The 71,907-nt window shown below is 48.0% G+C and overlaps 2 protein-coding genes across 3 annotated transcripts; one reads left to right on the forward strand and one right to left on the reverse strand.

Moving 5' to 3' along the window:
* Window positions 1-4,319: 4,319 nt before the first annotated feature.
* On the forward strand, window positions 4,320-28,333 carry LOC123119786 (2-alkenal reductase (NADP(+)-dependent)). The gene is made up of 5 exons (XM_044539713.1): window positions 4,320-4,806; window positions 14,506-14,683; window positions 26,728-26,894; window positions 27,544-27,626; window positions 27,748-28,333. The coding sequence occupies exons 1-5, from the start codon at window positions 4,570-4,572 to the stop codon at window positions 28,124-28,126; spliced, it is 1,044 nt and encodes a 347-aa protein (XP_044395648.1). The 5' UTR covers window positions 4,320-4,569; the 3' UTR covers window positions 28,127-28,333.
* Window positions 28,334-31,719: 3,386 nt separating this feature from the next.
* On the reverse strand, window positions 31,720-37,158 carry LOC123119787 (F-box/LRR-repeat protein 3). 2 transcript variants are annotated; one of them, XM_044539715.1, is made up of 7 exons: window positions 36,092-37,158; window positions 34,029-34,154; window positions 33,633-33,737; window positions 33,076-33,475; window positions 32,854-32,983; window positions 32,470-32,758; window positions 31,720-32,387 (listed from the first exon to the last, which is right to left on the reverse strand). In XM_044539715.1, exons 1-7 carry the CDS (start codon window positions 36,743-36,745, stop codon window positions 32,112-32,114), a joined length of 1,980 nt encoding a protein of 659 aa, XP_044395650.1. In that variant the 5' UTR covers window positions 36,746-37,158; the 3' UTR covers window positions 31,720-32,111. The 2 variants fall into 2 exon arrangements, with proteins under 2 accessions (XP_044395650.1, XP_044395649.1); XM_044539714.1 differs by having other exon boundaries at window positions 32,470-32,764; window positions 36,092-37,150.
* Window positions 37,159-71,907: the final 34,749 nt, after the last annotated feature.

Raw genomic sequence — 71,907 nt, forward strand, 5'->3', positions numbered from 1 at the left:
GGTTGTGGCAATTTGTATTTTTTCACCTTGATTTGCGAACTTGTATCCGTACTTGATGGATAGTTTGGTTAATAATACGGTTGCATGCATCATTTTATGCAGAGACCAGGTATAATCCTCCTTTTCAAAAAAAAACCATTGGGCGTTGGAGACAAGAACGTCCATATGGGGAGCAAGCCGCATGGAGATGACTTTAGCAATGATTTTGGCGATGGTATGGATTAGGCTAATGGGCCTATAATCGGAGATGTCCTCCGCGTTGTACTTCTTGGGCAAGAGCACAACATTAACGGAGTTTAGTTATTGGAGATTGGACGTGTGAAGAGACTCAAACCAATGAATGACTGTCATGATATCGTGTTTGACGACCTCCCAACACTTCTTGAAAAAGATGTCTGTGAGATCATCTGGGCCAGGAGCCTTGCCAATCGACATCTCCTTAAGGCGAGGGCGATGGAAGCAGTGGTGTCATCGTCTGTGTGTAGCGTGGCTAGGGTAGTTTTGGAGAAGTTGATGGCGTGGCCCGTGGCGTGTGCGAAATTGTTTAGGAGAATTTTAAGGGTTGAGGCGGCTGAGGGAGAGGCGGCTGCGACGATGAGTGTGTCATCAGTGTATTGGAGGACAGTGGGGGGCAGGTGGGAGAAGATGGGGTGGTGGAGGGACGGGTCAGAGTTCTGGACGATGAGCTGCTGGAGAAGGTCGGCTACGATGAGGAAGAGGTAGGGTGAGACAGGGTCTCCCTTCCTCAACCCATTTTTGCATTGAATCAAATTGCCTGGGATCCCATTCAAAAGTACTGCCGTTTTGCCTGTGTGGAGAAGATTCTGTATCCAACTGCGGAAGAGAAGTGAGAGCCCACGAACTTCCAGGATTTTGTCGAGGACAGGCCATGCTACTGAATCGAAGGCTTTTTTGAAGTCTAACTTAAAGACCATCGTTGGTTTTTTTGTGTGTGGCAAGAGCTAATAAGATCAGCTGCAAACACAAAGTTTTCGGCGATGTTTCTACCAGAGATGAAGCCAGTCTGGTTGCCATGAACCAGTAGAGGGATGAGCGCCTTTAGACGAGAAGTGATCACTTTGGCGACGGCTTTGATCGGGCAGTTTTGTAGTGAGATGGGCCTAAAGGCGTCCGGCATGGTTGGCGCCTCTTTTTTGGGGAGGAGGACGATGTGGGCACGATTTAGGCGTTCAGTGTCTGCTAAGCCTTGATGGAATAAGGAGAAGAAGGACAGGATTGGATTTTTGACTAAAGGCCAGAAGGATCTGTAGAAAGAGGGTCCGAACCCGTCCGGTCCAGGGCTGGCTTGGGGATTCATTGTGAAGAACGCGAGCTTGATTTCCTCTTCGGAGAAGGGCTCATCTAAGGTGTGTAACCCGGCCACCGGTTGTGGGTAAATAGAATTTAGATCAAAGGCCCAGGATGTTGGAACGGCGGCGCCAATTAGTGACACGAAGAAGTCATGTAGGATTTCAGCTTTTTGCTGGTGAGCAGAGTATTCAGAGCCATCTCGAGAGAGAGTGAAGATTTTGTTTTTGCGTAGGCATTGAGAGGCAGACATGTGAAAGAACTTAGTGTTCTCACCACCGTTTATGGCACGTGAAACCTTTGCACGCCAGCGTCAATATGACATTTTTTTTCCTGGATGGTGCATTTGAGTATGGAGACGATGATTTTGCGCGTGAGAGACTCTGAGGGAGATAGAGGTATGTTTTCCTCCATGAGATCTAGGGCAGAGATGGCAGCGTGGCAGCGGGCTTCGCGGAGGGGGTGGGAATGCGCGAGCGCGCCCATTTTTGAGGCGGGTACGTGATTTTTTAAGCGCGGCAACGAGGGAAGCGGCAGCGTTGGAAGGTGGTGAGGGCAGAGAGGCCCAAATTTGGTTGATGATGTCGCCGCAGGGCCGTGAAGTGGCCCAGCCCGGTTCAAATTTGAAAAAATTGGAACGTGGGATGGTGGTGGTGACATGGATGAGGAGTGGGACGTGATCGGACGTGAAGCGTGTGCGAGAGGACAGGGAGGTGTTAGGGAAGGCATCTGCCCATGCTAGGTTAAAGAAAACCCGATCTATTCGTTCTAATGTGGGAGTAGCTCGATTGTTCGACCAGGTAAACCTGCGATCGAGTAGGGGCAGTTCGATGAGGGCTAGATCATCCAAGGTTTGGTTAAAGGCAGTGGCTTCAGCGTGGTGGAACGCAGGGTTGTTTTTCTCAGACAGGAAGCGGATGAGGTTAAAGTCCCCAGCAATAATCCAGGGGGTGTCGTCGGGTTGCGAGATGGACGAGAGCTCGCTTAAGAAAGCTTGCTTGAGTGATCGTGATGATGGAGCGTATATGTTTGTGATAGCAATGGGTTGGGTGCAGACAACTGTGCGTAGGAGTAGGGTAGAAGAGAAGGTTAGGTGTGAGTAAGAGACGACTTGGAAGAAGGTGGAGTTGAGGGCAGAGATAGTGCCACCAGCGGATCCGACGGCTGGCAGCGAGAAAGCTTGATCCAACGTGCGTGGCAGAAAAGATTTTAGTTTAGGTGCAGGGAGGTTTTCGAGTTTTGATTCTTGCAAGAGGGTTACGTGTGGTTTAGTCGTCATTAGTTCGGTGAGAACGTCAGCGCATTTATCATCATCGCCAAGGCCACGTACATTCCAGAAGCAAATTAAAAAAGGTGTCATTACTCATAAGGTTTGTTAATGCACCAGATAACAAAGGCGGGGTACAACAGGCGTACAGTTACAAAAGTTACGCGCGGGGTCCGGAGTGGCAGTGGTACATGCAACAGCGTTTTTAGCAACCAAAAGTACAAGTAAACGGCAGCAACGAACGGGGAGGTAATGGTGGCGGAGACGGGCAAGAACGCGCCACCGGGCCAAGGTCGCAGAAGGTGCAGATCATGGAGCCTCATCGTCACCAGAGGCAGAGGCCTCGGATCCAAGGATGGCGTCCACCTGGCCGTCGTCGGCGCCGCAGAGCAGCGCAATGGCAGCGAGGTCTTCGGTGGATGCAGGAGGGGCGTCGGACTGATGTAGACGGGCTTCCTGGATAGCGCGGTCGATGGTCGTGCCAACATCCGAGGCGGAGAGGCGTGCCGCCTTGGCCTTGACGGCCCTGGCGAGCATGGGGGAGTACTTGGCCTCCTTGCCAGCCAGCCGCGCGCTCCGCCGCAACTTGTCCTTGGAGACGGACTGGTCGCGTGCTGTTTTGCGGTGCTCCCTGCGAATGATACACTAGTGAGTATCCAGATCCTGCAGGGGGAGAGCTGCATCCATGGCGGTCTCAGTCAGTGGCAGAGAAGCAGGGGCAAAAGATTGTGTTGATTGAGCGGGGGAGGGGTAGGGGGATTACCAGCATCACGTGAAGACTCGCCAGCCGAGAACGTAAAGGTGGTGGGGCCAGCGGAAGCACCTGCAGGTGGGATAACCGCGGCGAACGCGGACGAGCTGGATGGCATCAGCGGGCCCACAAGCAGAGGGGCAGCAGCCGACCCAGCGCATGGGCTGGGTGGTGCGACAGAGCCCACCTGAGGCGTCGGGCGGGTGACAGGTGGGGTAGGCTCGGCAAGGGGGGGTGCATGCACCGCGTCCAGCGAATCGGAGGAAACGCCATGCAGGAGCGGGGCGTGCATGTCCTCCGAGGCAGCAGAACTGTCGTCAGAAATGATGAGAGGCTGTCGCATGGTACCAGGGGGAGGGAAAGGTGAGGCCAGAGCTGATCCCCCTGATGCAGAGCCAGGAGATGCGACGGGTGCACGGGGGGCGACCGGCCTAGAGCCGCCGTAGGTAGGATCGGCCCGCCACCCCGCACGTACCGCAGAGACGACGGGGACGAGGTGAGCAGGGGAGAGAGGACGTGGTGAGGCGCGCTGAGATAGTGGTGCAGAATCTCCGTCAGAAGAGCCACTGCCAAAGGGGGTGACATCTCCTTAATGACCTCCCAAACCTCCTGTCGGTGGTAGTAGCGTCAAGGGTATGCAAGTCAGCAAGCTGCAAGTTGAGCTCATTCCAATTAAAGTCAAAGTTGCTCTTGTCCCTTCCCCATGACCTGTGAACAGTAACTCAACCGTGTGCAAGCTTCATATGGTGGATGTGGTTCCGTAAGAGAAATAATAAAGTAGCCACGATGGGAGGTTCAAAAAATGCAAAGTGTGCTGTACATCTTCTCTCGCTTTCACAATCGCCATCACCAACTGAAAAGATACTCTGATCGTCGCCTAACACGACTCTCATCGTTCACACGAGGTCAACCGACGGGGATGGCGGTCGTTCCCCACTAGGCCACTACCAGCATCGCGGGATGCGAGGCCATGGCCGTGGCCTCCCTGTCCGATGCTGCTGCCAACTGGTTCCGGATCGATCGAGATCCGGCTGACAGCTGACTGGTCACCATCTCTAAACGCCCATGGTCGCACCACCTGCTCCATCCTCCACATATACAAAACCTACGTACGCGCCTCGCAGCGCACGACGGTTAGAAAGGCCACTGTCAACACCCCCGTCCGCGCCGTCTCACGCGTCGATCAAACCACTCGAGGCCTCATCGGCGGCCGTACACGCCATCGAAGCAGCAAGGAGGAGCAATGGCGGCGGCGGAGGCAGAGGTGAGCAACAAGGGGGTGATCCTGAAGCGGTTCGTGACGGGGTTCCCCACCGAGGCCGACCTGGAGCTTGTCACCGCCGTCGTTCGGCTGGCCGTGCCGCCTGGGTCGGCGTCCGTGATGGTCAAGAACCTCTACGTCTCCTGCGACCCCTACATGCGCAACCGGATGAGCGAGCACAACGAGGCCAGCTACATCGAGCAGTTCGTGCCAGGGGAGGTACGTTGTTACCAGACGCGCCCATTAATCCCGACTTGTTATTTACTGTTTAGGTTATCTCCTGATTTCTGCAGGAAATGAACTGTTTTATGTGTCTCTAGGCTATTCCAACTAGTAGTAGTAATGAAACTGGCACGCACGGCCGAATGTTTCTTTTCCGTTTTGAGCAGAATTCTATTTCTGTCGCCACCATCTTTTAGCAACTTCCCTTTTACGGTGAATTTTAAAAACAAGGTTTGGAATCACACGGCACTTGATTTGGTCGAATCTGGCAAGCTGGCCTCTGAGCTTGAGTGTTCAGATCAAGTTTTTTAGTCTATCTATGAGATCGTGGCATATTTTTAACATATCTATGAGATCGTAGCATATGAGATGGTAGTACGGTAGATTCCCCTACTTATATATATCTCAATATATTACTTCCTCCGTACGAAAATATAAGATTTTTGTAGTACGAACTGCAAAAACGTCTTATATTTTAATAGGGGGAGTATTGTGTTAAAAAGTTGTACAGGAAAACATAATAAGAACAGAAAGAAAACCAATACAAGGCCTCAAGCCATCTACAACAAGTCAGATGAAAGTATCAACAAAAGGTTGCAGCCTTGTATGTTTTCCTTTAGCTCTAAACGAGCAATTTCATTTCCTCCTTAAATCTCTTCTTGTGTCTGTATAGATTTGGCTGTAGACCTTGGAAAACGAAACCATTTCTAGTGTTTTGGATGGCTCATGTCACCGAAATGGTGATCTTAATCTATACTTACTAATAGAGTCATTAGTGCTTGTGCCCTTCCGCCGTTGGTATTTTTGCACAAAAATCCCTGTATTTTTTGGTATTCAACCCGCACTTCATAAATATACATACTGTAGGTACACCTCCGCCAGCTCGTGCGCCGTCTAGGCCATGTTGGGCCGATGCGAATAAAAAACATAATTTCTTGATGTGCGTGTAGGGTCTTGAGGAAAAAATATACTGTAGTTGCTCAATGTGGGGGTCGAACTCGGCACCTACCTTCCGATGAAGGAGTCTAACCAAGCGCACTGGCAATGCTTTTGTTCGGATAGCTGGTTTGCTAACTATTTAAAAGTCGCACCTCGCCTTTTTACAAAAAAAATCCATTAACTTATATACCTTTAGGAGTTGTCTACGGCACCAACAGGCGGCTTTAATAGAGGATGATGTGCGGATTTCGGAATAAAGGAATTAACTCCCTCAATAAAAGAGGAAAGAAGTGATAGTGAAACGGCTCTAATGGGATGGAATTGTTGGTTGACTTGTGGGACGGTGGAGTGGTGCATGGTTGGCTGCTTGTGGGTCAGACATGCACAGAAATAAGGAACGATAGGATATTGAGTCTCTGTTGGAAAAACAAGGACGGATATAAGAGGGGGGATTTCAACCGACGTGTATAGAGAAATAATGAAGAAAAAATTAATCATTGTGACAGGAATATAAGGAAGCTAGAAGGCGTGGAGCGCTCCTCTGTCCACGGCTTCTATATAAACCTCGACGTGATAGCCAAAAATAAGGAAAGAAATTTTAGTCCTTGCAGCAAAAAAATGAGGAGGGAAAGCAAAAGCTTCTAATTAAAAGGGATTTCTAAAAAAATAGGAAGGAAAGAAATTTAGGAAGATAGGGATTTGATGTTCAGAAAGTTCAGGTTATGTCCTACTTCGACTTCAAGTCGTATCTTCCCTATGGATTATCGAATAGAGTAGCAAAGATCTAACACATGTCCCCAACCTTCTCTCCTCTCTTCCATGGCACCATGGTTGGCCAATCTTCGCTCCTCGGAGTTGTACCCCTGATTGTGTCACGTTCATCAGTCTTACGACCGTTACCAATAATATCCTAGTGTGTGACAAATTTGTATCACACTTACCAATCCTTGCGGAAATTACCAAGCTCCTGGATGAAAAGATTTTTGGGCATAAGAAGGAACTTGTGCATGAACTGTAGTGCACCATCCTCAAGAAATTTGCGGCAAACATTGAAGAACTCACGGAGGAAGCATCAACCGACCGGGTTGCCATTACACATCTAGAGAAGGGCATCCCCATTAAGACCTTCACCAAGGAGGAGCACACGTAGGACACGCGCAACCTCCATTGAAGTCCGTCCTCTTATCTAGAGGACCACACCTAGGTGAGAGGGAAAACATGCGCCTACGAGAAGTGGCAGGAGTACAACCTACAACCACGTCAGTGAAAACTCCAGTAGCAATGGGGTGCCCTCAAGAGTTAGCCATGCGACAAATCGCAAGAGTAGCTATGCTTGCAACTGTGGTGGTGATGGAGTCCTCTCTGGCTGGTGTGGTGGACTCACAAGCAACAACACCATTTGTGCTCTTCCTAGTAGCAACGGCTCCTCTTCCCGAGTCATTGACAATCCCTCTATTTCATGCATCGCTCCTCCATAGGCTACCAACTGCATTAGAGTTTCTTGTGGCGGGAACAAAAGATGAGCATGCCCTTGAAACCCTCCATCACAAACCCTAAGGCTCATGAGCCCTGCCAACCTTCGTTCTTCCTTGGAGTTGTACCCCAAGTGTGTCACATTCATCGATCTTGTGGTCGGTACTAATCCTAGCACGTGACAACCATCAAGAAGGATGTTGTGTAAAGGATTCACAAATTTCAATCCATGAACTCTTAGGGATGAGCTATCTTAATTTAGTGGTAATGGTGCTTCTGGTAAAGTCTGAAACTCGCTCGATGTCAAGTGATTTGCGAACGATGAGCCTGGTACACTTGTTCAGGGAAGCTTGTTGCTGAAGCTCTAGCGCCCAAGCATAACCATTCATGTTAATCTCTAATGGAGCTAGTGGGGGCAAGGATGAGCCACGGCCCCCTCCAAGATTGATAAAATTGTGTATGACCCTTCAAAATTTTCATTCCACCCAACTATTTGTGTCCCCCCCCCAAATGCTTGGCAATTTGTGCCCCCCCCCCATCGATTTCTAGCTCTATCCCTGATGCCAACGCTAGTTGAGCAGAGCCAAGGTGCGCATTCGTCATTCATCAAAGGTCAAACCATTCATGTAATTTTCACTGTGCAAAGATTGGACAAAATTTTACATGAGAAGCATATCCCAAGCATAATGTTGAAGCTGGATATTTCTAAAGCCTTTGACTCGCTATCCTGGGAGCTCCTAATGCAGTTACTCATCTTCGGAGGTTTTGGCCAGAGGTGGAGTTGGATTGCATCCTTGCTTTCGTCTGTCGGCATGTGCAATTCGGTGAACAAATCCCTTTTTGGCTACATCTTCCAAAAGAAAAGTCCTCGATAGAGTAACCCATGTCCCCATTATTATTTGTGCTTGTCATGGACTATATAGCTGCCTATTCAACTTGGCGCATGTTGAAGGTGTTCTTTCACCCCTCAACCCTCAACTGTTTAGACACATGACTTCTTTATATGCTAACAGTGCAGCGGTCTTCATTCAACAAAAGATAGATGATGTTGTCGCTACCAACACCATACTCACTTTCTTTGGCAATGTCGATAGCCTTGTTACCAATGTCACCAAGAGTAACCTCTACCTATCTTATGTGACAATATCGACAATGAGACCGTTGGGCAGCCATTGTCATGGCTGATTGGTACCATCCCCTTCACCTATTTAGGTATGCATCTATCCTTTACCAAGCTAAGAGCATTGATTTCCAACCGTTTTTTGGACAAGCTAACAAAGAATATTGTTGGATGGATTGCCCAATTCATATTATCTGATACGAGAGCCACGCTGGTCAAGCATGTACCCTCAGCCATCCCCACATTACAGGTAGATGGCTAATGCTATGATTTTCACTGAACCTGCTCGAACAAAGATAACAGTGGCAATTGTCTCGTTAGTTGGAGGTAAGTTTTCTCGCCCAAGCCACTCAGAGGCCTCGGCACCCCCGATTTTGAGATTCACAATAGAGTGCTTCCCGTCCGCTGGTTATTATTCAATTGGGAGAACTATAACAAACCGCCATTCGCCTACATCTGTCAACCGATCCTCTCACCAAGAGCATGTTCCGACCTTCCACCTGCATCAGTAATGGCTTTCTTTTGGTACAACCATTGGCTTAATGGTTGTGTGTCGACGGATGATTTCAAGTGTCTCTTTTTACATAGCTATTATCGACAATGCTCGTTTCTCAAGCTCTAACCAACAAAAAGCAGGTTACCACAATCAAGCCTTTCCTTGATGTTGATGTCCTCTCCAACTATATGCGACTCTAAAATGTCTGAACAGTGTGCACCTAAACGATTCTAAAGATCGAATCACCTAGAAATAGATTGAATGCGGCTTTTATTCAATGAAGTTTGTCTATTTGATCCAATTTGAGGGTCCATATGCTCTGAGCTTAATGGCCTCGTCTTTCTTCAAAAAGGAGGATAAACCCTAGCCTTTGCATCAATTGATGCACACGTCTCCGCCCATGTGCCACCGAAGCTTAAGCACGTGCTTGGATTCTGATCGAGAGCAAATGCCTGACCGCCGACAGGCTAGCACAGAGGGGATGGCCACACAACCCAGTGTGCTCCATCTGCCACTGTCATCTTGAGATTACGATTCACCAGTTAGCCACTAGGATAATACTTCTAAGCACTTGACCATTGGCCACAACATGTATTGCACTGCTTGAGGCTACCTTGCCGAAAGTAGCCATTGTATCTATGTGTCTCTACATGCTCTTCAACAAGTAAAAGCTTCACAGGCATTGGAACACTAGTTGCATCCTGCTCTAGTGGTTCTTCTAGACTGAAAGGAATGCAAGGATCTTCAATAACGTTGCCAAACCACTAGCTACGACATTCAAGCTAGCTTACGATGAGGTGCTCACCTGGAGGGGGAGCTATGATCTGCCTCATTCATCACATTTTGCTACTCCAACTGAGCCTCCCAAACAGATCGCCTAGACCTGTACTTCCTTGGATAGACTAGCAACCACCATAGTCTAGGGTTGTTCTTTCTTCTCCGCTAGCTATGCCCAGCTAAACCCTTGTACATTCCAACTCTCTTAATAATTCACCCTAGTCTAGGTTTGTTTCTTACTTCTCCATGGGCTATGCCCAGCTAAACCCTTGTACATTCCAACTCTCTTAATTCAATGAAACATTGTATGTTATATTTCGTCAAAAAAATACTTCAAGGAGTTTCTTTTTACCGAAGATATTCAAAACACGGTTTATTGTGAATAGGAAGGAGTACATATCTTCTATTTTTATATTTTCATAAAAATACATGTGTAAATCACAGAAGAAATATTCTTGACCATCTATTTTTCAGTCAGGTCGAGTTATAATAGAGATATGATCTCAAAATTTTGTGGCCTTTAGTTGTGTATGCGCAAGTTGTGCAAATGTTCCTTTTATCTAATATATAGACAAATGCAAATGATAGTAATCAATTAAAGTTTATTGTTCATCCTACTCACAGTTGACACTCAACACCATGTTATTTACGACTGTAACTTGTAGTTTACTCTATTGTCATGTCAAGTATGAACTGTTGGAAATATGAGCAATTTACTGAATGATTTTATTAATAGAAATATTAGATAAAGCATGACTAATATAGCAGAGATAAAACATTTCATGTAATTTGACAGAGAGAAGGTAAATAGCATCTGCATATATGAACTAGAAACAAACACATCTAGAACAGACACTAGAGCAAGAAATTGTGACAGAACCTCTAACAGGAAGAGTATGAGAACATACGGAACCGGAGCAGAAGCACCGGTCTTGGGGTCGGTGTCCTCGCCAGCCATGTCGTCGAGGAGGTTGTCGATGTCGGGGAAGAAGTCGTCGTCGGGGAAGTAGTCGTCGGAGTCCGGGGCGTCCGTGACGAAGAAGTCAGTAGTCGCGCTGAGCGCTCCCCAAAAACCTTATCACCCTTCTCCCGTACAGGACTCAAAAGGTGCGGTTTCAGAGGCCTACTGTCCCGACCTGCGGTGCACGCCGCAAGCCGGGATGGGGAAGATCGTAGTAGCAGCGCAGTGCTCAGGAACTTTGTGGCGAGAGGAAGAGGATCTTCTGGTGCGTCTCTCTGAGAGGAGCGACCTCCCTTTTATAGGTGCAAGAGGAGGAGGTGAGAGGCTGCACCGGGAGCTGAAGGGAACGCGGGAGACAAAACGAACAGGCAGCATATGAAGAGTGCAACGTTCGTATTCAATATCCACTACAGCAAAAACTTTCCAGCTCCCGAGTGACCTTTCGTATACCCGTTGTGCGTGGCAAAAATTTAGGCATCGGCTCGGCTCATTCCCGCAACCCGCGGCGCGTCATGACGAGGCGTGGCATGGAGAGGTGTGCGGCGGAGGAGCGCGCGTGGATGTCCCTCTTGTTCTCATGCTCATACAAGTGGGAAAAAATCCTCCCTTATAAGAAGGTCCAACTCCCACTAAACTAGCAATGTGGGACTAAACTTTAATAGTATCCCTTGCCTTGCACGAATGGGCTAAGTGGGCCTCTAGGATTTATTTAGGAATTTCTGAAATAGTTATTGGGCTGTCCCAAAATAGACTAAATTCCAGCATGAACTACAGTTGTAGCGACCCGACCCGAATGGATCAAGTCTCTGTGCTTAAGTGTCATCCCTGTATCCGTATGCTGACACACACAGTACTCGAGGATTTATAACAGAGGTAAATCACATGTATAAAGTAACGTAAATACTATTACCTCAATCCATATAGCGGAAGTAACAACAAGGTTGTGGATTCCCATCAACACCAACGGCAAAGTTGAGTGTAGAAATCGTAACCCTAACGTATCACTTACTCGTCATAAGATTCCTGCAACATGAGACGTTGCAGCCATGTAGGTCAGTACATTGAATGTACTGGCAAATTCACACCATAGGGCAATGATGAATAATGGCTATCACTACATGCATATTTGGCTGGTGGAGGCTCTAGGTTTAATTTTGCATAAAGCTAATTTTTCCCTACAACAAAGGAATATATTTTATTTAACTACAAAGTTTGTTGAAAAAATATTGAGAAGGTAACCCCTTGCTCAATCCCAAATCATTAATAACCCAACAATTTCATTAAATAGAGTGATGAGATCAAATCAATAATTTAAGAACCAGATACTCAAGATGTCCATAACCGGGGACATGGCTAATCATGATTAGTTTGTACACTCTGCAGAGGTTTATGCACTTTTCCCCACAAGACTCGGTCTCCTCCGTTGAATTTCTCGCACTACATGATGTTTGAGAAACGGATGACCGAGACACAGTCTTTCAGAAGCGTTAGCTCGTTACGACGGGTAGACAGTACCACCTACATCCCCTACATCTGCTAGTCTACCACTGTAAGAGGTCACACAACATACTCAACTATGCCAGAGCCCATAATGGCTTGTGGCTGCACACGAAAGTTTCTAGCATAAATAATCTTATGATCCCTTTGAGCCTGGGTGGCAAACCATAGGATGATCACACGGGTGCCCCGGGATCTCCTTTGACAATGTTGGATTCCCCAGGTGTCCGGGCAATCCACTGGTATCCCCAGGGTGCCCCAAACCAATCCACCCAGATATGTATTAAAGTAGCCACCTTAAGTTTCCCTTAGATATAAATAACTCTCACATCTTTCATGAATCTCATAAACCAATCCACGTCTACGAGCATAGCAAAGTAGTGCAAGCATAACGCAATAATACCCTGGGTTTGAATGCAAGACAATAGGTTCCTACCTCATCAACTACTTCCCAATACCCACATGTTATCAAATCCTACTCATGCAATGTTTGAGGGTTGAAACTAATGCATAAAAACTGGGTAATAAAGGGATATGATCAAAGTGTGAACTTGTCTTATACTGTTGATGAAGATGATTCGCACTCATAACTCCTAATAGTTCTACTCGTCACACTCCCGTCAATCTATCGTAAGCAAGCAACAGTAAGAATCGAGAAAAGATCTCGGAAAACTTTGAAAACAAGCAATTAACTCTTGCAACAGAAAACAATTTCTAATAGTACCTAAATTGGGTGGATTTGGTCTTATTAGAAAGTTTAGGTCAAGAGCTTCAATTAGCAAAAAGAATCAAGTAAATCGGAGTTATAAAACTCAAGTTATGGTCAAAAGAAGTTTGAATATGAATCTGAACAAATTTCGAAATTTAAAAATTTCAAAAAGTTGATGTGACAGGTTCACTGCATAGGTGAAAACAAGACGAAACTATAGGTTAGATGAACGAGTAAAAAGTTATGGCTATTTGAAAAGTCAGGGCTAAACTGTTTTACGGAAGAAAAATAGCTACGCCTAAAAGAATTCTAGGTTTAATATATAAATACTGAGACTAATTGATAATTTATTTATTCTACCGTACTAGTCTAGAAATAATAAACTATGAAACTATAAAAAATACGAAGAAATATATCTTTATAAGGTAGAGAAAAGACGACTTCAGAGAAAGGAGACAACTTCCAGAATTCCCACCGGAGAGGGAAAAAATATTTTTCTTTAATGAATCTAGTTAAATCAAAATATTGATTTAACCCGAATCGGATGATTTTTGAAGGTTGTATGAGTCTATATTATAGGTGGAAAAGAGGTTTAGGGTCAAAGGCTAGGCAATATGGGACTAAACGTAGACGTAGAAAAATAGAATGGAGAAAAACGCACGGCTAAAGTGTTCGGCCGGCCGGCGCACGCGCGCTGCATTTTTTATTTTGAACTTTTCTTTTAAGAAAAAGAAATATTTCTGAAAATGATATTTTTTTCTCCAAGCATAACCGAAAAATAAATAAAAACAGTTACCGGCCTGTCTGCTAACTATGTTGTGCACGTGGGCGACGGATAGTTATAGGACGCTCACGCAGTTTGTTTTTTTAATAGAAACAGAAAAGGAAAAACTGAATAACGAAAATAAAGATAAAATTTTATATAGGCATATTATATATCAGAATTTTCAGTAAACGATTTTCTACAACCCGCACATTTTTCTAGCATCAAATAAAGTCCACATAAATTCAAATAAATCAAACAGTGCTACTGGCTCGTTTAAAAACCAAATAAAATATTTTAAAATATCAAAATGATTTCAAACTCATTTTCTCCACTTCTCTACTGTAGGGAATCATTTTACCCTATTTTCCATATATTTTATTTTTGGGGAAAAATAATTTGAATAAAACCCAAATAACTCCAAATTCAGAATAATTTCAAAAGGATTTTCAGTTTGATTCTTTTAAACTTCCAACTCATATTTCATATGTTTTGAAGAAGTCATTTTATCTTCTCTCATGAAAATCATTGAGTTGCTTAAAGTTTCTGAATTTGAAATATTTTAAAATAGAATTCAAACCTTTTTCAAAAACCCTTTTTCATTCAATTAAATGCAAGAAGTCATATTATATTCTCTCTAGGGTTTTGTGATGAATTAAAATTTGAATTCATGGAGATCATAAATGCAAGGTGAAAGTTTGGGAAAGTCATTTCATTTCCTCTCATTCAACTTTCAAAAGTTTGAAATTTCACTCAATTTCACACAAGCAACCACACCACAATCAAACAAACAATAAAAACAATTTATTTAATATAACATTCCAAAATTTAGAATTTTGGGATGTTACAACAGTGCTTTTCTTTTACTCGAAAACAAAGCCATGAAGACTATTGCGTTATGTTCACTACTACAGTCGAATTCTCTGAAATTCCAATGCCTCACTGAGTATGATTATTCCAGGTTTTGGCTACTTTTTCAGTAGGCAGGGTGGTAGCATCTGGGCACCCGAATTTCAAGTCGGGTGATCTTGTTTGGGGCATGAGCGGATGTGAAGAATACACTTTGATCACTGATCCAGAGTCTCTTTTCAAGATCAACCATCCTGAACTACCTCTGTCGTACTACACAGGTGTTCTTGGTGAGTACATTTTTATTTTGTCAGAAACAAAGTGCCATATTTAATCTTATATTTCTGTTTTTCATCAAATGAAGCACGTACTTGCATTTTTCGTTGACTATATCTGGTTGACAAACTAGAATTTTGGCACAAGCTAGCATGTCCAATAAATTAATTAACATGCCACACCCAAAACACTGAATGAAACAATAGCGGGAGCTTACATGTTCTACATACCACTGACATGTTGTTCAAAAAGTGACCTGAATCAATTGAAACAAAGATTGCATCCATTAAGCACTGAAACATATGATGAAAAGGGACAGACTTTTGTAAAGCAAACATATCATGCAACAAGGATCGAACCACATACGTGAAAGAATATGCTCACTTGATCATGGCAGCTTTGTTGTGGAAATCTTCCACCGAGTTCCATCGAAATACGAATTCAATCTCCTTAACCTGAGACCAGTTAGGCCCAGACTCAGGACTGAGGGTCAGTTTGGTTCGTAGCCTGGGCATCATGCCTGGACGAAGCTGGTGCATGGCATGCGCCTCGTTTTTCTATTTTTCTGGCCTGGCCAAGCAGCCTAGGGAGACACCTGTTTTGATTGCGACCTGGGCCTGGAATGATTAAACAAGTATATGTCTGACAAAGTAGCCCACAACCCACCTGTAAACTACTAGTTTAGCGCCAGGCTGGTGTTAGCTTGCCTCCAGGCGAGCGGAAGAGGACGCCTGGGAGGCTAATCATATGCCTGAGCGACCCAGGCCAGGCTAGCTCTAGAATTTTGTGGACTCCAACCAAACAAACGCCAGGCAAAGTTCAGGGACGTCCCAGGCCAGGCAACGAGTAGCATGGACGCGAACCAAACTGACCCTGATTTTGGTGAGCTTCACCGGCAACTGCCAGGCATGGACCAGGCGAGAGGAGCATGTTTTGTGCGGCGACCACGAAATGTTGAACTCTTTGCAGTCCACACAACCTTGCTCTTCGTCAGGTCGATGGCGAAGATGTGCCCGTCCAAGAAGAAGTAGACCTCGTTGGCGTTCATGCATGGGGTGGACCAGCACCACAACGGGGATGACCCTCTCACGCAGCCTTGCATCCCTATAGGTATGGTCGTCCCAAACCTTGTCCAAGGGGAGCTTGAGCCTGCTTGTCCATGTCGCGTCAGACGGGTCGTTGGAGGATAGCGTCCACATGCTGACCTCCGGCTTGTCATAGGAGCCATGGATCTGAACGTACCGCAGCCGGCCGCCGCTCACCTTCAAGCAGCGGTGCACGTCACCGTTGACGGGGTCCAGGCGAATGGCAGCTCATCAGGGACATGCGGAAACATGGGGCTGTTTGGTTCTAGCCTTGCATTGCCACATTGTGCCACACATTTTTGCCAAGCTTATAGTTTAACAAAATGAGAGCCACAAGTTGGCAAGCCTAAGGGAATCTTGCCATATTTTTTGTGTGTATGTCATGTGGGGCCTAGTGTGACTTGCATAAGTTGTAGCTTGAACCAAACACTCATTTAAGTTGGTCAAACTTGCCTAACCTTAGGTGTGGCAACCTTTGACAAACTTAGTCACAAAACAAACAGCCCCACGATTTGGTAAAACTTGGGCTTGTCGGTGTCGGATTCCGGGTTCCGGCAAAACCCTTGAGGTTCGAACACTGGGGTGCGCACGAAGATTTTCCCACTACCAAATCACGCCCTCAGCCTCACCGCGATCTCGAAAGGCTAGCTAGAAGAACTCGCAACACAAGGTTTATACTGGTTCGGGCCATCGTTGTGGTGTAATACCCTACTCCAGTGTGCTGGTGGTGGATTGCCTCTTGGGCTGGTGATGAACAGTACAAGGGGAAGAACAGCCTCCTGAGGAGAGGTGTTCTTGTGCTCGGTGAATGTGTTTTTGGGTGAGGATGGCTCAAGATGATCCCTCCTCCTACTATGGTGGCTAGTCCTATTTATAAAGGCCCTGGTCCTCTTTCCAAATATTGAGCGGGAAGGGAGCCAACAACGGCTAATTTGAAAGGGGACAACTAGCAAGCTATCCTGACAAAAGTAGTCTTCACCTGCCAAAGGCTCTGGTGGTGACGCCGTCTTGGGCCCCACGGTGACCTCCGTCCTGCCGTCCTGCTAGTCTTGGTCTCGTTGCACCGATATGAAAACCTTTGCCTGATGCCTCGGTACTCCTCGCCTGCGCTTGCCTCCTTAGCACCAAAGAGGAAACGAGGACACTATGCGCGTTGGCGCCCACCTGGCCTTGATCGTCATGGCTGACGTCGTAGGAACCTCGCGAGGTTCGCCTTGCCTTGATCTCTCCGCCCCTCGCGAGCCAGCCTGGTGAGGCCGCTCCTGAGGAGGTCTTGTGTCGCCCGCCTCGCGAGGCTTGGCCCCTCACGAGTGTCTTGAATGCTTGTTGGTGAAGACGGGTCGTACTGGGCCTCGAGTGGAGCCACGCCGTGGCCGCAGGCAGGCAAGTCTGGGGACCCCCGTTCCCAGAACGCCGACAGTAGCCCCCGGGCCCAAGGCGCGCTCGGGCTTGGCTTCGAGGCGTAGCCAAAGGGCAAGTGCGGAGCGCCGCGGGCCCCAACAGCCTGCGGCCTTGGTCGACGCGTGGCGATCGATTGGACGTGGGCGTCTCCGCTTCCCCACGCTGCCTCGGCAACTGCCCGACTTGACAAGTCCCTGCTGCATGCAAAAAGGGTTATCATTACCTGTGATCATGGGGATCGCCGGTTGCCCTTCCTTGGGCTATATATGAGGAGGGAGGTGAAGCCCCTGTCGCCCATCTCTTCCTGCTCTGCTCGCTCCTTCTCCATTGCTCCTTTGCCAGTTGCGACTCCCATGGCGCCCGTGAAGAGGTTTTCGGCCGCGGAGAAAGGGAAGGCCCGCCAGGAGGGGCCCGGCTCTCTGCCGCCCAAGCGTGGACGCGGTCGTCCTCGCAAGCACTCCACGACCCCCGCCACGGCCCCCCGCGGCCGCGGCGGTGCCCCTTCGCGCGGTGGAAACCGCCTACGTCGAAGTAGCCCCGTCGATGAAGGGAGGCGCGCCATGGTCGCACGGCCTCCCCGGTCGTGCTTCCACTCGGCGGAGGTGCTGCCGGAGTTCGTGGTTTGGTCGGAGAACCCGGCCAACACCTGGCTTCAACTCCCGCGCTTCTTCGTCGGTGAACTGCCGGCCGCAGGTCCAGGCGGGCTCTGGCTGCAGGCAGACGGCTGCTGCAGCAAAGCTTCGTGGGTCGCGGTCGAGGTCTCCGTTGCTGGCAACGTGGCCCTGGCCCGCGGGTAGCAGACGTTTGCCCGCGCGCGCGGCCTGGGCAGGCGGTGCACCCTCCACTTCAAGTACGATGGCAAGGCGACCCTCTACATGAGGGTGTTCGGAGAAGACGGCCGCCGCGTCGGGTGCTGCCCCGAGGACAACGACGGCGACGAGGTGCTTGGCCTTGGCGACGGTCGAGATGAGGGCGAGGACGACCTCGTGCCAAGCTATGGCAGTTCTCCTTCTGGCGGTAGCTCCAACAGCGGTGGCTACGACCAGCCGCCGCGCTCGCTTTGAAGGTGGCAGCGGGTCGTCTCGCTGTCGCGCCTCAGTGAAGCACGAGGAAGGGTCCGGCTGAGTTCAGGAGAGCGCCGCGGGTCCGACCTCGCGAGCCGCCGCGGAGGCACGCGCCGCTGTTGTTTGGTTCTTCCTTTTCTTCCTGCATTAAGAGACAGACGAGTATGGGGCCCCGCAGGGGCGTGCAACAAACTATGATTTCCAAGTTGTTATGCTATGTTTATCGTTCCTGTGTTGTGTCGCAATATCAATGTCTTATGTAGGCACGTAGGAATAACTTAGCTTGATGTGCTTGGAGTAGTTTCCGCCTCACAAGGCGCGCATTCCTCCGTGCCTGATGAGGCGTTTAGGAACTGCAAAAATTTGTTAGTAGGGGATTCCGAGCCCTGGTCGCAGGCGGCGCCGGCCATGACCCAGTGCCCCGCATCGCAGTACCCGAGGGGCACGGATTGAGAGAGGGACGCCAGCTTGCGGCTCGAACGATGGTGTCTCACAAAAAAATGGACAAGAGACGCCGAGACGCTCGCGAGGGCACCTGCTCAGCCCCCTCGCGAGGGACGTGAGAGAGAGTACAGGTCAAACAGAGAACCGAAGGCAAAAACAGAGGCAGAAGGTGATGGAACAAGACCGGCAATCAAACACCAGAAAGCAAATTTCGATTAAAGATGGGCAAGCCAACTACGGAAAGCAAATGAAAAGCCGCGTCCAGCACCTAGTCTAGTCTTCTTGTCTTCTCACCAGCGCGGAGCTAAGTGCTACCACTAGGACGTGGGAGGGAGCCCCAGAGGCCCGAGGGCGGCACTCCTGAGACTCCGGGGCGTGTACAACCCCACTCATTATTACGTGAGAGTGTCACGAGCGGAGACCTTCACAGGCACTGGGCCTTCTTCGCAGGCGTTGGGCCTTTCTTCATGGGTAGAACCTCCGGAGGTGCTGGATGTTCCAGGCGTTCCTCCCCCAGCACGAGGTCCATCCCCCACATGGCGTCCTGCTGCGCCTCATCAAACGCCAGGACCCGCGCGGAGCGATGCTTGACCTCGTGAGGGAGAACCGCTTCTGCTCCGTAGACGAGGAAGAATGGGGTCTCGCCTGTTGGCTTGGTAGCGGTGGTGCGGATGGACCACAGCATGGGCTGGAGCTCGTCGTGCCAGCCCCTGCCGTAGGCCTCGAGCTTCTTCTTGAAGGTCCTGGTCTTGAGGCCTCTCAGGACCTCCGCGTTGGCGCGTTCGGCCTGATCATTGCTACGGGGGTGCGCCACTGAAGCATAGCAGATCTGCATTCCAAGGTTAGCACAATATGTCTTGAAGAGATTGCTAGTGAACTGCGAGCCGCTATCGGTGATGATGCGGTTGGGGACCCCAAACCGGCTCACGAGACCCTTGATGAACTTGACCGCGAAGCCGGCCGGGATGGTGCGGACGGCTTCTACTTCTGCCCACTTGATGGACTTGTCGATGGCGACGTAGAGGTAGCGGTAGCCCCCCAGGTGCTAGAGGGAACGGGCCCAAGATATCCAGCCCCTAGACCGCGAATGGCCACGAGAGCGGGATGGTCTGGAGGCCCTGAGCCGGCTGATGAATCTGCTTGGCGTGGAATTGACAGGCCTCACAGGACATCACCAGCTCAGTCGCATCGTTGAGCACCGTAGGCCAGTAGAATCCACTGCGAAACACCTTGCCGACGAGGGTTCGTGACGACGAGCGGTGCCCGCAATCCCCGCCGTGTATGTCGGCCAGCAGCTCTCTCCCTTGCTCCCTGGAGATGCAACGCAGTAAAACGTCATTTGGCCGCTTCCTGTACAACTCGCCATCCCGGATGCAGTATGCCGTGGCCTGTCGGGCCACACGCTCCATGTCCTCCTCCTCTTCTGGCAGTGTCCCTTGCGTCAGGTATTCCTTGAATTCCTTGATCCAGCACCCCTCCTGAAGCTCGAGCGCCAAGAGCAAGCATGCTCCCGAGGTCGGGCCGCAGGCCGGGGCTCCCGAGGCATGTGGTTGAGGGAGCTCCTCCCGAGGCAGATCTATCCTTGAGAGTGGCGGTGTTGTTAATGGTTTGAAGAGCCGCTCCTCGAAGACGCCAGGCTCTTGGGGTAGCCGCTTTGATGCTCTTCTGGCGATGTCGTCGGCTTCCTTGTTGGTGCCACGGGGCACATGCTGCAATTCCAGACCCAAGAACTGTTTCTCCATCTTGCGCACCTCCGCGAGGTACGCCTCCATGTGCTCGTCCTTCGGCTCGTATACCTTGTTCGAGAAGTTGACGAGGAGCTGCGAGTCGCCCTTGATAATGAGGCGCTTCACCCCCAGGGCTACCGCAGCCTTAAGGCCAGCTATGAGGCCTTCGTACTCTGCTATGTTGTTGGAGACCTTCTCGCCCTGCTGGAAGTGGAGCTGCACGGCATAGTAAAGCTTGTCCTGAGTGGGCGAGATAAGCACTGCTCCAGCCCCCGCGCCCTGGCGTGAGAACGCACCGTCGAAGTACATGACCCAGCCGTCTGGTGCTTCACTCCCTGGAGATAGGGATTGATTCTCGCCTGCTTCAAGCTCTGGGGCGTTGGTCCATTCTGCCACAAAATCTGCGAGCGCAGCCCCCTTGATGACCCTGGTCGTGCTGAACTCCAAGTCAAATGCTTGCAGCTTGATGTTCCATTCAGCGACACGTCCGGCAGCATTGGGGCTCCTGAGCACTCTTTCTAGCGGATCAGCCGAGACGACCTTGATGGGGTGACCCTGGAAGTAGTGGCGCAGCTTGTGCGAGGCCACCAGGAGCGCGAGCAAGATCTTCTGAGGCATGGGGTATCGTGCCCTCGCATCTCATAGCACTGTGCTGACGAAGTACACCGGGTGCTCGTCGAGGGCGGGAGAGCTGGCGGAGTCTTCGGCTTCTGAGGGTTGAGCTGTTTCTTTGGGGTCTTCGGCTTCAGGGGCTTGGCGGACTGCCAAAAGCAGCCGCTGCCTCAGGAGCATCGCCTTTGTGCCGCACCGCTTCGTCCGGCCTGGTGGTTCCACTTGGCGGCCCCTTGACCTGGCACTCTTCTCTGAGGGCCACCAGCGCTGCGCTGGCGGAGTGGGGCGTGGCAGACAGGTAGAGCACCAAGGGCTCGAGGGGTCGAGGTGCTACCATTACTGGCGGGCTGGTCAGGTACCTCTTGAGGTCTTGAAACACTTGGTCGGCCTCCGGAGTCCACTCGAATGGGCCCTTCTTCTTCATCAGCTTGAAGAATGGTAGGGCGTGCTCTCCCAGCTTGAAGATGAAGCACCCCAACGCAGTCACTCGACCGGCAAGCTTCTGCATCTCCTTGAGGGTCTGTGGTGGACTCATGTCTTCGATTGCCTTGACCTTTTCCGGGTTCGCCTCGATCCCTCTGTGGGACACGAGGAAACCCAGCAGCTTGCCGGAAGGGACGCCAAACACGCATTTTTCTGGGTTGAGCCGCAAGTCCACCTGACGCAGGCTTTCGAAGGTCTCCTCCAGGTCCTGAATTAAAGTCCTTGCCTCCCGAGACTTCACCACAATGTCGTCGACGTAAGCTTCAGCGTTCCTCCCGAGCTGCCGACCCAGGGCGATATACATCAGCCGCTGGAAGGTCGCGCCCTCGTTGCGCAGCCCGAACGGCATGCAGGTGTAGCAGTATACCCCACAAGGGGTCAGGAAGGTCGTCTTCTTGACACCTTCTACTGCCATCTTGATCTGGTGGTAGCCCGAGAACGCATCCAGGAAGCACAGTAGGTCGCACGCGGCAGTGGAGTCGACGATTTGGTCGATGCGTGGAAGCGGGAACGGATCCTGGGGGCAGGCCTTGTTGAGGTTGGTGAAGTCGACACACATGCGCTCCTTTCCGCCTTTCTTGGGCACAACGACGGGATTTGCCAGCCATTCAGGGTACCGGACCTCACAAATGACACCTGCCGCCTCCAACTTGCGGGTTTCTTGGACGATGAAGGACGTCCTTGCTCCCAGGCGTCTTCATGAGGTTGTAGGCCGGATGGGTCGCCGCCATGAACTGAGCCAGCGCCAGGTACCAGAGAATAGCGTTGTATGGCAGACGGATGTGGGCGACGTCGAAGTCGATGAGCTCGGTGCGGTAGTTGTCGCGGGTGCCGAAGGTCACGGGAAGACGGATCTGCCCCAGGGGGCTGGAGGAGCCGCCGCCGATGCCGGAGAAGGGCTTGCTGGGGCGGAGCCGCTCGAGTGGCACGTGGAGGAGGCTGAAGGCCTCCACCAAGAGCACATTGAGGCTGACACCGCCGTCGATGAGGGTCTTGGTGATGGCTACGTGGCAGATGGTGGGTGTGCAAAGCATTGGGAGCACCCCTCAGCCGACGGTGGTGACGGGGTGATCTCCCGAGTCGAAGGTCAGGTCGGCTTTGGGCGCCACCCAGCCCGGTGGAGCCCCCTGCCGCGCGGAAACGGCGCTGATCTGGCTAAGGAACAGCTTGACGTGGCGATCCGAGGGCGGCGCCTGTGAGCCGCCGAGGAGGGCCGCGACCGCGTGAGGCACCGGTGCCGCGAAGCGCGCGGCGAAGAGGTCGTGCAACTCCTCCCAAGACGTCACCGTGGATCCGGGGAGGTTGAGCAGACAGGCGCGTGGCGCGCCGGCGAGGGCCATGGGAAGCCAGTTGGCCATGACCTTGTCGTCGCCCCAGCCTTGAGGACGGCCTCCTCATACGCCAGCAAGAAGGCCGCCGGATCCGCTGCGTCGTCGTAGCGCGGTGGCATCTCCGGCTTGAACTTGGGCGGCCACTGCACCTGTCGTAAGGCGAGGGCCAAGGCTCGGAGCCCGCTGGCCCCGCCGCTGGCATCGGTCGTCGGAGCGGGAAGAGCAGCGCTTGCCATGGGGGCGTAGCACGGTGGTGGCGAAGCGCAGACCGACGGAAGGGAAGCTCCGGCGCACCCCTACCTGGCGCGCCAAATTTCCTCCTACCCCCTACCTGGCGTGCCAAATGTCGGATTTCGGGTTCCGGCAAAACCCATGAGGTTCGAACATTGGGATGCGCACGAAGATTTTTCCCCCTACCAAATCACGCCCTCAGCCTCACCGCAATCTCGAAAGGCTAGCTAGACGAACTCGCAACACAAGAGACACAAGGTTTATACTGGTTCGGGCCACCGTTGTGGTGTAATACCCTACTCCAGTGTGGTGGTGGTGGATTGCCTCTTGGGGTGGTGATGAACAGTACAAGGGGAAGAACAGCCTCCTGAGGAGAGGTGTTCTTGTGCTCGGTGAATGTGTTTTTGGGTGAGGATGGCTCAAGATGATCCCTCCTCCTACTATGGTGGCTAGTCCTATTTATAGAGGCCCTGGTCCTCTTCCCAAATATTGAGCGGGAAGGGAGCCAACAACGGCCAATTTGAAAGGGGACAGCTAGTACAAGCTATCCTGACAAAAGTAGTCTTCGCCTGCCAAAGGCTCTGGTGGTGACGCCGTCTTGGGCTCCACGGTGACCTCCATCCTGCCGTCTTGCTGGTCTTGGTCTCGTTGCACCGATATGGAAACCTTTGCCTGATGCCTCGGTACTCCTCGCCTGCGCTTGCCTCCTTAGCACCAAAGAGGAAACAAGGACACTGTGCGCGCTGGCGCCCGCCTGGCCTTGGTCGTCATGGATGACGTCGTAGGAACCTCGTGAGGTTCGCCTTGCCTTGATCTCTCCGCCCCTCGCGAGCCAGCCTGGTGAGGCCGCTCTTGAGGAGGTCTTGTGTCGCCCGCCTCGCGAGGCTTGGCCCCTCGCAAGGGTCTTGAATGCTTGTTGGTGAAGACGGGCCGTACTGGGCCTCGAGTGGAGCCACGCCGTGGGCCGCAGGCAGGCAAGTCTGGGGACCCCCGTTCCCAGAACGCCGACAGTTGGCGATGGGGCCACAAGCGAGGATACAGTAAGCGAGATCAAACCACCAGAGGAGCCCTTCGTTGGAGAGGACGTCGTCGCCACGCCACTCTCTCGCGTCCACTATGTTGGAGCACTCGCACCTCTTCTCGTCCCAGTCGTACATGTCCTCCGTGCAGAGGAGCGTGATGCGGCCACGATCTTTGATGTGCCACGGGTTGAGCTCTGCGACGATGAGATGGTTGTCGCCGCAATGGCAAATGAGGCCGACGGAGTGGGGGCACGTGATGCCACTGTTGCGAGGGAGGATGCCCAGTGTCCTGCGGATCCACGGGTCGCAGAGGTAGTAGGAGATCCCGATCGTGGTGCAACCGCAGAGGAGAATGACGCCGCAGCTATCGACCGCTGCGATGGAGGGGTAGTGCAGCATGCTGCCAGCGGACATGTCGACGTTACTCGCGACGGTTACGTGGGAGGGGAGCGGAACTTTCTCGAAGGTGAAGGACATGTTGGTGGATTTCTCGAAGATGCTATGATTGTTTCCCTCCTTGGCCAACACCCTCGGGATGCCGTACAGGATGAACCACTCCGCCGCCACTAGGGCCATTGCCAGATCGGAGGAGATTCGAGCTGTTAGGGTTCCGTGTATCGTGTAAGGGGATAAGGAATGTCGCGCACTAGAGAATATGGACAAAGAATTCGATACTATGGGAGATCTCATACTATGGTGATCTTCGCGCACCGGGGAATATGCTAGAGAATATGGACAAAGAATTCGATACTATGGGAGATCTCATACTATGGTGATCTTCGCGCACCGGAGAATATGGACGGAGCGGAACGTGAGGATTTTCAGTGATACACATCTCACCCCACGGTGCAAGAAGTTTTGAAGAAATAAAAGGCTAGGGTAGATAGCCGTGATCTTCCCAGGACCTTTTTTCCTTCAATTTTGCTAGACAACAGTCGCACGAAATTCGAATTTGGGTCAATTGATTCGGTGGAGAGGAGGCAGCAGCCGCGGAGGAGTACGAGGCCGCCGGCGGAGGCAGCAGTAGCCGCGGCGGAGTAGCTCCTCGTCTATCTTAGGGGTGCAGTGGATGCAGGGGAAGCAATATCATCCTTGTCTATCTTAGGGGTGGCGGGGGGTGCGGGTTCGCCAGCGTCGAAATTGAAGGTCTGCCAGGGTTAGAGGTAATGCCTTGGGCGGCAGCAAGGCTCGGCGATGTGGGAGGTTGAGGGGAGGGTGGGGCAGCGAGGCAGCCGCGGGAGCGCAACCGGCCAGCGGCGGAAGCAGGCGGAAAGGCCGACGATGGCTTGACGGTTTGAAGAAAGAAGACGGTGGCTAAAGATTGAAGACGCTCATTTGGACGTCCATTCTTCATCAGATGGCCAAACCAGTCAACTGACCCAGATTGCATTCTCAGCGACTCGTTTCTAGCCGGTCCCTTTTTCCTTCATGTACTTCTTGTACGGCTCAACTTTTGTACCGCCTGCACGCTTGTACCAATAAACTCTCTTTTCTTTCTTATATAAATAAAGATCGGCCAAGGCCTTTCGATTCACAAACCAGAATTGCAAGAGTTCATTTGTCCTAGCTTCCACATATGGAACCCTAGTTTGTCACCATTTATTTGTTTATTTTTGTCTTTGTGGTGATGTATAATTGGTGTGCTTGACTACTTTTTTCGATAAAGGGCGATTTTATTATCTCAGAATGTAGCATCAAGGGAATACAAAATATTATGGGTAACACCCGGCCTCTGCATAACTGAGATGCACACAGCCAAATCCAAAAGTCTGACAAAAAACATGAAATATAAACCGACATATCGGCAACAGTAAAGTCCTATAGACCGACACTATGCCTATGTCGAAGGTGGTGGTGAATCGATCCGGAGGTTATGCTGTCACCCATGTTGGGAAAAAACCTCCGTAACCACCTGCTCCAACCGCGTACACACCGCCTTGAACAGCGATTGGTGCTCTGATCGTTGTAGCATAGACCACGTATGAAGCGAGTGCGTACAAAGGAAAATAACCTGCAGAGGAGAAGCATTTTTTCCATTAAAAACCAAATCGTTTCTACATAGCCAGAGCGACCAAATTAAGGCGTACGCTCCCACCCTTATAAGCGCTTTAAACCTACTTGGAATACCGTCCAACCAGTGACCAAATATATTGGCAACACTTATGGGCAGATATAAATTTGACGCTATTTGAATGATTGACCACGTAGAACGTGCAAACTTGTTTTACATAAAACAACTTGTACATAGAAACTACGAATGAACTTTCCCAAGTTTTGGAAGCATGTATAAGTTATGCTAGTTAGTTAATGAGGACAGAAATTAGAATAAAGAAATAGGACGAAAAGGGAATATACTAGTCAGATCTCTAAGATAATGTGAGAGATTCATACATGCACCTTCCTTCAAGGAATCATACCATGGAATTTCACAGCCACAAATCAAAATGGATGGCTAAATTATATGTAGAAAAAGAATAAGACATCAAGCTCATCAGTGTTATGATTTAGGCTCTTCTCCCCTCAAAAAAGGGGAATTGGTATGATCTAAGCTTGGTGTCTTCATATATTCATGCAATTTACTTCCTCTAGCGAAGTTTTAAAACTCATAAAATACACTATTATTTATTTACTAAATTTGCAAAAACTTCGCTAATGCAGGCATGGCCGGACTTACTGCATATGCTGGATTTTTCGACGTGTCAAAACCAAAGCAAGGCGACTATGTTTTCATCTCATCGGCATCGGGCGCCGTCGGGCAGCTTGTTGGACAGCTTGCCAAGATCACTGGCTGCTATGTGGTTGGCAGTGTTGGTTCCGATGAGAAGGTTTTCCTTTTTTTCTGCATACTCATTTTTTCACCTGCTCTGTATCACTGAAATTGTCTAATAGTTCACTCCCGCAATTGAATGATGAATTGGTTGAATAACTTCAGGAGTTTTTCACTAACCTAAAATATACTCGCTCTCTAAAGAAATATAAGATCATTTATATTACTATATTAGTGATCTAAACGATGAAAATAATGTGATGGCTTTTATAATGGTTGCATGCTTTACCATTGGGATCATAATACTAGTTATTTCTACTAAGTGAATTATATTCGACCATTCCATTGAGAAGAAAGTCAACATGTATGCACATTTTCAATGATAACCATTTTATAGTAACCTCTGGCCAATTGGCAAGGTGCTATATTTACCTTTCTTGTCCTCTTGCCAAAGAACCCTAGCCCTAAAGAAGTAAATCATTGTAATCACTCCATCATGGATTCAGATGATGGAGAGTATGTAAATCATTGTAATCCTACCTCCTAAAGTCAGAAATCTAGCCTGCAAGTAACCAAGTTATTCTCAATTTCTCTTCTATGCTTTTAATAATATGTAGAGGAATGCCAAAGTATAATGGAGGAGTCCCACCGTTCAACCTTGAAAGGTGAAAGTATGAGAAAATTCTTTGTCTTTATGGTAACCGCAGGTCAACCTCCTAAAAACCAAGTTTGGCTTTGACGACGCTTTCAACTACAAGAAGGAAGAGGACCTCAATGCCGCACTAAAGAGGTTCTAAAAGCCATTTTCCTTATGAAATTCTAAGTTCCAATCACAAATGGCTACTAACCTTTTCCACAAAAAAGAAACAAAAGCTAAACATGGTTCCCTCCCCCGTGATATTTCCTCTCAGATGCTTCCCGCAGGGCATTGACATCTACTTCGAGAACGTGGGCGGTGCGATGCTAGCCGCGGTGCTGCCCAACATGAGGATGAATGGCCGGATCGCCGTGTGCGGGATGATCTCGCAGTACAACCTGGAGCAACCGAATGGTGCCCCTAACCTCTTTTGCTTGGTTGCCAAGCGCATCCGCATGGAGGGATTCATGGTCCTGGACTACTTCGGCACCTACAACAAGTTCGAGGAGGAGATAGCGGGTTACCTCAAGGAAGGGAAGATCAGTGTTGTTGAGGATGTTGCCGAGGGGATTGAGAACGTGCCGACAGCGCTCATCGGGCTCTTCTCCGGGCACAACATTGGGAAGCAGCTGGTCACCATCGCACATGAGTGACGTGACAGGCTAACAGAAAGGGCATGGGGATGCAATATATTCATATTGGACGCGTGGAAGTGTTCGTGTTTACGATTGACCTATGTATATCGATGGGATGTCAAAAATATTGGTATTTTATCTCTATTTTTACCTCTTTTTATATATACATATAATACAAATATTATTGTTAAACTGTAGCATTTTGAATATGGATTTTGTTGAATACTTTGGACCATTTGTGTGAGTCAACTATGGCCCATGTGCCACATTTGAGGAATAGTGGGGGGTCTAGGGTTCCAGAAATTTAACAAGAGCTCCAGGTAAAAATGGGAGGGCCTCAAATTAATGTACACTAGGTATAAGTTACGAAAAAATGTACATAAGGTATAAACCTTTTATGCTATGTTTTTTGTGTTCTTAGAGGTAGCCATCGTACGCCAGAGATAGCACCATATGGAATAAAGGTTTCATGACTACATTTCAATCGGAGCCAACACTAGGAGCCAACCTAATGATGTTTCTAACTTGACAACTACTTCTTCTGTCCTGATTTATTGGTCCCTCAGTGATAGAGGCGAGGGTTCCGATCTTTTCATGAGATGATAACTATTGATTTGGTGAAGAGGACTTTGACGATCCGACTTAGAATGTGCAACGACGTTGCGTCTTAGCAATCTCTAAATCAACCCCGAGAGGTTATTGACCACAATCAACCTAACCACGACGGTCTATTCCTGCAAGCAATCGAAGAACAAACAAGAATGTGATAAAGCAATATGAATATTGCGAATATGGATGAAGTATTGACAAAAGTGGGGTTCCAAAGCGGTCTTGGCCTGATCGTTGAACACAAACGAAGTGCACGAAGTTACAGCAATGGCTAACTTTTAACTAATTAAAACCCAAATCTAAAACGACGACCTAAGGGTTGTATTTATAGGGAGACGGAGGGAAATTTTGTCCAGCCTTGGCAAGGTGGGACTAAATTATGTCCTAAATCGTTTTCCCTATTAGTACAGACTCTAGAAACAACCTATAAAGTGTATTTCAAAATTACATGGGCCTGGCTTAAAAATAAGGTGGCGCGGCACCTATATTAAGATATGGATGAAATTTATGAAAGGTCATCTTGAATATTTCGTTCATGTCCTTATATGTCATCATGGTGGCTCCAAAATGTTGAAAACTCCACTAGAAACTCTGTTCTTGTTCCCCTTGCGCGCACCATCCTTTCCATGCTTGATCATGCTCCAATGTTCATCGTTCTTGTTCATGTTGGGCCCTTCATTTGTAAGCAAAACAAACGTATCCAATTTAGGCAGCATCATATTCTCATGAATATTAGAATTATTAACAAAACTACCTGATAATTTAATTGACGTGCGCGAGCTCTAGTAATTGGTCCAGTATATGCAGTAGAGGTTGTGGGTGTAACTATGATAGTGATGTCCTCATCACTCAGTATTTTAAGACAAACTTTGGCAGTAGATTGACTAGTAAAAAGTAAGGTGTACACCACAAAAAGAAATTGTTAGATTCGTATTTGAAAGAAGTTTTTAATCATACTTTTGTGTCATACAGTGTGTTGTAGGTTTTCGCGTATATTGCTAGCTACATCTGTGGATGAAGTTTAACGAAAAAAAGAAAATAGTCTACAGTGTGTCCTAGGTTTCTGATTAGCATCTAGCTGAAATGGCCATCCTTCTCTTGTCCTACTTGGCTCTGTTGTGGAGTTTGTCTATCTGTCTCCTCTAATCGCAGAACACGGCACTTATTAGCTTCAGTAGCCTTCAAATATTGGTTGTAATTTAGGTGGCTATTTAATTGTTTTTTTATCAACATGCAGTGAATTGTATGGACACTTATCTTGGGCTTTCTGACTGCTAGCTTTGGTCAAAACTTTTCACCGCCTAGCTCGAACTGAACGCGATGTAATAAAATTTATAACCAGAAAAATTGTGAGAAATAAGTCAATTTATCAAGTTGAGGCATTTCGATTTGGATTTCACTTTTTGTGTGGTCCGTTCTAATGACAGCATTCCTACTTTTATTATCACTTCCGGTTCATGCAAAACAAATTTATCTTTCACCCATAGACACTCCAGGATAGTACTGGGATCGTTGCCAGAGAACCCATGCCTTCCTGCAGTCCGGCCGACCCCAAAGCTAGACCTAGCTTGTCCCATCTTCTGTTTCCCTTTTGGTTCGATCCCCGGCGAGCCCTAGACTGGATCGATCCATAAGCCTCTTAGTTGCTAGTGCTTTTGTTGTTTATTTAATCCTGGTGGTTGAGTTCTTGATCTGTGGGTGGTTTGATCCGTGTGTGGTTGAGTTCTTGATCCATGGTAGTTGAGTTGTATTTATCTGCCTGACGCGTGTGCATGTTTTGATTCAACATAATTTAGTCTGGGTGTGCAGGGGATGTAGATGACTCATCAGTACATGCGTGTGCTCATCATTGTAGTCTGGGTCCTCCATATCCCCTTCTCTTGCTGGTTTTAACCAATCTTAGTAGTATTACAATATTCTTTAGAAGCTATTCTTTTGCCTATCATTTGATTGTGATTGCTAGTTGCATCTGAACATGAGTCATTGATACCCACTGCAAAAATCTAAAGGTAAATGTTTGTGTGATGATCTTACTCGGTTAATTCAACGCCTCGTAGCCATCAGCCTTCTCCACACCTCGCAACCATTAGCCTCTTCACGTCGACCGAAGAGCTAACTTTTTCCCCGGTAAGATGTAACTTTTAGTTAATTCTCCATGAGTGTTGGATGTTTGTTTCTAGTATGATAAATGTATGTGTCATCTTACATGCCGCTGGTATGTTCTTATTTTGATAGAGACCCACCGCTTAGATTCTTGTTGGGGTTGACGAGTTGCCTCCGTCTTGGGATCCAGTTGTCACGCCTAACTTCCGTAATGTACACAAGCTTTTTGGCCTCTTATACCTTATTTATTTCAGGAACTTATTAACTCATGATTTGTTTCAGCTATATATGTACTAATATTTATGAGTGTGCTTGCTGTGAACTCATTTCAGCGCTGCTAAATGAAAACATTTGGTTTGGGATTTCATAATTATTGTTGGGGTATTCATTTTCATCGTCATCTGGTAACCTGTTGCCTTTAGTTGATGCTGACGTAACTTGCTGGCCAGGGGAATCCGAAAGACTTGAAATGTGTTAGCAGTGTGCTGCTTTGTAGCTAGCCTTGCCTGAACTGAGCTCAGGATATACCTATGTGCAGAAATTTCTCTTTGTGTCTCTGATCATGCCTGAACTGAAACCTCCAGACCTCCAAAATTATCTTCTGCCTAATGTACAGAAATTTCTCTTTGTGTCTCTGATCATGCCTGAACTGAAACTTTCAGTCCTCCAAAATTATCTTCTGTGAGGCCATGATGATTCCAAGAAGCCTCTCATAGTATTATATGCTTATTTATTTGTTATTCTCTCATGTTTTACTGTTAACAAGATTTGATGCGAATGAGGTGTACCTATGTGCGGAAAACTACGACTTTGAAGATGGTTGAATTTTGTCAGCTCTCTCTGTGGATCCTGTTTGTGATGAAGGATCATATCTTTTCTGAAACCATAAGAATAGACGATTGGAAAATCAGTCAAATTATGCTTCACATTTGACAACTTATTCTTTTGCTCACCCGTGAAAGCTAGTCCACAACAGAGGTACAATATACAAAATCAACTACCTCAGGTTCCTTCTTTTACAGCATCTTTTCAGGTTCATATCAAATAGAGAACTCCACTTGCACAACTCTGCTGCGCAAAAAAAGGGCTTCACTGTACATACCATACACTGTATTTGACAGCAGATGCCATGTTTACTCACCATCACTGAACGCCGAGATGGTGTTCAAACACAAATATAATCTTGACCACACGTTGGGGATGGCATTGACAAGGCATGCAGTTATTGTGGATTTTCTAACATAGCTAGGCAGCCATGACAAACTTGGGTGAAGAATATGTACAGCTCAGATCAGATGGCATCCTTGTAGACAAGAGGCTTGTTGACCCATCTGATGCGGCAGCCGCAGGCTTGCAGCAGCTGGAGCAGATCAGGGGATAGCACGGTCTTCAAACCGCTGAGTATCTTCAGCTTCTTCAGCCTCCCACAAGCGGCTCTCAGAGCCATCTCGAACCCTTCTATGGAAACCCACGAGAGGTGCACCATCTTCACGTCCTGGAGGCACCTCAGGGAGCTAAGCAGGTGGCACAAGCCTAGGCCAGTAACTTGGCAGTATGATATGGTAAGCTGCAGAATATGGACAATCTAATAAGGTTCCTGCCTCGTCAGAACTTGTACAAGAAGAAGCTAAATTCTGCATACCATTTACCTGTCTAAGGTTTAGAGCATATCGAGCAAGAGCCCATAGGCCAGAATCATCGACAGAATAGCAGCGCTTCAAGTCAAGTTCTACCAGGCTCTTACAGCCAGTGACAACCGAAGAAATTCCGATGCCTGTAATGCGGACCAGGCATCTCAGTTCAAGGTTTGTGAGCTCCTCCAGAGCGCCCAGGTGGCTCAAACCACTATCAGTTATCTTGTTGCAGTAACAAAGGTTCAGCAGCTTAATTTTCTTGCAGCCGTTGGCTAAGGCTGCCAGCCCATCATCGGTGATAGAACTGCAGCTTTAGGATAGAAAGATAATATGCAAGTTATTATTGTGCATGGAAGATGGCTGGAAGCCTATAAAGAACAAACAAGGAGATCAAATTACCGATAGAGGTCAAGTTCAATGAGCTTTCCACACTTTGAACTAATAAAACCAAGGCCTTTGTCCGAAATACTTGAGCTCAGGCCTAATTTCAATATCAGCAGTTCAGAGCACTTCGCCAAATGATGCAACGCTGCAAGAGAGTTAACTTCATATGACAATGCTCAAATCATGGACATGCTTGGATGAAAAAAGATGCAGTATGCAGTATGCAGTATCACAAACCTTCGTCATTCACTCCACAATCAGTGAGATCTATCTCCTTTAGATTGGGGCAACAGCTCGCAATTCTCTCTAGTCCTTTCTCGTTTATTGAAGAGCAGGACTCCAACCGGAGGCATTCAAGCAGCTTACAGTTGTCAGCTATTGAATCAAGGGAATTGTTTGTGACTAGATTGCAGCATGTGAGATCAATTGTCCTTAGGTAGCTACAGCAAGCTACAAGCGAAGAGATGCCTTCATCTGTAACACCGTTGCATTTGCTTAGTCCAATCTCAACCAAGTTGGTACAACCTTCACCAATCGCTGAAAGAAGAGAGGATGACACTTCAAAGCCGTCAAGTCTCAACACGGCCAAGGTTGCCTTCAGTGTTACTAACTTGGATAGAAAATCCTGTCCAATCTCCTACAAAATTCAAGTAGAAGGTCAATAATCATCAGCAATTATGTATTCCTTCATTCATCATGGGGGCCAAGCCTCCCCCAAAAACATGGCATCATTTTATCGAAAAGTACAGCCAATGTGTGCAGCAAAGCAAGTAAAATTAGAAATACCAACTCACATGCAAACTATCTGCGGCATATAGCTTCTGGAGAAAACTGTGACCATCTATCAGTGAAGCTAACCCCTGGGAAGTCACATGATCACATCTTGACACATCAACACTCTGCAATGGAAGACGATATTTAGAATGGATCGATGCTTGGTAAGATGTAAAAGAATAATCAAACAGTAAAAATTGCAGGTAAACTTGCACACTAGACCTATCCAGTTTAAAGTGTGACGAGAGACTAAGCAATAATTTCGGATGATCAAAGACATGACAATGCGCATGAGACAAAATCATTATCTACATACCATGTTTGACGAGAGAGTAAGCCATATGATTTCAGGTGACGGAAGACATGATAATATGCAAGAGTATCCCTGCATGAGACTACAATAATTATCCATATACCTGCAATGAATTACTTCCTCTGCTAAGCAATTCCAGGCCTTCATCGTCTATACATGAGCAAGCAACCATGGCCAACTCCTCAAGCTTCTCAAGTGTTGATATTGATCTAAGGGACTCATTGCTCACCTGCAACAGAAAAGAAAAATTAAGTAAATCATATGTACAGTTCACAAAAAGAAGTGATTTCCAAAATTTTAGATGGAACCAAACTAATAACTTGAGTAGAAAGCAATTTGCTCATGAGTATGTTCAATCCATTCTCGAGATAATTTCCAACAGCAGTAAACAAATATACACTTTCAGGTTTAAACTGCTGCTACTTCCTTTCAGTAGTTGATGAAATTCAGAACTAACCAAATGCTGACAAAATACTAGATTATACTCCTCACATTAATACTTTGATGCACATTATTAAATAGTTTGTAAGAAATTGCACCATCAATTGATTAACAAATGCTACTTCCTTTCAGTAGTATATTATTATTATATAGTTTATCACAGCGCAAGAAATTAGTATATTTTCTGTAAGCATGAGGACTTCTCAATTTCCCCTAAAAGGGAGACCTCCTCACGTTACAATGGTGCCATGTGTCGAAGTAAAATTATGTTGGCAAAAACTTTCCTCGCCGATTTAAGATTTTCGTTGGACGTGCATTAAACTTGTTAACATGGATTCCAAAACATACACCACATGCCAAATGGATGCAGCCATGTCTACTCATAACAATAGCATTCCCTAAGATGCATCAAAGTCACCAATAATATGACAAACCATTTAATGGTGCAATTTCTTACAAACTGCAAGAGATGAAGACCAAAGGTATATTTGGATTAGTCTATCCTGTGGTTCTGCCTAGCCTCTCCCACTCAATTACCTAGATTTTTTTTTACCCAAACTCACCCCTTTCCAGCAGCATCATGCCAAAAGGGTCGGCAGGAAAGGGTAGTATACTAAAGTTTTTTGATAGTGTCAAAAAAGTCTTATATTTTGATAAGGAGAGAGTAATACTGAACAACATGGCACAATGACACGGCACATGCAGTTCCTTTCAGTTCCATGACAGAAGAAGTACCAAAATACAATTTCTCTTGAGTGACCAAAATACTATTCTTAAGAGTATTGAAAATACTAGGAGGGGTAGGAGCGACCAAAGTTGATACGGGAGGAGGCGGTAAAAAGAGGCTTGAAGGATTGGGATGTACCCAGGGATTTGGTTCTTGACAGGACTGCATGGAATGATGGAAATCAGTAATCCATGTACCAGAACCTTGATTTATTTTGTTTACTTTTACTTTCTCTCTTCTCTTTTGGGTTCTCACGGTTTTCTGTTGAGTTTCATCTCTAGCCTACCCCAAATTGCTTGGGACAAAAGGCTTTGTTGTTGTTGACCAAAATACAATTATAAATTGCACCAAGATATAATGAGTGCACTCCATAAAATGAGTCAAGTCTAATCTACACAGCAACAGATTCAGATTCAACATATACAGAGGTAAACTTCAACCAACGCATCATAATTTCCTAGTCAAAAGGACCAAGAAATAGCCCAGGTCAAAATCCATCTTTTCCACCTCTAACTCCTACAATACATACCAGTACCTATCACACGGTACAATTTTTTCAAATGTACTTTTGCCATCTGGCACCAAATTTGAACTTTTCTTGGAAGGAAGATGAAACTAAAGTGTGATCCAAGAGGTCACGAGTTTTTTCTAAAAGCCTATATACTAGCCAACAGAACAGATATGTAAGAATGTTTCCTCTTCCAGCTGCATTTTTTCAAAGATGTCTCCATAAGTTGACCCATAGTACCCTAACAAATGCATCAATCTCTAAACTGGATGAACCACCGAATAAGTCCAATGGTCCAATACCTCAAATCTCTTTGACATTTTCTGGGTCTAAAAGCAATCAATAAACATCAAAGTCCACTCTAACTCTGTATTCGTCGCGGCATCGTTTCTCCTGTTTATCAAGGGTTCTAGTCCTAACCCGAAAGGCTGAACCTAAACCTTTCCATTGCATAAAGTGAAGAGTTCAACAGCTCATATGGGAGTATAACCTTTAGGTAGGAGATGTCAAGGCTGCGGAGCTCGCGGCACTTCTTCACAAGCAGATCGACGCCGATGTCAGAGATTTCACGGCACCACTTGAAGCTCAGATTCTCCAGTCTGGGGCACCCCACGGCTACCTTGGCGAGTCCCATGTCAGTGACGCCCAGGCACTTTTCCAGATTCAGCTCCCTCAGCCCGGAGGCCGCGGCCAGCGCGGCAGCCTCCCTATCCCCAGCACCGACGCAGTGCGACAGATCGACTGCCTCGAGCCTGGGGCAGGCGGCCACCAGGGCTTCCAGCCCGCGCCACCCCACTCCGCTGGCCCGCGCCAGGCAGACCTGTCGGACGGTGCCGAGGTCCGCGCCGGCCAAAGCGGCTGCAAGAGACGCGTCGTCGAGCGAGGCGCAGGCCGAGAGATCGAGCCGCTCGAGCGCGGGGAAGGCGCGGAGCAGGCGAGGGAGCGGCTCCCGGCGGAGCACCCGCAGAGCCCGGCGGTGCGCGGCCTCTGCGCGCGCGAAGGCGCGGCTGACGAGGCGGCAGGCCTTGCGGTCCCGCCGCTCCAGCACGCGGTCGAGCACCTGGCCCAGCAGATCCACGGACAGCGCCCCGACGCCGCCGCCGCCGGTCCCGCCGCCGTACCTCTGCGCCTCCTCCTCGCTCATCGCGGGATCGATCGGCCCCGCCGACTCGAGCGGCTGACGATTCCACCAGGCAGGCAGGCAGCTCGGCGCCGAGAGGGACGCCAGGCGAGGGCCGGCCTGTCGGAACGCGTGGCGCTTAGGTCGGGATGAAGAGGAAGGAGAGGACGGCGAGGTAGGGGAGGCCGCCGGGGATCGGGAGGCGCGGTGCGGCGGCGGCCCTGCGGGGTCGGTACGGGGCGCAGCGCCTCAGCATGGTAGGATGGTCCGCGCGCGGGGCGGGAGGCGGCCGCACGGTGCGATCGTTCCTGATCCGGGCGGCGGCGGAGAGGAGAGGAGAGGCGACGACCGGTGGTGGCTGGGGGTGGGGGAAGGTACGGAGGAAGGTGGGTGTGGAGTGGGGGGAGAGGGAGGATGGAGGAGAAAGATGGAGATGTGGATAGGTAGCACCTGTCGGAGTAGCGCCTGCCCTCGGCCGAGGTGGAGGTAGCACCTGAGACCAAGGAAGATGACCAAAATGTCCCCGGGACGGCCGCCCGCCCGCCCATGGTTTTTGGGTTGGTTTTCTTTTCGACGGCAGAAAAGAAATGGAGAGAAGAGAGCTGCTGCTGCTGTTGTGCCTTGAGTTCGGATAGTACTGCATCCGTACTGCTCTACATTAATCTATGGAAAAATTATGACTCACTCTCTTAAGTGCGGTGTGGTCATGTTTCTGGCATCGTTTTCCTTCCGCTGGAGCGCAATTTGGATTCTGGAAGATGCTACTAACCTGTAAAGCCAAGAAAACGTAGGGGTGTTTGTGGAAAAAAACATATGTCTCGCGCGGTCACGCTCCACTTGGTTCAGAGGGATATTCCCTGCTCAGGAAGAATATTCCTTTTCTTCATTTTCTTTATTTATTCCTTAATGTACTCTTTTTATTTACTCCGCATGTTATATTTGTCTAAAGTCAAAATTTATATACTTTCAACAAGTTTGTAGAAAAATATATTAGTAACACATACACCACCAAGTCAATACCATTGGATTCATCATTGCATACATTTTCACGTCATATAAATTATCACTGTAAATGTTCATATTGTTTTCTACAAACTTGATCAAGTTTTATTAAGTTTGACTTCAATCAAAGCTAATATGTGGAGTAAATAAAAGGGCGCTGATAGGCGCCGGCGCACCGGCCTGAGATTTGCCCTCGCGTTCCCCCGGGTCGTCTTCCTCCTTCCGCACGCGCGCGAGAGAAGAAAAAATCTCCGCAGGTCAACCTCCGCCCACGGCCGCCCCTTCGGAGTTCGCCCAGGCTGCTCGCTGTCGCAGCTCGCCGGGGCCCTCGCCGTTGCAGCTCGCCGGGGCCCTCGCCGTTGCAGCTCGTCGGGGCCGTCGCCGTCGCAGCTCGCCGGGGCTGCTCGAAAGAAAGCCGTCCGTCCCTGTCTCCTACCCCCTGGTTCCAGCACTGCCGGTTAGGGTTCCAGCATCGCCACCAGCCGCCGTCATAGTTCGCCACGCGTCCCGTCGCAACACCGCCGCACAGCTCCGTCGTCGCCGCTCGCCATTGTTAGCTACCGTTCTATATTTGAAGCTTTTTTACAAGCGGGATGTAGCTTTTCTAGAAGCCGGTTGTAGTATTTTGCGGCGTGCGGTGGCAGACCTCCAGCTACCCCGTATCTGTATGAAACTTTTTTTTAAGCCGGTTGTAGCTTTCTCGCCGCCGGTTGCAGCTCTTTGCGCTGCGCGGTGGCCGACCTCTAGCTATCCCGTATCCAGTTGAAGCTTTTTTCAAAGCTAGTTGTAGCTTCCTTGGTTGCCGGACGTAGCATTTTTGGGTGCTGGTTCCAGCTCTGACGTACGTCTGTCGAAGCCCCTTCCTTCTCTGGTTGTAGCAAAAAATGCCGCCGGTCGTATCATTTTGCGGTGATGGTTGTAGCTCCGATTTGCACCGGTTGTAACACATGCTTTCTCTTGTCCCTGGTTGCATGTAGCAAACTGGTTGCAGCTTCGTCGAGTGCCGTTAACAGCTTCGCCGTGGCCTGTTGAAGCATCCTGTGCAGCACGTCGACGCCTGCAGGTTCGCCGGGATACGACGCCCCCTGGAAGCAGCGGCCATGGGTGGCAGGACCGCATCATCGCGTGCACTTCGCTGGCGCAGTTCGAGTAGATGCGTGACGCGCGCGACGCTCGTGGTGACCGCGCGACAGGGGTTGGAGCAGCCACTCACGGCTGACGGCGGCGAGCAGGATGGAGGCCGAGGGCGGCGAGCCGGATGTGGGCCGACGACTGCAAGCGGGATGGAGGCCTTCGAGGAGCTGGCGCGCACGATGGAGGCCGACGGCGGCGAGCTCCACCTCGCGCCCTTTGGCGAAACCTGCGCGAGACGAAAGGAAAGAGATAAAATATGTGTGGCCCCACATCCTACGTGTCGTAACTTGAGTCGCTGTTAGCGTGCGTGCGTGTGCGCGACTGGCGCAATGGTTCGGCCGGCGCCCCGGCCACAAACACTTCCCTAAATAAAAACAGAGTGAGTAACAAGGATTTATTTGAATTAAGGAAAAAGCGGGGGAGTTATAGTATTTATCTAGTGGATTTATAAACTGATAAAGGTAAATGGTTGCCTAATTTCAAGAGGGAGAAAAAGATTCTGCAACTCACTTGGAATTATTAATTTCCTAAGCACGAAAAACTTTAGTGCCAAATATGTTTCCTTTTCTATTTTAAAAACTTTAGTGCCAAAGAGCTAGCTATGGACAGGGGTGCGTGGAAGCTTGCTATCCATGTGGCAGAGCCATGAGTTGGTTGCGAGATCTTATGGGTTTCACCTCTAGCCTACCTCAACTTGTTTGGGACTAAAGACTTTGTTGTTGTTGTTGTTGTTGTTGTTGTTGTTGTTCTATTTTAAAAACGGAAACCACGTCACATGTTAAACAACATTCCAATATCAAAGCTTGTGTGGGTTGATTACGACTTACAAGTAGTTACCGCACATTTTAGCATTAAATTCCTTGCCGACCAAACTTCCTTGGTTGCATCGCGCAGGGGTGGCCTTGCTGACGCACTGGCTCTAGCTACAACACACTGACCCCTCCCGTTCATGGAGTCACCTGCCCCCTCCTGCTGATGCGGAGGCCCTCCATTTCTCCAGGGCATCGACTTCTTGGTCGTTGGGGGCTAATGGGACTATCCCGAAGTTAGCTCGTGGACTGGTCCATGGGTTAATGGGAAGTTTATCGCGGAGTTGGCGCCGCTGGTCTACGCCCATATTCCTAAGCGGAGGCACCGAGACTGCATTGTACACCAGGGGCTGGCCGATCGCGTTTGGGTGCAAGATATTCACGGTGCACTTGAGCCCGGAGCCTTGGTGTAATTTGTGGGGCTCTGGCGCCAACTCTGCCACATTCGACTCACCGACAGTTCGAACACGCTGTGATTGCATTGGACAGATTCTGGTATCTATTCTACCAAATCGTGCTACCTTGGCCTCTTTCAAGGCTTCACCCGAACACCCATTGGCGCACCAATTGAAAGACTTGGACACCTCTCTGCATCAAATTGTTCACCTAACTAGCCCTACAAGATCGATGTTGAACTGCGGACCGTCTTGCTAGTCGTGACCTTCCTCGTGAATAGTGGTGTGTGTTATGCGACCAGGCTCCTAAGGATATGCGACACCTTCTTGTCAGTTGTTCCTTCTCTCGCCAAGTAAACCATGAAGTGATTTCCTCACGAGTACTAGAAGAGGGTGGGGGTTAATGTCCAAAAGTTATTTAGAAGTGAATGTGTATCACTCAGTTGAGAGTTGTGTCCAATATCATTGCATTAGTTGGAATTGTTGTAACAATGAGATGGAACTATACATCTTTTGGCGCATATTTATACTTAACTGTGAAAATTTGAAAGCTACCCCTCAAAAGCTTAACACGCATTCTTGGAGAGCACCATCATCTACTTTTAGTTATTTTCCTTTTCGTTTTGTAAGCAAAAGTTGCGGTATGATTTATTTGGTGAAACCATTTTTACAACAAATATGATGCAATACCTATTCTCACCTAATCAGTTAGAAAGAAATATAAATTAATCATCAAGGTGAGATAGACAATTTGCCCACTACTTTCAAAAGTATAATCATTTTGTTATATTTGTAGAAATGTAACAAGGCTCCTGTGCCCAAATACAACAGGATTTTGTAAACATATCATGAATGTATCTCCAAGCAGTACTAACATGACCAAGTAAGAGCATCTACTGTCGGATTTGGCAAATTCGGCTCGTATACGCCCGCAAACGCGTTCGGGCACATCCGCGGACAATGTCGGGCGGGCCCTTGTTTGAGATACCTCACATTCACACACCTCAAAGGTGAATCCTCAAATCCATTCAATCCATGTACGTCGATTATACAATACAAATCATCCCAATTCAACAGTTCGAAACAAATACGGCAAAGCAAAATAAATTATAGTTCAACAATCCGGACATGCCAAAATAAAATAAAAATTCAAGCATGGCGGATCACTCGTTGGTTGGCCGGATCACTCGTCGAACGCCATCCATGCCATCCGCTCAACGGCCATCCTTGCCTCCTTCTCCACCTGCATCCTTGCCGCATGCTCCGCTACTGCCATAGCCGCCCTCGCCGCCTCGTACTCTCTACACTCGTTGATCTATTTCTTCATCCCAGAAGTCACTTCTTTGCATGCTCGTCCAAGAGGCTTTCATCCGCCAACATTATCTTCGCATCCTTCGCATCCCGTGCGATTTGCAACCTCTCCTCAAGTTCAATCTCTCCAAATGCTCTGACCTTCTCGAGCTCCTATTCGATCGCCGCCTCTTTCTTCTCCTACTTGATCTTCTCCATCTCAATTTTGCAGCTTCTTGTTCGCCCTCTCCCGCTACCAATTCATCCTCTCCTTTTGCGCATCCAACATGAGCTAATACCTCTCCTCTTTCTTGTTCTCCCTAATAGAAAAAAAATGTTCATCCATGTGGAGGACATTTTTGTAGCCGCAGAGTCACGGGAGGTCCTTGCCTTCTCCCACTTATTTCCCATCACTTGCTGGTTATCCTTTGGCGCGATGACTCTTCCATTCTCCACAACAACATCTTCCTCTTCTTTTGTCCAACCCAATTGACTGGTGGAAGCTTGAGCCATGATTCATCTTCTTGCTGGCCTTGAGATCAGCCACAAGTTGTGTCCACTTTAGTTTGCCATTCAATACCCAACGACGGCTAAAATCAAATGGTTTCTTCTCCGTTTCTTCATACATAGTGGCCGCCACCACCGTCTAGCAAACAAAATATGCATGAGAATGAGAATGCAACAAAAATAAGCATATGCAGATGATGACAAGATGAAGTAATTTAGCTTATGTGAGTTGCCAATCCCATCCCACTCTGAGGGTGTCCAAGCACTTGTGAATAGTAGCTAACATACTTGTTCACTTCCCCTTGGATGACCCCCCTCGATGTTGGAGAGATGCACATTACGGTTGGTGATGATAGGATGCGACTCCACATATTGCTTTTGTTCATGATATTCCTTCTAAATCTTCTCCCAATACTTGTTCCCCTTTTGCTCTGTGTCTCATATGAGATCCATTGTTGTGGCCAACCAAGATTTAACCAACAAGACAACCTCAAAAGTTGAGGATGCCGGACCTCTTGCCTTTGTCGTCGTTGGCTTCTTTTTCTTCTTGCTCGGATTGGGATTTGATCCCAACTTCAAATGGAGGGGCAAGTTGGACCCCCTACTCGTGGTCCATTTGGGTCGGATCTTGATTATCATTGATCATGCCCGATATGAACTCCTAAAATGATAATGGTTTCCAATCATTGATTGTGTCCGAAATGAACTAGCAATCTATGCAAAACATTGAACATGGCATATGCAAAGTTGATCGAAGAGGAGTAACAAGAACATACGAGTCTTGTTGTGTCATTCCGTCGAACAGGTCGTGGGCAGCCCGGGCGCCGCCGGTGCCCATGCTTGTCCACACCCAAATGAGCTGGGTTAAGTGACAGACGTCCACCGACGGCATTTACGTAGGCAGAAAGCTCTCCGGAATGCCCCAGTCGGCCATCGGATCCTCCTCTATCCCAACCTGGTCTGACGATGTGATCCTTGTCGGTAGCTGGATGGATGGGGTATGAGATCCCGGGCGTGGTAGGGGTAGCTGCTCGTCAAGGTCTGCCTCCGCTCCCAGCGTCGCTGTTGGAAATATGCCCTAGAGGCAATAATAAATGGTTATTATTATATTTCTTTGTTCATGGTAATTGTCTATTATTCATGCTATAATTGTATTGTCCGGAAATCGTAATACATGTGTGAATACATAGACCACAACCTGTCCCTAGTAAGCCTCTAGTTGACTAGCTCGTTGATCAACAGATAGTCATGGTTTCCTGACTATGGACATTGGATGTCATTGATAACGGGATCACATCATTAGGAGAATGATGTGATGGACAAGACCCAACTTAAGCATAGCATAAAAGATCGTGTAGTTTCGTTTGCTAGAGCTTTTCCAATGTCAAGTATCTTTTCCTTAGACCATGAGATCGTGCAACTCCCGGATACCGTAGGAGTGCTTTGGGTGTGCCAAACGTCACAACGTAACTGGGTGACTATAAAGGTGCATTACGGGTATCTCCGAAAGTGTCTGTTGGGTTGGCACGGATCGAGACTGGGATTTGTCACTCCGTGTAAACGGAGAGGTATCTCTGGGCCCACTCGGTAATGCATCATCATAATGAGCTCAATGTGACTAAGGCTTTAGTCACGGGATCATGCATTGCGGTACGAGTAAAGAGACTTGCCGGTAACGAGATTGAACAAGGTATTGGGATACCGACGATCGAATCTCGGGCAAGTAACATACCGTTTGACAAAGGGAATTGCATACGGATTGATTGAATCCTCGACACCGTGGTTCATCCGATGATATCATCGTGGAACATGTGGGAGCCAACATGGGTATCCAGATCCCGCTGTTGGTTATTGACCGGAGAGGCGTCTCGGTCATGTCTGCATGTCTCCCGAACCCGTAGGGTCTACACACTTAAGGTCCGGTGACGCTAGGGTTGTAGAGATATATGTATGCGGAAACCCGAAAAAGTTGTTCGGAGTCCCGGATGAGGTCCCGGACGTCACGAGAGGTTCCGGAATGGTCCGGAGGTAAAGATTTATATATGGGAAGTCTTATTTTGGTCGCCGGAAAAGTTTCGCGCTTTATCGGTATTGTACCGGGAGTGCCGAAAGGGGTCCGGGGGTCCACCAAGGGGGTCCACCAGCCCCGGGGGGCCACATGGGCTGTAAGGGGTGCGCCTTGGCCTATGTGGGCCAAGGGCACCAGCCCCAAGAGGCCCATGCGCAAGAGATAAGAAAAAAGGGAGAGTCCTAAAGGGGGAAGGCACCTCCGAGGTGCCTTGGGGGGGAAGGACTCCCCCCTGGCCGCACCCTTCCTTGGAGGAAGGGGCAAGGCTGCGCCCCCCCTCTCCCTTGGCCCTATATATAGTGGGGGGAAGGGAGGGCAGCAAGATCTAAGCCTTGGGCGCCTCCCTCCTCCCCTGCAACACCTCTCTCTCTCGCAGAAGCTTGCGAAGCCCTGCCGGAGAGCCGCTACATCCACCACCACGCCGTCGTGCTGTTGGATCTCCATCAACCTCTCCTTCCCCCTTGCTGGATCAAGAAGGAGGAGACGTCGCTGCACCGTACGTGTGTTGAACGCGGAGGTGCCGTCCGTTCGGCACTCGGTCATCGGTGATTTGGATCACGGCGAGTACGACTCCGTCATCCACGTTCATTGGAACGCTTCCGCTCGCGATCTACAAGGGTATGTAGATCCACTCCTTTCCCTTCGTTGCTAGTAGACTCCATAGATGCATCTTGGTGAGCATAGGAAAATTTTAAATTATGCTACGATTCCCAACAGTGGCATCATGAGCCAGGTCTATGCGTAGTTACTATGCACGAGTAGAACACAAAGCAGTTGTGGGCGTTGAGTTTGCCAATTCTTCTTGCCGCTACTAGTCGTTTCTTGTTTCGGCGGCATTGTAGGATGAAGCGGCCCGGACCGACCTTACACGTACGCTTACGTGAGACAGGTTCCACCGACTGACATGCACTAGATGCATAAGGTGGCTAGCGGGTGTCTGTCTCTCCTACTTTAGTCGGAACAGATTCGATGAAAAGGGTCCTTATGAAGGGTAAATAGAAATTGGCAAATCACGTTGTGGTCATACGTAGGTAAGAAACGTTCTTGCTAGAAACCTACAAACCACGTAAAAACTTGCAACAACAATTAGAGGACGTCTAACTTGTTTTTGCAGCAAGTGCTATGTGATGTGATATGGCCAGAAGATGTGATGAATGATATATGTGATGTATGAGATTGATCATATTCTTGTAATAGGAATCACGACTTGCATGTCGATGAGTACGACAACCGGCAGGAGCCATAGGAGTTGTCTTTATTATTTTGTATGACCTGCGTGTCATTGAATAACGCCATGTAAATTACTTTACTTTGTTGCTAAACAAGTTAGCCATAGAAGTAGAAGTAATCGTTGGCGTGACGACTTCATGAAGACACAATGATGGAGATCATGATGATGGAGATCATGGTGTCATGCCGGTGACGAAGATGATCATGGTGCCCCGAAGATGGAGATCAAAGGAGCATGATGATATTGGCCATATCATGTCACTATTTGATTGCATGTGATGTTTATCATGTTTTTGCATCTTATTTGCTTAGAACGACGGTAGTAAGTAAGATGATCCCTTATAATAATTTCAAGAAAGTGTTCACCCTAACTGTGCACCGTTGCGAAGGTTCGTTGTTTCGAAGCACCACGTGATGATCGGGTGTGATAGATTCTAACGTTCGAATACAACGGGTGTTGACGAGCCTAGCATGTACAGACATGGCCTCGGAACACACGCAATACACTTAGGTTGACTTGACGAGCCTAGAATGTACAGACATGGCCTCGGAACACGGAGGACCGAAAGGTCGAGCATGAGTCGTATAGAAGATACGATCTGTTGGAAATATGCCCTAGAGGCAATAATAAATGGTTATTATTATATTTCTGTGTTCATGATAATAGTCTTTTATTCATGCTATAATTGTATTGTCCGGAAATCGTAATACATGTGTGAATACATAGACCACAACCTGTCCCTAGTAAGCCTCTAGTTGACTAGCTCGTTGATCAACAGATAGTCATGGTTTCCTGACTATGGACATAGGATGTCATTGATAACGGGATCACATCATTAGGAGAATGATGTGATGGACAAGACCCAACTTAAGCATAGCATAAAAGATCGTGTAGTTTCGTTTGCTAGAGCTTTTCCAATGTCAAGTATCTTTTCCTTAGACCATGAGATCGTGCAACTCCCGGATACCGTAGGAGTGCTTTGGGTGTGCCAAACGTCACAACGTAACTGGGTGACTATAAAGGTGCATTACGGGTATCTCCGAAAGTGTCTGTTGGGTTGGCACGGATCGAGACTGGGATTTTTCACTCCGTGTAAACGGAGAGGTATCTCTGGGCCCACTCGGTAATGCATCATCATAATGAGCTCAATGTGACTAAGGCGTTAGTCACGGGATCATGCATTGCGGTACGAGTAAAGAGACTTGCCGGTAACGAGATTGAACAAGGTATTGGGATACCGACGATCGAATCTCGGGCAAGTAACATACCGTTTGACAAAGGGAATTGCATACGGATTGATTGAATCCTCGACACCGTGGTTCATCCGATGATATCATCGTGGAACATGTGGGAGCCAACATGGGTATCCAGATCCCGCTGTTGGTTATTGACCGGAGAGGCGTCTCGGTCATGTCTGCATGTCTCCCGAACCCGTAGGGTCTACACACTTAAGGTCCGGTGACGCTAGGGTTGTAGAGATATATGTATGCGGAAACCCGAAAAAGTTGTTCGGAGTCCCGGATGAGGTCCCGGACGTCACGAGAGGTTCCGGAATGGTCCGGAGGTAAAGATTTATATATGGGAAGTCTTATTTTGGTCGCCGGAAAAGTTTCGCGCTTTATCGGTATTGTACCGGGAGTGCCGAAAGGGGTCCGGGGGTCCACCAAGGGGGTCCACCAGCCCCGGGGGGCCACATGGGCTGTAAGGGGTGCGCCTTGGCCTATGTGGGCCAAGGGCACCAGCCCCAAGAGGCCCATGCGCAAGAGATAAGAAAAAAGGGAGAGTCCTAAAGGGGGAAGGCACCTCCGAGGTGCCTTGGGGGGGAAGGACTCCCCCCTGGCCGCACCCTTCCTTGGAGGAAGGGGCAAGGCTGCGCCCCCCCTCTCCCTTGGCCCTATATATAGTGGGGGGAAGGGAGGGCAGCAAGATCTAAGCCTTGGGCGCCTCCCTCCTCCCCTGCAACACCTCTCTCTCTCGCAGAAGCTTGCGAAGCCCTGCCGGAGAGCCGCTACATCCACCACCACGCCGTCGTGCTGTTGGATCTCCATCAACCTCTCCTTCCCCCTTGCTGGATCAAGAAGGAGGAGACGTCGCTGCACCGTACGTGTGTTGAACGCGGAGGTGCCGTCCGTTCGGCACTCGGTCATCGGTGATTTGGATCACGGCGAGTACGACTCCGTCATCCACGTTCATTGGAACGCTTCCGCTCGCGATCTACAAGGGTATGTAGATCCACTCCTTTCCCTTCGTTGCTAGTAGACTCCATAGATGCATCTTGGTGAGCATAGGAAAATTTTAAATTATGCTACGATTCCCAACAGTGGCATCATGAGCCAGGTCTATGCGTAGTTACTATGCACGAGTAGAACACAAAGCAGTTGTGGGCGTTGAGTTTGCCAATTCTTCTTGCCGCTACTAGTCGTTTCTTGTTTCGGCGGCATTGTAGGATGAAGCGGCCCGGACCGACCTTACACGTACGCTTACGTGAGACAGGTTCCACCGACTGACATGCACTAGATGCATAAGGTGGCTAGCGGGTGTCTGTCTCTCCTACTTTAGTCGGAACAGATTCGATGAAAAGGGTCCTTATGAAGGGTAAATAGAAATTGGCAAATCACGTTGTGGTCATACGTAGGTAAGAAACGTTCTTGCTAGAAACCTACAAACCACGTAAAAACTTGCAACAACAATTAGAGGACGTCTAACTTGTTTTTGCAGCAAGTGCTATGTGATGTGATATGGCCAGAAGATGTGATGAATGATATATGTGATGTATGAGATTGATCATATTCTTGTAATAGGAATCACGACTTGCATGTCGATGAGTACGACAACCGGCAGGAGCCATAGGAGTTGTCTTTATTATTTTGTATGACCTGCGTGTCATTGAATAACGCCATGTAAATTACTTTACTTTGTTGCTAAACAAGTTAGCCATAGAAGTAGAAGTAATCGTTGGCGTGACGACTTCATGAAGACACAATGATGGAGATCATGATGATGGAGATCATGGTGTCATGCCGGTGACGAAGATGATCATGGTGCCCCGAAGATGGAGATCAAAGGAGCATGATGATATTGGCCATATCATGTCACTATTTGATTGCATGTGATGTTTATCATGTTTTTGCATCTTATTTGCTTAGAACGACGGTAGTAAGTAAGATGATCCCTTATAATAATTTCAAGAAAGTGTTCACCCTAACTGTGCACCGTTGCGAAGGTTCGTTGTTTCGAAGCACCACGTGATGATCGGGTGTGATAGATTCTAACGTTCGAATACAACGGGTGTTGACGAGCCTAGCATGTACAGACATGGCCTCGGAGCACACGCAATACACTTAGGTTGACTTGACGAGCCTAGCATGTACAGACATGGCCTCGGAACACGGAGGACCGAAAGGTCGAGCATGAGTCGTATAGAAGATACGATCAACATGGAGATGTTCACCGATCTTGACTAGTCCGTCTCACGTGATGATCGGACACGGCCTAGTTAAACTCGGATCATGTTTCACTTAGATGACTAGAGGGATGTCTATCTGAGTGGGAGTTCATAATCAGATGAACTTCATTATCATGAACATAGTCAAAAAGTATTTGCAAATTATGTCATGGCTTGCGCTTTAGTTCTACTGGTTAAGATATGTTCCTAGAGAAAATTTAGTTGAAAGTTGGTAGTAGCAATTATGCGGACTGGGTCCGTAAACTGAGGATTGTCCTCATTGCTGCACAGAAGGCTTATGTCCTTAATGCACCGCTCGGTGTGCTGAACCTCAGCGTCGTCTGTAGATGTTACAAAACATCTGACATACATGTTTTGATAACTACGTGATAGTTCGGTGCGGTTTAAAATTGTGGCACCAAAGACGTTTCTGAAACGTCGCAGAACATGTGAGATGTTCCGAAGACTGAAATTGGGATTTCAGACTAGTGCCCACGTCAAGAGGTATGAGACCTCTGACAAGTTTCTTAAGCCTGCAAACTAAGGGAGAAAAGCTCAATCGTTGAGCGTGTGCTCAGATTGTCTGAGTGCCGCAATCGCTTGAATCGAGTGGGAGTTAATCTCCCAGATGAGATAGTGATAGTTCTCCATAGTCATTGCCACCAAGCTAGTAGAGCTTCGTGATGAACTATAACATATCAAGGATAATCATGATGATCCTTGAGCTATTCGCGATGTTTGACACCGCGAGAGTAGAAATCAAGAAGGAGCATCAATTGTTGATGGTTAGTAAAACCACTAGTTTAAGAAGGGCAAGGGCAAAAGGGATACTTCATGAAACAGCAAGTCGTTTGCTGCTCTAGTGAAGAATCCCAAGGTTGAACCCAAACCCGAGACTAAGTGCTTCTGTAATAAGAGGAACAGTCACTGAAGCAGTACTACCCTAGATACTTGGTAGATGAGAAGGCAGGCAAGGTCGACAGAAGTATATTGGATATTCGTTATATGAATGTGTACTTTACTAGTACTCCTAGCAGCACCAGGGTATTAGATACTGGTTCGGTTGCTAAGTGTTAGTAACTCGAAATAAAAGCTGCGGAATAAATGGAGACTAGCTAAAGGTGAGATGACGATATGTGTTGGAAGTGTTTCCAAGGTTGATGTGATCAAGCATCGCATGCTTCCTCTACCATCGAGATTTGGTGTTTGCGTTGAACATGATTGGATTATGTTTACCGCAAAACGGTTATTCATTTAAGGAGAATAATGGTTACTCTGTTTATTTGAATAATACCTTCAATGGTCTTGCACCTAAAATGAATCTCGATCGTAGTGATACACATGTTCATGCCAAAAGATATAAGATAGTAATGATAGTACCACATACTTGTGGCACTGCCACTTGAGTCATATTGGTGTAGAACGCATGAAGAAGCTCCATGTAGGTGGATCTTTGGACTCACTCATTTTTGAAAAGATTGAGACATGCGAACCATGTCTATTAGTATATATGCATGAAGAAACTCCATGCAGATGGATCGTTTGGACTCACTTGATTTTGAATCACTTGAGACATGCAAATCATACCACATGGGCAAGATGACTGAAAGGCCTCGTTTTCAGTAAGATGGAACAAGAGAGCAACTTATTGGAAGTAATACATTTTGATGTATGTAGTCCAATGAGTGCTGAGGCATGCAGTGGATATCGTTGTGTTCTTACTTCACAGATGATTTGAGTAGATGCTGAGTGTATTTACTTGATGAAACACAAGTCTGAATTATTGAAATGTTCAAGTAATTTCAGAGTGAAGTTGAAGATCATCGTGACAAGAGGATAAAATGTCTGTGATATGATCATAGAGATGAGTATCTGAGTTACGAGTTTGGCACACAATTGAGACATTGTGGAAAGTGTTTCACAATTAATACCGCCTGGAACACCATAGTGTGATGGTGTGTCCGAACATCATAACTGCACCCTATTGGATATGGTGCATACCATGATGTTTCTTATCAAATTACCACTATCGTTTATGGGTTAGGCATTAGAGACAACCGCATTCACTTTAAAAGGGGCACCACGCAAATCCGTTGAGACGACACCGTTTATAGAAACCTAAGTTGTCGTTTCTTAAAAGTTTGGGGCTGCGATGCTTATGTGAAAAAGTTTCAGGTGATAAGCTCGAACCCAAAGCGGATAAATGCATCTTCATAGAATACCCAAAAACAGTTGGGTATACCTCCTATTTCAGATCTGGAAGCAAAAGTAATTGCTTCTAGAAACGAGTCCTTTCTCGAGGAAAAGTTTCTCTCGAAAGAATTGAGTGGGAGGATGGTGGAGACTTGATAAGGTTATTGAACCGTCGCTTCAACTAGTGTGTAGCAGGGCACAGGAAGTTGTTCCTGTGGCACCTACACCAATTGAAGTGGAAGCTTATGATAGTGATCATGAAACTTCGGATCAAGTCACTACCAAACCTCGTAGGACGACGAGGATGCGCACTACTTCAGAGTAATGCGTGATCCTGTCTTGGAAGTGATGTTGCTAGGCAACAATGAACCTACGAGCTATGGAGAAGCGATGGTGGGCCCATATTCCGACGAATGGCTCGAGGCCATGAAATCCGAGATAGAATCCATGTATCAGAACAAAGCATGGACTTTGGTGAACTTGCCCAATGATCGGCAAGCCATTGAGATAAATGGATCTTTAAGAAGAAGACGGACATGGACGGTAATGTTACCGTCTATGAAGCTCGACTTGTGGCAAAGAGTATTTTCACAAGTTCAAGGAGTTGACTACGATGAGTTTTTCTCATCCGTAGCGATGCTTAGGTCCGTCGGAATCATGTTAGCATTAGCTGCATTTATGAAATCTGGCAGATGGATGTCAAAACAAGTTTCCTTACCAGTTTTCGTAAGGAAAGGTTGTATGTGATACAATCAGAAAGGTTTTGTCGATCCTAAGGATGCTAAAAGGTATGCTAGCTCCAGCGATCCTTCCATGGATTAGAGCAAGCATCTCGGAGTCAGAATATACGCTTTGATGGAGTGATCAAAGTTTTTGGGTTTATACAAAGTTTGTTGGAAACTTGTATTTACAATAAAGTGAGTGGGAGCGCTACAACATTTCTGATAAGTATATGTGAATGACATATTGTTGATCCAAAATGATGTAAAATTTCTGGCAAGCATAAAGGGTTGTTTGAAAGGAGTTTTTCAAAGGAAGACCTGGATAAAGCTGCTTACATATTGGGCATCAAGATCCATAGAGATAGATCAAGACGCCTGATGATACTTTCAAAAGACAGCACACCTTGACATGATTTTGAAAGAGTTCAAAATAGATCAGCAAAGAAGGAGTTCTTGGCTGTGTTACAAGGTGTGAGTATTGAGTGAGACTCAAGACCTGACCACAGCGGAAGATAGAGAAAGGACGAAGGTCGTCCCCTATGCTTTAGACATAGGCTCTATAGTATGCTATGCTGTGTACCGCACATGTAGTGTGCCTTGCCATGAGTTGGTCAAGAGGGTACAATGGTGATCCGGGAAAGGATCTCATGACAGCGGTCGAACTTATCCTTAGTACCTAGTGGATTAAGGAATTTTTCTCGATTATGGAGGTGGAAAGGAGTTCGTCGTAAAGGGTTACGTCGATGCGAACTTTGACACTAATCCGGATAACTCTGAGTAGTAAACCGGATTCGTATAGTAGAGCAATTATTTGAAATGGCTCCAAATAGCGCGTGGTAGCATCCACAAGATGACATAGATATTCGTAAAGCACACGGTTCTGAAAGGTTCAGACCCGTTGACTAATAACCTCTCTCACAAGCATAACATGACCAAACCAGAACACATTGAGTGATAATCACATAATGATGTGAACTAGATTGATGACTCTAGTAAACTCTTTAGATGTTGGTCACATGGTGATGTGACCAGTGAGTGTTAATCACATGGTGATGTGAACTAGATTATTGACTCTAGTGCAAGTGGGAGACTGTTGGAAATATGCCCTAGAGGCAATAATAAATGGTTATTATTATATTTCTTTGTTCATGGTAATTGTCTATTATTCATGCTATAATTGTATTGTCCGGAAATCGTAATACATGTGTGAATACATAGACCACAACCTGTCCCTAGTAAGCCTCTAGTTGACTAGCTCGTTGATCAACAGATAGTCATGGTTTCCTGACTCTGGACATTGGATGTCATTGATAACGGGATCACATCATTAGGAGAATGATGTGATGGACAAGACCCAACTTAAGCATAGCATAAAAGATCGTGTAGTTTCGTTTGCTAGAGCTTTTCCAATGTCAAGTATCTTTTCCTTAGACCATGAGATCGTGCAACTCCCGGATACCGTAGGAGTGCTTTGGGTGTGCCAAACGTCACAACGTAACTGGGTGACTATAAAGGTGCATTACGGGTATCTCCGAAAGTGTCTGTTGGGTTGGCACGGATCGAGACTGGGATTTGTCACTCCGTGTAAACGGAGAGGTATCTCTGGGCCCACTCGGTAATGCATCATCATAATGAGCTCAATGTGACTAAGGCGTTAGTCACGGGATCATGCATTGCGGTACGAGTAAAGAGACTTGCCGGTAACGAGATTGAACAAGGTATTGGGATACCGACGATTGAATCTCGGGCAAGTAACATACCGTTTGACAAAGGGAATTGCATACGGATTGATTGAATCCTCGACACCGTGGTTCATCCGATGATATCATCGTGGAACATGTGGGAGCCAACATGGGTATCCAGATCCCGCTGTTGGTTATTGACCGGAGAGGCGTCTCGGTCATGTCTGCATGTCTCCCGAACCCGTAGGGTCTACACACTTAAGGTCCGGTGACGCTAGGGTTGTAGAGATATATGTATGCGGAAACCCGAAAGTTGTTAGGAGTCCCGGATGAGATCCCGGACGTCACGAGAGGTTCCGGAATGGTCCGGAGGTAAAGATTTATATATGGGAAGTCTTATTTTGGTCGCCGGAAAAGTTTCGCGCTTTATCGGTATTGTACCGGGAGTGCCGAAAGGGGTCCGGGGGTCCACCAAGGGGGTCCACCAGCCCCGGGGGGCCACATGGGCTGTAAGGGGTGCGCCTTGGCCTATGTGGGCCAAGGGCACCAGCCCCAAGAGGCCCATGCGCAAGAGATAAGAAAAAGGGAGAGTCCTAAAGGGGGAAGGCACCTCCGAGGTGCCTTGGGGGGGAAGGACTCCCCCCTGGCCGCACCCTTCCTTGGAGGAAGGGGCAAGGCTGCGCCCCCCCTCTCCCTTGGCCCTATATATAGTGGGGGGAAGGGAGGGCAGCAAGATCTAAGCCTTGGGCGCCTCCCTCCTCCCCTGCAACACCTCTCTCTCTCGCAGAAGCTTGCGAAGCCCTGCCGGAGAGCCGCTACATCCACCACCACGCCGTCGTGCTGTTGGATCTCCATCAACCTCTCCTTCCCCCTTGCTGGATCAAGAAGGAGGAGACGTCGCTGCACCGTACGTGTGTTGAACGCGGAGGTGCCGTCCGTTCGGCACTCGGTCATCGGTGATTTGGATCACGGCGAGTACGACTCCGTCATCCACGTTCATTGGAACGCTTCCGCTCGCGATCTACAAGGGTATGTAGATCCACTCCTTTCCCTTCGTTGCTAGTAGACTCCATAGATGCATCTTGGTGAGCATAGGAAAATTTTAAATTATGCTACGATTCCCAACAGTGGCATCATGAGCCAGGTCTATGCGTAGTTACTATGCACGAGTAGAACACAAAGCAGTTGTGGGCGTTGAGTTTGCCAATTCTTCTTGCCGCTACTAGTCGTTTCTTGTTTCGGCGGCATTGTAGGATGAAGCGGCCCGGACCGACCTTACACGTACGCTTACGTGAGACAGGTTCCACCGACTGACATGCACTAGATGCATAAGGTGGCTAGCGGGTGTCTGTCTCTCCTACTTTAGTCGGAACAGATTCGATGAAAAGGGTCCTTATGAAGGGTAAATAGAAATTGGCAAATCACGTTGTGGTCATACGTAGGTAAGAAACGTTCTTGCTAGAAACCTACAAACCACGTAAAAACTTGCAACAACAATTAGAGGACGTCTAACTTGTTTTTGCAGCAAGTGCTATGTGATGTGATATGGCCAGAAGATGTGATGAATGATATATGTGATGTATGAGATTGATCATATTCTTGTAATAGGAATCACGACTTGCATGTCGATGAGTACGACAACCGGCAGGAGCCATAGGAGTTGTCTTTATTATTTTGTATGACCTGCGTGTCATTGAATAACGCCATGTAAATTACTTTACTTTGTTGCTAAACAAGTTAGCCATAGAAGTAGAAGTAATCGTTGGCGTGACGACTTCATGAAGACACAATGATGGAGATCATGATGATGGAGATCATGGTGTCATGCCGGTGACGAAGATGATCATGGTGCCCCGAAGATGGAGATCAAAGGAGCATGATGATATTGGCCATATCATGTCACTATTTGATTGCATGTGATGTTTATCATGTTTTTGCATCTTATTTGCTTAGAACGACGGTAGTAAGTAAGATGATCCCTTATAATAATTTCAAGAAAGTGTTCACCCTAACTGTGCACCGTTGCGAAGGTTCGTTGTTTCGAAGCACCACGTGATGATCGGGTGTGATAGATTCTAACGTTCGAATACAACGGGTGTTGACGAGCCTAGCATGTACAGACATGGCCTCGGAACACACGCAATACACTTAGGTTGACTTGACGAGCCTAGAATGTACAGACATGGCCTCGGAACACGGAGGACCGAAAGGTCGAGCATGAGTCGTATAGAAGATACGATCTGTTGGAAATATGCCCTAGAGGCAATAATAAATGGTTATTATTATATTTCTGTGTTCATGATAATAGTCTTTTATTCATGCTATAATTGTATTGTCCGGAAATCGTAATACATGTGTGAATACATAGACCACAACCTGTCCCTAGTAAGCCTCTAGTTGACTAGCTCGTTGATCAACAGATAGTCATGGTTTCCTGACTATGGACATAGGATGTCATTGATAACGGGATCACATCATTAGGAGAATGATGTGATGGACAAGACCCAACTTAAGCATAGCATAAAAGATCGTGTAGTTTCGTTTGCTAGAGCTTTTCCAATGTCAAGTATCTTTTCCTTAGACCATGAGATCGTGCAACTCCCGGATACCGTAGGAGTGCTTTGGGTGTGCCAAACGTCACAACGTAACTGGGTGACTATAAAGGTGCATTACGGGTATCTCCGAAAGTGTCTGTTGGGTTGGCACGGATCGAGACTGGGATTTGTCACTCCGTGTAAACGGAGAGGTATCTCTGGGCCCACTCGGTAATGCATCATCATAATGAGCTCAATGTGACTAAGGCTTTAGTCACGGGATCATGCATTGCGGTACGAGTAAAGAGACTTGCCGGTAACGAGATTGAACAAGGTATTGGGATACCGACGATCGAATCTCGGGCAAGTAACATACCGTTTGACAAAGGGAATTGCATACGGATTGATTGAATCCTCGACACCGTGGTTCATCCGATGATATCATCGTGGAACATGTGGGAGCCAACATGGGTATCCAGATCCCGCTGTTGGTTATTGACCGGAGAGGCGTCTCGGTCATGTCTGCATGTCTCCCGAACCCGTAGGGTCTACACACTTAAGGTCCGGTGACGCTAGGGTTGTAGAGATATATGTATGCGGAAACCCGAAAAAGTTGTTCGGAGTCCCGGATGAGGTCCCGGACGTCACGAGAGGTTCCGGAATGGTCCGGAGGTAAAGATTTATATATGGGAAGTCTTATTTTGGTCGCCGGAAAAGTTTCGCGCTTTATCGGTATTGTACCGGGAGTGCCGAAAGGGGTCCGGGGGTCCACCAAGGGGGTCCACCAGCCCCGGGGGGCCACATGGGCTGTAAGGGGTGCGCCTTGGCCTATGTGGGCCAAGGGCACCAGCCCCAAGAGGCCCATGCGCAAGAGATAAGAAAAAAGGGAGAGTCCTAAAGGGGGAAGGCACCTCCGAGGTGCCTTGGGGGGGAAGGACTCCCCCCTGGCCGAACCCTTCCTTGGAGGAAGGGGCAAGGCTGCGCCCCCCCTCTCCCTTGGCCCTATATATAGTGGGGGGAAGGGAGGGCAGCAAGATCTAAGCCTTGGGCGCCTCCCTCCTCCCCTGCAACACCTCTCTCTCTCGCAGAAGCTTGCGAAGCCCTGCTGGAGAGCCGCTACATCCACCACCACGCCGTCGTGCTGTTGGATCTCCATCAACCTCTCCTTCCCCCTTGCTGGATCAAGAAGGAGGAGACGTCGCTGCACCGTACGTGTGTTGAACGCGGAGGTGCCGTCCGTTCGGCACTCGGTCATCGGTGATTTGGATCACGGCGAGTACGACTCCGTCATCCACGTTCATTGGAACGCTTCCGCTCGCGATCTACAAGGGTATGTAGATCCACTCCTTTCCCTTCGTTGCTAGTAGACTCCATAGATGCATCTTGGTGAGCATAGGAAAATTTTAAATTATGCTACGATTCCCAACAGTCGCCGCCGCTTCCGTCTCCTGCTGCCTCCGTCGATGGTTCCTTTGGGCGATGTTCTCTAGCTTGCACGATGTCGTCGAGGACGGGGAGCCGATAGACGGCGCAGACGCAACCTCGATCGCGGTGGTTGGGGACGGGCCGGACAACATCTAGGGCAACAGATCGGGACTGGCGGCGAGGGCTCGGACGCGGGAAATGGCGGAGGAAGGTGGGAGGAAGTCGAAGGGTTTGGTGGATTTGGTGCAATTTGTGGTGGGGTAGGTCTATCTGGTCCGACGCGGCGGACGCGCCCGGGCCTCCCATATACACCCTACATCTGGGCTGGATATGAGGAGTGCCAGTTAGCCCCAACATTTCAGGCCCATTTGAGGCGCCCATCTAGGTAGTTTTTTTACCGGTCACTGACTGAGCCATCCGCCTAGACGTTTGATGCGGGTTTGGGGTGCCTGGTTGTAGATGCTCTAAGTTGTTCTAGTTGGAGAAAAGACTAACCATTAGTGACCACCATGGTCACCGTACAGCTAACCTAAGAGCATCTGCAATCGGACCTCCCATACCCAACCCAAATGCCTAGGCAGGCTACCTGGCCAATGTTCAGACTAAAATATGCCACTCAAACGGACGCCCCATATCTGGCCCAAACGACCAGACTGACCGGCAATCCCCATATCTTGCCCATATTTGGGGTGAATATGGGGATGCCCGGACACGCATGGACGCAGGCACCACATCAAATCCAGTCCACTTTGCCCACCCAACCCCACATAAATTGAACCCTATCCGTACTCCAGACGAAACTCTAGCCGCATTCCACTTGAATCCACTCCCCTCCACCCACAAGCTCCCATCCGGCGATCTCCTACCTTCTCCGGCATGGAGGGCCCGAGTCCCTGTTGACCCGGAGCTCGTCCCACACGGCCCCGAGGAGGAGGTGGTCGTCCGCCTTGCACTCCGCCACTCTCGGGAGGAGGCCGCCGAACGAGGATCCTTCTATTGGGAATTCATTGCGTCCACCCAAATGGCGCATGGACCCGGCGCGAGGTGTGCCTCCGCTGCCTCATCGAAGGCGGTATGGTCTGTCTAGCATCCGAACACGGCGACGAATGCTCAACCGCTTTGTTGGCGCGCCAAGGTGGAGGTGAATGCATGAGCGTTGTCCGACACAAGTATGACGCGACGTGCCCAGGCGCGGGAGGCGGCGGCAGCCCTCGCGGAGCACGTTGGCGACCTACAACCGAGGCGACGACAATTTCTATTGCAATCGTCTTCCGTGTTTGCTACGGCCGACAACAAAAATTGTTGCGGCGATAACGGCCAAGCTTTTGGGACCAGCGAGGCATCTTCCTCAGAGCATCTCCAACAGCCGCGCAGCGCTCGGCGCGCTAAAAAGGCGTTTGCAGCGCGCTATTCGCGAGTTTTTGCGCGCCGATGAGTGTTTGCTCCAGCGGCCGCTGCAAAGTTTAGCGTGCGCGAGCCGCTGCAAAAAAACTGCGCACGCGCTCGCGCACAAACAACATATGCACTCCAAACACAACCAACAAGATCAAATACAAACAAAATAAATCAACAATAAATAGTTCAATTTTATTGTTATAACTCAAACAAATAGTTTATCTTGTAATAAAAAAATAATTCAACAATAAATAGTTCAAACATACAAATCATGATGGTCTTTGTCGGCCATTCCATGCCCACCACTCCTCGATGAGATCCTTCTGAAGATCATCATGCGTCTCCACACGGCGAATGGCATGATAGGAGGCAACAAAACAGGCCACCCTCACAGCCCTCCGCCGCACTCGCGCGGGATGTTCCAAGAGCTCATACTGAGAGTAGTCTAAATCTTGGCCATGCTCATTCTAGATAATTATGTTGTGCATGATCACACAAGCGTGCATGATGTACCAAAGCATCTTTTGATCCCAAAATCTATGCGGCCCTCTCACAATGGCAAATTGGGCTTGCAAAATCCCAAAAGCTCTCTCCACATCTTTCCTAGCTGCCGCCTGATCATTGTGGAAATCAAGATTTTTCTTACCTTTCGGTTTTTTCAACAAGTTCACAAATGTTTGCCACTTTGGGTAGATGCCATCTACAAGATAGCAGCCATAGTTGTATGTATGCCCATTTACTACAAACTGTACCGGTGGCAGTTCACCATTTGCAATCTTATTCATCAGTGGTGACCGATTAACAACGTTGATGTCATTCAAAGATACAGGCATTCCAAAAAAAGAATGCCAAATCCAAGTCTCTTGATCGGCCACCGCTTCAAGGATTATAGTGGAACCCTTTTTTGGCCGTGGAATTGCCCATGACATGGCCATGCCTTAGGACAGTTCTTCCAACTCCAATACATGCAATCTATTGAGCCAAGCATACCTGGGAAGCCGCGAGCTTTGTTCATCTCCAAAAGCCTTGCACAGTCTTCAGCATTGGGAGATCTCAAATACTCCGGGCAAAACACTTGCACAATTCCGACTGTGAAGCGCTTGACACACATGATGGCTTGACTCTCACCCATGGCCAAGTGGTCATCAACTAGATCAGCCGGAATACCGTATGCCAACATACGCAAAGCGGCTATCACCTTCTGAAAGGTGCCATGCCCGAGCTCTCCGGCAGCATTCCTCCTTTGCTGAAAAAACCGATCATGGCTCGCTAGTTTCTCTGCAAATGCGCCTGAACAACTCGGTGCTCATCCTAAAACACCGCCGGAAGTACGACTCGGGGTGCACGGGATTATCCGCAAAATAGTGACTCACCAATTTGTTGTCGGCATCGATCTTACCCTCCAAATTTTCTGTCGACCCATAACTGAACCGCCGTGCTTCAGTTTTTTATTGATGTGCATAGCTAGGATCATTGCAAGGTCCTCCTCCTCTTCAATATCAAATTCTTCTTCGAAAGAATCATATGACGAACTCATCTACAATGTTGAATTTAAACTAATCTATAAAAATTACAAGCAACATGCACCAAATTCATGTAAAAAATGTGAAGTTGAAGCAATACATACCTTGCAAGCGTTTTGTCGAACACCTTGTGCGCACCGAGCGGCAGTGGGTGGCCGGGAGCTGTTCGTCGGAGGAATGGCGCGCGCGAGGGGCGGCGGCGACTAGATGGAGACGGAGGAAGCAGCGGCGGAGCGGGGATAGGCCGGGGAAGCGCCGAAATGGTGCGGGCGGCGGCACCAGCGCTTGGAGGTGAAAGTCGCGAGCGAGCGCTCGAGTGCAGCGCGCGGGAGCAGGCCCGTCTCCAGGAATTCGGGGCCCCGGTGCGAAAAGGAAAATGGGGCCCTAGTATTTGTAAAAAACATAATACAACTCAGGCATAATCACTTCATTATATGATTGAACTTTATGTCATTTCATACAATGTTTAGAAAATGCTCAAGTATCAATGCAAAATACTAAAACCAATAAACTGACCTCATGCTCTATTGAAAAGTGTCATCCGTCTTGTGTTCCTTGAAATAAAATCTTTATAATTAATCTTCTCCAATACATCATTTTCAAGTGCTATTGTTGCCAAACCATTCAGTCTTTCTTGTGTCATAGTAGAACGCAAGTACGGTTTCAACAACTTGAGTTTAGAAAAGCTCCTTTCCGCAGATGCAACAGTTACAAGAATGATTAACAAAATCATGTATGCAATAATAGCATTAGGATAGAAGGGGTGCTTCATCAAAACCTCAAGAATATCAATAGGGCCCATAGATTTCTTAACTAAATCCTGGATGAAAACTAACTCGCAAACGGTTCTGGTCCATCAATGTCTTTCTGTTCTCCACTCTTAAGTGCATTCTCAAGATTAACACAAGCAGCTAGCCAACAAACTCTTATCATCCAAAGATCGCAGCCTAAACAAAAAATAATATCAATGAATTTGAGCTGATAAACTCCATGAATTATAGGCTTGTAACTTCTATAGATAGTTACAAAGAAAAAGATAGAACCTTGATTTTGGACTTGGACGAGCGACTATTGAATATCTCGAATCTGTACAACTTCTGAACATATTAGTAATTAGTAAACTGTTGTACAAGTTTGCAAGTTATTTTGTATCAAAAATAGGTAGAGAAAAAAGGAGTGTAGGGCACCGCATCGGTCGGCCTTCTCTTCGGCGGCACCTCGGCAGCGTGGCCAGCGGCCGGCGGGGCGGCGTCCGGCACCGCGGCAGTCTGCTCCTTTGGCTGGCTGCAGAAGCGATCGCCGATTCTTTTTTGAGGGGAAAGGTTGCCGCTTTTATTTAAGTAAGTGTAGCTCGGAATGTCATCCAAAATTACATCCAAAATGCAGTCTGGGGGAACCCCCAACATAACCTTACACAATTCATCACCTACCCCTACTTTTGCTAATTTATGCGCGGCAACATTACCGGTGCGTTTCACCCACGTCACTTTGTAGTCATTCTTCAACGCCAGCATCTGTTTGATTTCCTGAATCCATGGTCCAGCTTCCGAATAATTGATGCCCTTCTAGTTGATCATTTGCACCACCGGCAAACAGTCCAACTCCAAATGGACATTCTGTACATTGATCTCCTCAGCTACCTGTAAAGCTCTTTTGCAAGCCAAAATCCCCGCTGTTTCAGGCTCCACAATGTGTGGAAAATGATGGCACACTCCGGCCAGAAATGCCCCATTATGGTCCCGAAGCACCGCTCCACCACTAGCCTTACTCCCTCCTTTATTAACCGCATCATCAGAATTGATCTTAACCCATCCATCTTCAGGTGCTTCCCATTTTTGTGGCTGGTCCGTCCTTTCTTGCCTCGGCTTTGGTTGATGCACGCTGCTCCATTCTACCATGTGAGAGCATACCGACTCCATGATTTCATGTGGTTGGTCAATCCTCTTCCCATCTCTTGCTGAGTTCCTCGCGAGCCAGAGGCCATAAGTGGCCTGTATCAATGCCTCCCGCTCATCCCCATCAGCATTAGCGAACCATTCAAGGAGCTAGCGAGATAACTCACCATGATTGTCCAACGGAACCGGTGGAAGTGCCACAGAAACGCCCTTCTCCTCGCGCAGAATCTTCCAGAAGTGGACGGAGTGTGGACACGCCCAAAAACGATGGTATATGGTTTCCTCTCTACCACATGCCACGCAAAAAACTCCTGGTTTGATTCTTCTGCGATGAAGCTCGGCGCCAACCGCCAGTCCGTTCTTAATCAGGTGCCACATATGGATTTTGGCCTTCGGTGGCGCCCTCGTTTCCCACAAGGCCATGTGGCCTTTGTGCGTTAGAACTGAGCTCGAGCTCTCTTGCTGGCCCCTCCTAGCTCTCCTCTTTGACACCCATAGATGGTAAGCAGATTTGACGCTGAACATCCCATTTTTGGTGAAATTCCATGCTAGGTAATCCTCCGTTCCCGGGCCTCTAACTGCAATTTGCTGGATATCCACAGGATCAGAATCCGAGAACATTGCTTCAAGTTTACGTGCATCCCAACTCGTTCCATCCTGACTCAAAAGATCAGAAACTCTCGTGATCCCATGTATGTACTGCTGACCCAGTGGCCTTAGGTACCCTTGTCTCGGGATCCAGTTATCATGGTGAATATTAACTCTTGAGCCGTCACCCACCCTCCACACATGGCCTTCTCTCAAGAGGTCTCGACCATGTAAAATGTTGCGGTACGTGAATGATGAATTGGATGGGATTGTAGCTGACAGAATTGATTCATCTTTGAAGTACCTGGCCTTGAGCACCCTAGCACACAATGAAGAAGGAGTAGTCAGGATCTGCCATGCCTGTTTCGCCAACAGAGCTTGGTTCAAACCTTCATGATCACGGAAGCCGAGTCCTCCCTCTCTCTTAGAAGCACACATCTTTTCCCAGGAAATCCAATGTACCTTCTTTTCACCATTAATTGCACCCCACCAGAATTTCGAAGAGATAGAAGTCAGATTCCGGTATATCTTCTTTGTGAGGTGAAAACAACTCATAGTGAACGTCAGGATAGATTGTAGTCCTGATTTAACTAGCACTTCCCTCGCAGCCTTCGATAAACCTTGGCCTTTCCATCCTGTCACCTTTCCCTTTGAGCTTTCTGTTAGATATTTGAACGTACCGTCTTTTGACTTACCAACCAATGTTGGTATACCAAGGTAACGCTCACTCAGCGCTTCAGACTCGATCCCAATTGCTTGCTTCAACTCAGATTTAGCCCCATCATTGCAACCCTTTCCAAAAAATATGGAGGACTTCTGCAAGTTCACCTTCTGTCCGGAGGCCTCCTCATAGTGCACCAAAATATTTTTAAGAACCATCATGCTTTCTGTTGTTCCTTCCAAGAATACAATGCTATCATCTGCAAACAGTAAATGCGTGACATGGGGGCCAGTGCTCCCAAATGCCACCCCCTTCAGAGAGTTGGCTTGCCGAGCTTTCCTCAACAAGGCCGAGAACCCTTCAACACAAAAGAGGAATAAGTACGGCGACAGAGGATCCCCTTGCCTAAGTCCACGAGAAGGTGTGAACTCCCTCGAACAGCCACCATTTAGCTTAACTGAGAACCTAGCGGACATGATGCATCTCATGATCATATCTATCCAAAGAGGATCAAAACCAAACCGAGCTAGAGTCTGTTCCGAAAAAGCCCACTCCACTCTATCATACGCCTTCATCATATCAAGCTTCACCGCACATAAGCATTTCTTCCTTCTTCTCATTCGAATGGCGTGAACACACTCATATGCAACCAAGACATTATCCGTAATAAGTTGACCGGGAACAAAAGCACTTTGCTCCTCCGAGATGAGAATTGGGAGAATGACTTTCAATCTATTAGCGAAAACCTTAGGTGCAATCTTGTATAGCACATTACATAGACTTATCGGCCTAAACTGAGAAAGTAACTCCGGTGAGTTCACCTTCGGGATCATAACCAAAACCGTGTCATTAAACGTTTCCGGGGTGGCTGCACCATTCAAAAATTCTCGCACCGCCGCGCAAACTTCATTTCTAACCAACGACCAGTGTCGCTGGTAGAAGAGGGCGGGCAGCCCATCCGGGCCTGGTGATTTTGTGGGACCCATCTGGAAAAGGGTTGCCTGTATCTCGTCGTCAGAAATCGGCCTCGTCAGCTTGGCGTTCATGTCCTCTGTCACCACCTGTGCAATATTCTGCAATAAGACATCAGCTCCCCGTGACCCTTCAGAAGTAAACAAAGTCTCATAAAAACTTGCTGCCATCTCGCGCATATCTTCATCGGTCGTACACCGCGATCCATCTGCTCGTAACAAAGCCTTGACCGTGTTCTTCCTCTTTCTGTGAGTAGCTCAGTTCTGGAAGTATTTCGTGTTCTGATCTCCGGCCATTAGCCAATCAACTCTGGACCGTTGTCTGTATAGCAGTTCCTCCCGCTCGAACATCTCACGTAATTGGTCCTCCAGGTCTCGGACCTCTCCTTGACAGCCCGATGAAAGTGCACGAGTCTTAGCAGCAGCAAGTTGTGTCTTGAGTTTAGCAATCTTGCGTCGCACAGACCCAAACACCTCCCTAGCCCATCGTTGCATGCTTTCGGTCATCGTACCAATTTTGTCCCAAACCACCGTCAAGCTCAGACCCCCGTTTCCCGCCGCTTCCCACGCTTCAGCAATCATGTTCTCATATTGCTCATGTCTCGTCCACGCTTCCTCATAGCGGAATGGTCTGTCGCCCCCTCTAGAGGAGCGCGGAGCTGTCTCCGGCGCTCTAACTAGGATAACCTGATGATCTGATTCCTCGGTCATGATGTGTTCCACCACTGTCTCCGGATACATCTGGAGGAAGCCATCATTGCATGTAGCTCTATCCAGGCGGACTTGGATGTTTTCAGAACCATCCCTCTTATTATTGTTGGAAATATGCCCTAGAGGCAATAATAAATAGTTATTATTATATTTCTTTGTTCATGATAATTGTCTATTGTTCATGCTATAATTGTATTATCCGGAAATCGTAATACATGTGTGAATACATAGACCATAACGTGTCCCTAGTAAGCCTCTAGTTGACTAGCTCGTTGATCAACAGATAGTCATGGTTTCCTGACTATGGACATTGGATGTCATTGATAACGGGATCACATCATTAGGAGAATGATGTGATGGACAAGACCCAATCCTAAGCATAGCACAAAGATCGTGTAGTTCATTTGCTAGAGCTTTTTCCAATGTCAAGTATCTTTTCCTTAGACCATGAGATCGTGCAACTCCCGGATGCCGTAGGAGTGCTTTGGGTGTGCCAAATGTCACAACGTAACTGGGTGACTATAAAGGTGCACTACGGGTATCTTCGAAAGTATCTGTTGGGTTGGCACGGATCGAGACTGGGATTTGTCACTCCGTATGACGGAGAGGTATCTCTGGGCCCACTCGATAATACATCATCATAATGAGCTCAATGTGACTAAGGAGTTAGTCACGGGATCATGCATTACGGTACGAGTAAAGTGACTTGCCGGTAACGAGATTGAACAAGGTATTGGGATACCGACGATCGAATCTCGGGCAAGTAACGTACCAATTGACAAAGGGAATTGTATACGGGATTGATTGAATCCTCGACATCGTGGTTCATCTGATGAGAACATCGTGGAACATGTGGGAGCCAACATGGGTATCCAGATCCCGCTATTGGTTATTGACCGGAGAGGCGTCTCGGTCATGTCTGCATGTCTCCCGAACCCGTAGGTTCTACACACTTAAGGTTCGGTGACGCTAGGGTTGTAGAGATATTAGTATGCGGAAACCCGAAAGTTGTTCGGAGTCCCGGATGAGATCCCGTACGTCACGAGGAGTTTTTGAATGGTCCGGAGGTGAAGAATTATATATAGGAAGTCCAGTTTCGGCCACCGGGAAAGTTTCGGGGGTTATCGGTATTGTACCGGGACCACCGAAAGGGTCCCGGGGGTCCATCGGGTGGGGCCACCTATCCCGGAGGGCCCCATGGGCTGAAGTGGGAGGGGAACCAGCCCCTGGTGGGCTGGTGCGCCCCCTTGGGCCTCCCCTGCGCCTAGGGTTGGAAACCCTAGGGGTGGGGGCGCCCCCCACTTGGCTTGGGGGGGAAGCCACCTTCCCCCCCTTGGCCGCCGCCCCCCTTGGAGATCTGATCTCCCAGGGCCGGCGCCCCCCCAGGGACCCTATATATAGTGGGGGGAGGGAGGGCAGCAACACGACATCCCCTGGCGCCTCCCTCACCCCCTGCAACACCTCTCCCTCCCGCTAGTGCTTGGCGAAGCCCTGCCGGGATCCCGCTACTTCCACCACCACGCCGTCGTGCTGCTGGATCTCCATCAACCTCTCCTTCCCCCTTGCTGGATCAAGAAGGAGGAGACGTCGCTGCTCCATACGTGTGTTGAACGCGGAGGTGCCGTCCGTTCGGCACTCGGTCATCGGTGATTTGGATCACGACGAGTACGATTCCATCAACCCCGTTCACTTGAACGCTCCCGCTCGCGATCTACAAGGGTATGTAGATGCACTCCTTTCCCCTCGTTGCTAGTAAACTCCATAGATGGATCTTGGTGATGCGTAGAAAATTTTAAAATTCTGCAACGATCCCCAATAGTGGTATCAGAGCCAGGTTTATGCGTAGTTACTATGCACGAGTAGAACACAAAGCAGTTGTGGGCGTAGATGTTGTCAATTTTTCTTGCCACTACTAGTCTTATCTTGTTTCGGCGGTATTGTGGGATGAAGCGGCCCGGACCGACCTTACACGTACGCTTACGTGAGACAGGTTCCACCGACTGACATGCACTAGTTGCATAAGGTGGCTAGCGGGTGTCTGTCTCTCCCACTTTAGTCGGAACGGATTCGATGAAAAGGGTCCTTATGAAGGGTAAATAGAAATTGGCATATCACGTTGTGGTTTTACGTAGGTAAGAAACGTTTTTGCTAGAAACCTATAGAAGCCACGTAAAAACTTGCAACAACAATTAGAGGACGTCTAACTTGTTTTTGCAGCATGTGCCTTGTGATGTGATATGGCCAGAAGATGTGATGAATGATATATGTGATGTATGAGATTGATCATATTCTTGTAATAGGAATCACGACTTGCATGTCGATGAGTATGACAACCGGCAGGAGCCATAGGAGTTGTCTTTATTATTTTGTATGACCTGCGTGTCATTGAATAACGCCATGTAAATTACTTTACTTTATTGCTAAACGCGTTAGCCATAGAAGTAGAAGTAATCGTTGGCGTGACAACTTCATGAAGACACAATGATGGAGATCATGGTGTCATGCCGGTGACGAAGATGATCATGGCGCCCCGAAGATGGAGATCAAAGGAGCAAAATGATATTGGCCATATCATGTCACTATTTGATTGCATGTGATGTTTATCATGTTTTGCATCTTATTTGCTTAGAACGACGGTAGTAAGTAAGATGATCCCTTATAATAATTTCAAGAAAGTGTTCCCCCTAACTGTGCACCATTGCGAAGGTTCGTTGTTTCGAAGCACCACGTGATGATCGGGTGTGATAGATTCTAACGTTCGCATACAACGGGTGTTGACGAGCCTAGCATGTACAGACATGGCCTCGGAACACACGCAATACATTTAGGTTGACTTGACGAGCCTAGCATGTACAGACATGGCCTCGGAACACGGAAGACCGAAAGGTCGAGCATGAGTCGTATAGAAGATACGATCAACATGGAGATGTTCACCGATCTTGACTAGTCCGTCTCACGTGATGATCGGACACGGCCTAGTTAACTCGGATCATGTTTCACTTAGATGACTGGAGGGATGTCTATCTGAGTGGGAGTTCATTGAATAATTTGATTAGATGAACTTAATTATCATGAACTTAGTCTAAAATCTTTACAATATGTCTTGTAGATCAAATGGCCCACGTTGTCCTCAACTTCAACGCGTTCCTAGAGAAAACCAAGCTGAAAGATGATGGCAGCAACTATACGGACTGGGTCCGGAACCTGAGGATCATCCTCATAGCTGCCAAGAAAGATTATGTCCTAGAAGCACCGCTAGGTGAAGCACCCATCCCAGAGAACCAAGACGTTATGAACGCTTGGCAATCACGTGCTGATGATTACTCCCTCGTTCAGTGCGGCATGCTTTATAGCTTAGAACCGGGGCTCCAAAAGCGTTTTGAGAAACATGGAGCATATGAGATGTTCGAAGAGCTGAAAATGGTTTTCCAAGCTCATGCCCGGGTCGAGAGATATGAAGTCTCCGACAAGTTCTTCAGTTGTAAAATGGAGGAAAATAGTTCTGTCAGTGAGCACATACTCAGAATGTATGGGTTACACAACAGCTTGTCTCAGCTGGGAGTGAATCTCCCGGATGACGCGGTCATTGACAGAATCCTTCAGTCGATTCCACCAAGCTACAAGAGCTTTGTGATGAACTTCAATATGCAGGGGATGGAAAAGACCATTCCTGAGGTATATTCAATGCTGAAATCAGCGGAGGTGGAAATCAAAAAGGAACATCAAGTGTTGATGGTGAATAAAACCACTAAGTTCAAGAAAGGCAAGGGTAAGAAGAACTTTAAGAAAGACGGCAAGGGAGTTGCCACGCCCGGTAAACCAGTTGCCGGGAAGAAGCCAAGGAATGGACCCAAGCCTGAGACTGAGTGCTTTTATTGCAAGGGAAGTGGTCACTGGAAGCGGAACTGCCCCAAATATTTAGCGGACAAGAAGGCCGGCAACACCAAAGGTATATGTGATATACAAGTAATTGATGTGTACCTTACCAGTACTCGTAGTAGCTCCTGGGTATTTGATACTGGTGCGGTTGCTCATATTTGTAACTCAAAACAGGAGCTGCGGAATAAACGGAGACTGGCGAAGGACGAGGTGACGATGCGCGTCGGGAATGGTTCCAAGGTCGATGTGATCGCCGTCGGCACGCTACCTCTGCATTTACCTACGGGATTAGTTTTAAACCTCAATAATTGTTATTTAGTGCCAGCTTTGAGCATGAACATTGTATCAGGATCTCGTTTAATTCGAGATGGCTACTCATTTAAATCCGAGAATAATGGTTGTTCTATTTATATGAGAGATATGTTTTATGTTCATGCCCCGCTGGTCAATGGTTTATTCTTGATGAATCTCGAATGTGATGTTACACATATTCATAGTGTGAATACCAAAAGATGTAAAGTTGATAACGATAGTCCCACATACTTGTGGCACTGCCGCCTTGGTCACATTGGTGTCAAGCGCATGAAGAAGCTCCATGCCGATGGACTTTTGGAGTCTCTTGATTACGAATCATTTGACACGTGCGAACCATGCCTCATGGGTAAGATGACCAAGACTCCATTCTCCAGAACAATGGAGCGAACAACCAACTTATTGGAAATCATACATACCGATGTGTGCGGTCCAATGAGTGTTGAGGCTCGCGGTGGCTATCGTTATGTTCTCACTCTCACTGATGACTTGAGTAGATATGGGTATGTTTACCTGATGAAACACAAGTCTGAAACCTTTGAAAAGTTCAAGGAATTTCAGAGTGAGGTTGAGAATCAACATGACAGAAAAATAAAGTTCCTACGATCAGATCGTGGAGGAGAATATTTAAGTCACGAATTTGGTACACACTTAAGGAAATGTGGAATAGTTTCACAACTCACGCCGCCTGGAACACCTCAGCGAAATGGTGTGTCCGAACGTCGTAATCGCACTCTATTGGATATGGTGCGATCTATGATGTCTCTTACCGATCTACCGCTCTCATTTTGGGGCTATGCTTTAGAGACTGCCGCATTCACTTTAAATAGGGCTCCGTCGAAATCCATTGAGACGACACCGTATGAATTACGGTTTGGGAAGAAACCTAAGCTGTCGTTTCTAAAAGTTTGGGGATGCGATGCTTATGTCAAGAAACTTCAACCTAAAAAGCTCGAACCCAAATCGGAAAAATGCGTCTTCATAGGATACCCTAAGGAAACTATCGGGTATACCTTCTACCTCAGATCCGAAGGAAAGATCTTCGTTGCCAATAACGGGTCCTTTCTGGAGAAAGAGTTTCTCTCGAAAGAATTAAGTGGGAGGAAAGTGGAACTTGATGAGGTGATAGTCACCCCTTCCGAACCGCAAAGTAGCGCAGCGCGGGAAGATGTTCCTATGGTGCCTACACCGACTGGGGAGGAAGTTAATGATGATGATCATGAAGCTTCGGATCAAGTTACTGCTGAACTTCGTAGGTCCACAAGGACACGTTCCGCACCAGAGTGGTACGGCAACCCTGTCCTGGAAATCATGTTGTTAGACAACGGTGAACCTTCGAACTATGAAGAAGCGATGGCGGGCCCGGATTCCGAAAAATGGCTAGAAGCCATGAAATCCGAGATAGGATCCATGTATGAAAACGAAGTATGGACTTTGACTGACTTGCCCGATGAACGGCGAGCCATAGAAAATAAATGGATCTTTAAGAAGAAGACAGACGCGGATGGTAATGTAACCATCTACAAGGCTCGACTTGTCGCTAAGGGTTATCGACAAGTTCAAGGGGTTGACTACGATGAGACTTTCTCACCCGTAGCGAAGCTGAAGTCCGTCCGAATCATGTTAGCAATTGCCGCATACTATGATTATGAGATATGGCAGATGGACGTCAAAACGGCATTCCTTAACGGCTTTCTTAAGGAAGAATTGTATATGATGCAGCCGGAAGGTTTTGTCGATCTTAAGAATGCTAACAAGGTATGCAAGCTCCAGCGCTCCATCTATGGGCTGGTGCAAGCATCTCGGAGTTGGAACATTCGATTTGATGAGATGATCAAAGCGTTTGGATTTACACAGACTTATGGAGAAGTCTGTGTTTACAAGAAAGTGAGTGGGAGCTCTGTAGCATTTCTCATATTATATGTGGATGACATACTATTGATGGGAAATGATATAGAATTTTTGGAAAGTATAAAGGCCTACTTGAATAAGTGTTTTTCAATGAAGGACCTTGGAGAAGCTGCTTATATATTAGGCATCAAGATCTATAGAGATAGATCAAGACGCCTCATTGGTCTTTCACAGAGTACGTACCTTGACAAGATATTGAAGAAGTTAAATATGGATCAGTCCAAGAAGGGGTTCTTGCTTGTATTGCAAGGTGTGCAATTGAGCACGGCTCAATGCCCGACCACGGCAGAAGATAGAGAAAAGATGAGTGTCATCCCCTATGCCTCGGCCATAGGGTCTATTATGTATGCCATGTTGTGTACCAGACCTGATGTAAACCTTGCCGTAAGTTTGGTAGGAAGGTACCAAAGTAATCCCGGCATGGAACACTGGACAGCGGTCAAGAATATCCTGAAGTACCTGAAAAGTACTAAGGATATGTTTCTCGTATATGGAGGTGACGAAGAGCTCGTCGTAAAGGGTTACGTCGACGCTAGCTTCGACACAGATCTGGATGACTCAAAGTCACAAACCAGATACGTGTATATTTTGAATGGAGGGGCAGTAAGCTGGTGCAGTTGCAAGCAAAGCGTCGTGGCGGGATCTACATGTGAAGCGGAGTACATGGCAGCCTCAGAGGCAGCACAGGAAGCAGTCTGGATAAAGGAGTTCATTACCGACCTAGGGGTGATTCCCAATGCGTCGGGCCCGATGACTCTCTTCTGTGACAACACTGGAGCTATTGCCCTTGCCAAGGAGCCCAGGTTTCACAGAAAGACCAGGCATATCAAGCGTCGCTTCAACTCCATTCGTGAAAGTGTTCAAAATGGAGACATAGATATTTGTAAAGTACATACGGACCTG

The sequence above is a fragment of the Triticum aestivum genome, chromosome 5D (genome assembly GCF_018294505.1).
Source record: "Triticum aestivum cultivar Chinese Spring chromosome 5D, IWGSC CS RefSeq v2.1, whole genome shotgun sequence".
NCBI classification, from domain to species: domain Eukaryota; kingdom Viridiplantae; phylum Streptophyta; class Magnoliopsida; order Poales; family Poaceae; genus Triticum; species Triticum aestivum.

Bases quoted from the DNA above. Each gene is read 5' to 3' on its own strand.
- LOC123119786 (XM_044539713.1), top strand. From the start codon at position 4,570: ATGGCGGCGGCGGAGGCAGAGGTGAGCAACAAGGGGGTGATCCTGAAG. The intron at 4,807-14,505 runs GTACGTTGTTAC...TGATTATTCCAG, and splicing joins AGCAGTTCGTGCCAGGGGAG to GTTTTGGCTACTTTTTCAGT. The intron at 27,627-27,747 runs GTTCTAAAAGCC...ATTTCCTCTCAG, and splicing joins CTCAATGCCGCACTAAAGAG to ATGCTTCCCGCAGGGCATTG.
- LOC123119787 (XM_044539714.1), bottom strand. From the start codon at position 36,745: ATGAGCGAGGAGGAGGCGCAGAGGTACGGCGGCGGGACCGGCGGCGGC. The intron at 33,738-34,028 runs GTATATGGATAA...CTTCCATTGCAG, and splicing joins GAGGAAGTAATTCATTGCAG to AGTGTTGATGTGTCAAGATG. The intron at 32,984-33,075 runs GTTTGTGATACT...ACTCTCTTGCAG, and splicing joins TTGTGGAGTGAATGACGAAG to CGTTGCATCATTTGGCGAAG.